General features: G+C 36.5%; 3 protein-coding genes across 3 annotated transcripts in view; all 3 read left to right on the top strand.

Annotated features, from left to right (window-relative positions):
* LOC129922704 (uncharacterized) overlaps nt 1-12,099 on the top strand; it is a 28,856-nt gene extending 16,757 nt beyond the window's left edge. Inside the window, exons 4-6 of the mRNA XM_056009638.1 lie at nt 8,772-8,951; nt 9,718-9,893; nt 11,489-12,099. Of these exons, the coding sequence (XP_055865613.1) occupies nt 8,772-8,951; nt 9,718-9,893; nt 11,489-11,941 (809 nt within the window). The 3' untranslated portion in view covers nt 11,942-12,099. The remainder of the gene's footprint in view (nt 1-8,771; nt 8,952-9,717; nt 9,894-11,488) is intronic.
* Nucleotides 12,100-18,291: 6,192 nt separating this feature from the next.
* Nucleotides 18,292-39,864, top strand: LOC129922703 (C-type lectin lectoxin-Lio2-like). The gene is made up of 7 exons (XM_056009637.1): nt 18,292-18,382; nt 20,474-20,582; nt 22,385-22,491; nt 23,451-23,556; nt 36,674-36,880; nt 39,221-39,442; nt 39,677-39,864. Exons 2-7 carry the CDS (start codon nt 20,537-20,539, stop codon nt 39,862-39,864), a joined length of 876 nt encoding a protein of 291 aa, XP_055865612.1. The 5' UTR covers nt 18,292-18,382; nt 20,474-20,536.
* Nucleotides 39,865-45,299: 5,435 nt separating this feature from the next.
* Nucleotides 45,300-56,630, top strand: LOC129922702 (uncharacterized). The gene is made up of 5 exons (XM_056009636.1): nt 45,300-45,442; nt 45,744-45,870; nt 53,172-53,351; nt 53,620-53,795; nt 55,244-56,630. The coding sequence occupies exons 1-5, from the start codon at nt 45,305-45,307 to the stop codon at nt 55,733-55,735; spliced, it is 1,113 nt and encodes a 370-aa protein (XP_055865611.1). The 5' UTR covers nt 45,300-45,304; the 3' UTR covers nt 55,736-56,630.
* The last annotated feature ends 15,459 nt before the right edge of the window (nt 56,631-72,089 follow it).

Here is a 72,089-nt window from a genome sequence, read left to right as displayed (position 1 = left end):
GGAGTAGTGTGAACAATAACGTGTACCTATAGGCCTTTCTCGAAATAAGATATTACTATCTAATATTTAAAGTAGAAAGTAAGGCGTATGTATGTATGTTCCGCAGATAAATCAAAATATTTTAATCACTCTTGATAATACTTGGCATAAATATTTTCCTTAGAACATGGCAGAAACCGTAGTACATGTTTAATGTCCCACCCACAACAGAAGGCCCCCCACCCCAAAACAAAAAAAAGCCTTAATATACTTCTAATAAAGGACGAAACTTTTTTTAAAAATCTGGTAAATTTTTTTATCACAGTATTTTATCTTATATATAAATGTATCAGCTGAACGGGTAAACCCATTTTCACCCTCTACTTCCATTTTCGTGTCAAAATATAAAAAAATGATAAGGAAAAATGTCTATGTTAAACTTAGGTCTACATCAAATTCAGTAGATCAGTAGTAACCATAGTAAGGCCAGCAGGGTAATATCCGGCTAGTATCATATATTTATGTTGCCTTGTCTGAATCTGTCTCACGAAACTATAATATTAGAAACTCGAAGTAAATTTTTACATGGGAATAGCCAGGATTTTTTTTCGGGGGTAGGATTGCTTATTGAAGTTGGGGCCGGGTTAAACGTTATAGCCAATGTAAAAAAAGGTCCATTTTGTATGTATCACTAATTAGTTATTAAGAGAAAAGTAATCGCTTGAACAAAAAGGCATCAGATTTATAAAGAAGGAATTGTCTTAAAAAAATATTTTTTTCATTGTCTTTCTCCCATGTCACGTGACCGTGGAAGTCAACAGTTTCTCTATCACGTCCATGTCAGACGTTTCTAATGACATTGACGTGGTTATGGACGTTCAAGAGAATAATTTCTTCATTGGCAGTTCACCTTTGATATTAGGGTAAGTAGGGTAAGTAGGGTTATTTTTATCAACATAATTCACTCCAGTTATTCATCTTCAAGCATTCGTTTCTAATCTTAAATCTTAAAACAAACCAATTTTAATCCTTCAAATACATTATAACTTCAAACCGGTTCCTGTCCCTCAGCAATGTTGATTACATCCAAGCTGGCCTCGAGACATTGTACCAAACATTACATCTGTATTGGAAAGTACACCAGAACGTAACATATTTACATTCTGCAAAACCTGTCATGGTCACATTGGCTTCAACAGCTGTAAGTGGATTATTTATATAAGTCTTTTTTGAAATTGGATTAAAGATTACATATACATCTGTACGCAATAATGTAATAAATCTAAGGAAGGAAACTCAACGAAGACAGCTGTTTATTTAAAGGACATCACAAACACGTAATAACAAGGTCTGCCTTAAGCATTGCATCTTCCTAAGCCCTTTGAATCCGTTTTCTTCTCTAATGCCAGCATAAGTCTAGTCTCTAGCATGAACGAGCCAAAGTGTATCTTCTGAACAAACTTGGATGGTAGCGTGCAAGGCGGGGTTATAAGTTAACAATACTTAATGCAGCCCAACTCTTAAGATAGCTTATCCTTTAGTCAGATTTGATAAAGTAGATTACTCTTGTAGATTCAACATTTTAAAATAAATCAATGGATCTGTACATTCGATATACGGACAATTCAATAACTAGACAACGCCTTTGTTGTATTAAAAAAAAAATTCAGATCGAAAAAGTGTTTGGGTGGCCACGTAAAATAATGCAGCATCCTAAATCATTGGAATCGAAGACAATGCTTTATATATAATGTAAACATTGTTTAAATGCATCTTAAAAGTTTTGGTTTATTGATTTAATTAAACCCTAACATTAACCCCAACCCCAAACATCAAAACGTTATTTTAAAAATACGGACCGAGAGTTACATTCGTCAAGTGATGCGATATCATATTGTCCTTCAACACGTTTTTATTGTAAAGCTGCAGAGCTTGTATGTGACGTTTTCGTTCAGCAGTTTTTGCACGACCGTTTTGCTTATATTCCATTGAAGAATTCCAAAATTTTTTTGCGATCATAAGTCCCGAGCAACGCGTGTCGGAAACGTATATGACTTGCAGGCTGAAACAGTTTGTACCTTACTGATTTCTAAAAGAGATCTTTAACATGTCTCAGAATAATATCTAACTATATTTATCTAACTAATTTTATCTAACTAATTTTATCTAACTAATTTTATCTAACTAATTTTATCTAACTAATTTTATATAACTAATTTTATCTAACTAATTTTATCTAACTTATTTTATCGTTCGCATTCTGCAGGTTGATTCTTACCCAATGGACACGACATTGGATGTGATGCTTCCACTGGGCTACGTTGGCCAAGAATATTTTATACTTCCTGCTAATATTCCAGCAGACGTCCCTTTTAAATCCATTATAAAAATTCAGACTTTCTATGACTGGACACAAATTGTAAGTTACATATTAACTATATACTCAAGGTTAGCCACCTTTTTAGTGTTTGTTCCATTTAGAATGTTTAGATGAAATAGCTTAAGATTACAATAGCGACTCCGTGGGTATAGAAGTACATATGCACTATACACAAATTAAAAAGTGTGTCACACACGGATGTGATAAAAGGACCATCTAGTTGACAGGAAACCTCTGGACAAAGGGATCGGTGAAAAATTATTTCTTATTACTGGTCAGTGGGTCAAACCCTTCCCGTTGGTCAAAACAAAAAGTGATATATGGGCTCAAGCTTGACTTACAAATGGTTTAGTTCTAATTATCTCCCTTACATTATTTACTCGTCTGTGTAGAAACTCGAAGCTACCAGAAGTCAATTTAAATTCACTCCTAGGAACAAACGTAATCGGGGGATAAAAGGGTGGCGATGGCCCTCCCGCTATCCAGCTCATATTTACCGAGTCTGTTTTAAAGTTTCATTTGGGACAGTTTTGTTTAATTGTTATATCAACTTACTCTGTCTGTCTGTGTGGTACAAATTGTGTTTTGTCTCCCATTTTCATTCTCTGATCAAGTTGAAACTTTGCACAATTATTCATAGTCCAAAAAAAAAAAAAAAAAAAAAACAATATTCATTAATTAATTTTTGGTAATAAATTATATTGTTTTATATAGAAAAGGGGATATAACTCTTATAGTTTTGATATCTTATACTATAAAGTAAAATGTAAGGCGTATGTATCAAAACCGTTTGACCAATCTTGATAAAACTTGGCATAAATGTTCCTTGGGTACTAACTTAGACCGTTATGTGTGTATTGTAGCCCTAAAACAAACGTAAGACCGTCAGTTAGTTTTTTTCTTTGACACATTAACATACACAATACAGTCTATAGATTTCATTATTTAATAAAATTAAGCTTCTAATTTGTCTTTCAAAAGCATTTTAACATATATTCGTTCCTTATATCTGCGAATTTAGAATTCATGACGTACATTCTTTCATTAGACATTACACGAAAGGTTACACATCTCTCTATTCCTAGGTCTAATTCAACTCTAAGATGATACAACTTCTCTTCGCAATGATAGTTTTATAATTAAACACATGAACATATTAATTATAGCCCATTCATTTTATATTTTAATCAAAATAACTTCAAATTTGTATTTCTAAAGCATTTTTACATCGCTCTATATTCGTTCGTCAATGTTTTAAAAACAAATGAATTCAGGTCAATTAGCTATTTTTAGCTCCATTCATAATATTTTTTTTCATGAATTCATGTATTCGCTTGACTTATAACATTATCATTTTCTTTGTTTCAAATGCACTTTATTAGTGGCTATATCAGCAATATGTTAGTTAAGACCCGCGAGCAGCGGGTAATATCTGTCTAGTAGATATATATGGCTGTAAATATGCAGTTCTTTTCCCTTGCATATGCTTTAATTTTTTTTTTACATCTTAATTTTATGAGATGTATTGTATATATGATTTCACTCATCTTCAAAGTTGATTACGGACTAGAAGTATCGCATTCCTATGAACTCAACTAATGACTTGCACAGCAGTGTAACACTTCGCGACTTTTGTGTAAATTTTTAATGCATCTGTTTCTCATTTACTCACGTTGCTATTAAAATCATGAATGTTAATTATAATGTACTTCATCTATCAATCTTCATCTATATAATATGTATATATATATATATATATATATATATATATATATATATATATATATATATATGTGTGTGTGGTGTGTGTGTAAACTAAAAGAAAAGAATTACACTAAAATGATCAAGCTTGTTTCAGACACTAAATACAAATATTTCCATCTTGCTGAAATCTCCTGGTGACACCTATGAATCGCCTATAGACAGTCACAGTTTCCACTATATTTGTGGGAACACCAGCTTTTACGTCTATCAGATCATTTCAGGTAAATATAGAGATATACTTTATACTTTGATATACTTTATACTTTGATATACTTTATACTTTGATATACTTTATACTTTGATATACTTTATACTCTTCTGTAAGATCTTTAACTGTATCAGTGAATATTGAAGGATTACTGTGTGTTGTTGGTATGAGACAAAATAATTAACAGTAATTAATTGACTATTTTGGTTATTTTTTAAAAATGTAATTGATTCATCCAATCATACCCGTCCTTAAAAGCATTGTGTAAAGTTGAATCGAAAGTATCGAAAGTAATTAGCTGTAGAAATCATTCTTTTGGATCATAAGCTCTATGACTAAATGAATAAAGTATAACACTATCTTTGAATGTGAACACTTCCTCCTGCCATAGACATGAACATGTTATAGGTACTTGACATTCACATTCAAGGCAACTGAAAATCCTTTGTCAAAGAATATATTGTTAATACATTAGTTTGATTCCTCGCCATTTTCTCAGCCATATGGACTTCAATTTGCAAATACAACTATTCATTCTCCATTATTTAACTGTTCATCTTACAAGATCATCTGGCACTTGGTTTCCCAACCGGGGGTCCTGAGTTTGAATCTCGTTGAAGAATTAAAACGGGTACCTGACTATATTTGGGAAAAGTAAAGACGGTTTGTCATTGTACTGGTCACATGACACCCTGTCGTCAACCGTTGGCCAAAGAAACAGATGACCTTAACGTCATGTGCCCTATAATTCACAAGGTCTGAATGGTGAACTTAACTTTACTCACAAGGTCATATACTGTTTTCTCAATAACTTGGAAACGCAGTTTAACAGTCTGCATCTTCATAATTTAAAAAAGCCTCTTTGTATTTCGACTTAAGCCTACAGCTTTTTCGTCTTGGTATTAATGTTTCTTATTTTATCATAAGGCTGGTGAATCTGTGGTGCTTGCGAGGAAACATTTTTTTTTCGCAGGATTTTAGCAATGGTTCTTTTTATCAGATTTATTTCTGCTTTTTTTTTCTCGATTATAATTTTTAGCGGCCCCCGTAAGGGGAAAAAGCCGCTATTAGGTTTGTGCAAAATGTCCGTCTGTCCGTCTGTCCGTCTGTCACACTCAGATCTCGAAAACTAGAAGAGATATGAAAAATATTATTTCATCATTAAATCCGGCTTGAAAAGTTTAGGTGCAACGGCTACTTTTGGTTTTCTAAAAGCAAACCGTTTAATTTATAAAATTAATTATGCAAGCGATTTTTTCATAAAAATACACCAATTCTAAAACAATTACGTAAATGTAAGGGAGGCAATGTTACAATATGCTAACAAAGATGGACAATTTTTGTGTATTTTCAGTATCACTAAGTCAAATATATTTTTAAAATGTACAGGAAATGTTTACAACAAATATAAATAAATCAGGTGCTAAACCAATTCCTTAAACTTTTTTTAAAAATCATATTTTATTTATTTTTTGTTTAGTGCCCCCATCCGAATAAAAGAAGCTTATTTTTGTGCGTTTTGTCTGTTGGTCGGTCTGACCGTCACGATTAGATTTAAAAAAACTAGAACTCTAAAAGCTATTGAAAATCTGATTTACCCTTTAATGTTCCTCCCATAACATCTCAATAGTTTTAAGTATCTAAAATTGATTGTTCCGGATTTTTTTGTGCAAAACTAATCAACGCCAACAAATGTTTGTTTGCTCTTCTAACTTATATTACATTCAATTTCCATGCTTAAATGTTGCAAAAACACATTATCAATAATATGTTGTTCCGTTTTTTATGTAAATAGCATATTAATGCTAAATCAAAATCTCTATACTGACTTATATTTCATTAAGTGTAAAAATGTTCCGGATATTGTTTTATAAAACATGAATTATGCCTAATGATTGTTTGAAATCGCATAAGGATTTAAAAAAAAGTAATTTACTAGAATTGATTACTGAAAATTACTTTTTTAGACATGTAATTTTCTTGTAAAACATAACATAGAAGTTTTGTAATCGATAAAGAAAGTTCCGGATTTTGTTTCTTACAAATCGTCGCCAGAAATTTCCGAATTTATTTAAAAATCTACTAACGCCAAATAATTACAGTACATTTAACTTTCTACCTAAAACATTAAAAAATCTAATTATCGTTAATATTATGTTCCGATTTTTAAGGAAAACAGAATCCAAACACCAAAGTAAGGTATGAAAATCTCTCCACGTGGCTGTAGTACATCTAATTTTTATACGAGACCATCCAAAAAATTTAATTAACGGTATTACATTTATCTGAAATTCTCTTTTTCTTTTTCTATTTATACAAACATCCGGAACAATCTATTATATAAACTTTTCAATTGTGTTCATACCTAAAAATTATTGCGATGTTTTGAAACGTAAAATAAAGGTTAATCAATTTTTAATAACTTTTAGTTGTTTTTTTTATATCAAGATGACGGACAGACCGACTGACAGACAAAACGCAAAAACAATGTGGCTTTGATCCTTTTTAAATAAATTCTATTAGAACTCAGTGCACCAATGTCTATGAACCCTCGTTAAATATCTCGTGTAAATAAAGACATTTTTTTTTATGGTACCGGTACTAGCGTATTGTGAGGTAATGGAATTTTTTTTTCTTTGACGTCATATGAATGGACTCTTTAAATGTAATGTTAAAAGAACGCACTCGGTGCACCAATGTCTATTAACCCTCGAAAAAATTGCTTGTATTAATGAAAACAAATTTTAGTCTAACTAAGCCGTGTGACGTAGTGTTTTTTTTTCCTTTGACGTCACATGGAATGAATTCTTTAAACGAAATGCTAAAAGAACGCACTCGGTGCACCAATGTCTATGAACACTCGAGAAATGGCTCGTGTTGATGAAGGTGATTTTTAGTCTAGCTAGGCCTTGTGACGTAGTGTTTTTTTTTCCTTTGACGTCATATGAAATGAATTCTTTAAAAGAAATGCTAAAAGAACGCACTCGGTGCACCAATGTCTATGAACACTCGATAAAAGGCTCGTAATGATGAAGGCGATTTTTATTCTAGCTAGGCCGTGTGACGTAGTGTTTTTTTTCTTTGACGTCATATGGAATGAATTCTTTAAATGAAATGCTTAAAGAACGCACTCGGTGCACCAAAGTCTATGAACACTCGATAAATGGCTCTTATAGATGAAGGCGATTTTTAGTCTAGCTAGGCCGTGTGACGTAGTGTTGTTGTTTTTTTCCCTCTGACGTTATATGGAATAAATTGTTCAAACGAAATGAAAAAAGAACTCGGCATAGTAATGTTTATTAAGCCTCGTTATGTGACTCGCGTTTAAAAAAGGAATGATATCTTGATTTAGATCTAATCTAGATTTTTTAAACTAGATCTAGATTTTTATTACAGTATATCTAGATTTTTATTACAGTATATCTAGATCTGGATTTATATTCTAATTAAAATTATTTTAGAGTCTAGATCTAGAATTTCTAGATCTAGTTTAGAATAAAATAGACTAGATTAAGATGTAGAATTTCAATTTCTAAACTTAAAGTGTAAAAAAAAGTGTAGATTTTCATTTCCAAACGTTTTGATCAATATTGTAATGTTTTAATATACTAAAACTAATCTACTATTTTTTATTAAACTTAAATTTAAATTTACGGCAAATGAATCTTTGAAACATTATTACTTTTGACCATCGGATGGCTGCCTGGTCGTGCGGTTTGCGCGCTGGACTGTCGTTCAGATTTATGGATGGTCCAGGGTTCAAACCCTGCCCGCTCCCATCCCCCGTCGTCCTGCGGGAGGTTTGGACTAGGAAGTAATTATCTTCAACTCTGAAGGAACATCCGAAACGTGTAAAACATTTTACATCAAAATTAAATCACCTCTTGAATATTATTTGCGAATATGCAGATCCGACAGGGATCCGACTTCGACGGGGGCCGCCTCTGAGTTTGTGTAACACAAACTCTCTTTGTAATCTTGTTTTTTTTAAATTTTATTCAACGCATTGCTATACTGTTCAAGATAATAATTTTGATCTATGAAGGACTTGGTAGGGGGCCAACTAGAGATCAAGCGACAACTCCATTAAACCGATGTGAATTCTAATGTGACTGGGCATGTCTTCTATAGGTCTTTGAACGTTGTTGTTGGTCCCTTTATATAGAGTCATCCAAATATATTCACTATATATACACTCTCGTCAATCATAATAAAGAATTGACGTCTACTAGAGGAACTATTTACTGGCATTTATGTGGCCCTTTCGATGGCCCTACCGACCCAACTGGGTACCGGCCCACCGGGCATTTGCCTGAATGTCCATATAGCCATTCCGCCCCTACTGAAGTGTAAGAGACTATCGTGTAACTCCTAGAGCACGTGTGCGTGTATACTTTTAAATATAGTGCCGATCAACCAACATCTTTGTTCACCATCTAGGTCTCCATGGTGACTTGTGCGTAACATCCTTGTTGCCATCAAGTCTATGGAGATATTCCTATGACTTTGCTCGTTCCTCTGATGCCTACAAAGTCTATGTTTATATTGTTGTCAAGGCAACTGTCACTTCAGGCAGAGCTACCAATGACACTATACAGTGGACATGCCAAAGTATTGCTGGTAAGTTGTTTGTCTTTTTCACATTGCTAAATATTGTAACAATTGTCTGGGAATCAACATTTGACGTGTGGAAAGGAGTAAAACTAACTTACTGATGGCCTCAGCACTACGTTGTTGCTTTTAGGTATGTCTGGTGTACAAAATAAAGGAAAAGTTTTTAATAGGCTTATGATTTTTTTTTCATTTTATAATTTTTTCATTTTATAACATAAAATAATTCAAAGCATTAGACCCAACAAATGACTACAAAAAATTATTTAACATCAAATGGTCAGCTTACAAGTGGTAGTAACTGATGCTCGAGAAGGAGCTGAAATGCGAAACATTCGTATAGTTAAAACTATGGCTCAATTCTGTTTTTATCTAGTTGGCAAAAAGAAAGATCAATTTAGCGAATTGACATTTTTTTTTATCGTGAAAATACGGAGGTTCTTTCTGTGGATTGCTTCCGCATCTGCGCATGGGGCTTATTAGGGGGCCGTTTTATTGGAAGTGAAAAAGAAATGGAAGAGCAATTTCTGCCAACATAAACAATAGATAACCTGGAAAAAATCAACAATCGTAGAGTCAGTGTGTACTGCTACTTTCCAACATCTCATCTCATCTCTCTCTCTCTCTCTCTCTCCCTCCCTCCCCTCCTCTCTCTCTCTCTCTCTCTAACTCAGTATTTCTCTACTTATGTTTAATAGCATTCGACAACAGTATCATCACATTCAACCCACTTTTGTTATTCTGTCCAATGAAACTGCCTTGAACTATCTTTCAGGTACTGCGTTCTCAGGATGCTTCACCTTGTTTCCCACTGACACTAACTACCTGCATCTGCAGCTTCTCAACGAGACTGATCCGTTTGGAGCTTATCTTGTAGGCTATGATAACACTTCCTTGTTCTGTCATCCATTGGGTATAGCAGACATCATGGAACATATCAATACTAAACCTGTAAGTGACTATAACTATTGTCTCAGGGTTAGGCTACCCTTATGTAGACATCTTTTCTATTAAAAACATTTAAAGAAAAACTAAAGCAAATCTATTGATTTATTTTTTTAAATGAGCAAGTGATTTCCGAACAAAAAAATAAGTTTAATTTAAACTTATAATATCTAGAACACAAATTTAGTTAGCAGACTGTTAAATACATCATATCAAAAGCAAAGAGAACAATGTAACAATAGATACAAAAGTGGATGATAAAGCGCAAGTGTATTTTCGAGCTTGGCCTACACGTCGCGCCCTGGTGCAAACGTTCGAGTGTGGAGTTTCGATGCTCTAACAGAAACAACGATTACATCTTTTTCTTGTGAGTTACATTAATGGTCTCTGAGATGTGTACAGATTTAAGATTAAGACTTATCAGACATTCTATTGCCAGATCCGAAAAGTTGGTCAGCCGTTTCTCAGGTGTTCTGTTTCAATAGGTTTAAGAAATAAGAAAAAAATCCTCCCAGTTCAATGTTGATTATAACAACATCATACGTTAACTCTTTCTCTCCGTAATCATTTTCCTCGCTCCGATAGTATTATTCGTTTTGCTCATTGGTATTTCACTATCCTGTTATGATTAAACTTCAAAAACTTTTTTGTTTGTTATCAGAAAATGTTATGTTTAGTATCAAAATGTAGGAGAAATTAGGAGAGAAAGAGTTAAGAAGTTAATTTGCTCAGTGGACTCCCGTTGCATTCAAAGCGATAAAGAAAAAAAAACTACTAGAAAGGCCAGATTTAAGGCACGGCCAGTGGGGCTCAAGTCCAGGATTGTCCACAACAAAGAAAAAATTATGTCGGAATTTCGGCAGGATAAAAACTTCAAAGTATTTTTTTTCTTTATCTTTTTTTTTATACTTTCAATCTTACGTCAGGTGTTGACAATGTCGTGATAAAGAAGTGTCCGCTTGTAGTTATAGCATGGACGTAATAAGTCAATACCGGTACAACTTCGGATTTACGGCAGTGCCTCTACCAAGGGCCTTACCCTCCGTCATCTCAAACATATACACTCTTTAAAAATAAAATATGCATATTGAATATCTTTCTTGAAAAGGCAACATGAGTTTAAATATACAAATACTCTATTTCTTTCTACTGAAATAATAACAAGCTTTTAGATATACGTCTTATTATTCATTAGTAGATCTTTATTCAAGCTTTCAAAAGGGACCTCCATAAAAATATTCCCCTGTGTCTCCACATACTAAATCCGACCCTGATTACCTAATTAGAAAACAAGAAAAATAGCAATTAAAATGAAACATTCTGACAGAAGCGGGTGAGAATCATCTCTACTTCTTGCCCGACTATATGAGAAACCTTTCTCCGTTGCCGTTTGGTTACAAGGGTTTTGTCGTTAACTCTAACCTTTCAGAGGTATCATCGCAAACAAGAAAGAATATTTATATTTAGCGGAGCGTTTCCAAAATTTGAACTATACTGTATTGGGTCTACTTAACAATGATATCAAACGCACTATGTTTTTCAATTTAAAATCTTTTGTCACTCTAAAACATTGTTGTAAATATTTTGTTCTTATCACACAGTTTCTCCATGCGCTCTTCTTGCAACGCTTGAAAGAAAAACAAAAGAGCACGTGCGAGTCTATGACGTCAGAAAAGCCTACTCTCGAAACCAGTAATCTCACCACCATCTTGTCCGTTGCTAACGACAGCAGCATTTCCACTTTATCTACAACTGACTCCAATAGCGTCTTGGTCAAATCTGCAAGTGTTGCCATCACAACACCACAGTCAGCGACTTGGCCGAATACTTCACCAGGTAGTACTGGACTGAGAGAGGCCATCATTTCCTTCCTTAAAGTTGACCACAGCGAGCTTTCGTCACACAAGAGAAATCTCATCTCTGCTCCAGACCCCAGAACCTCTTCTCAGATCTGTGGATTTATTGGCATTCTTCTTGTACTATCAGTTGTTCTTTTTATAATCTATCCTGATTTGGTTTCCATAGTTCGGATCGTTATAACTTTTATAAAATAAAAAATTTGCTTGAAAAACTAGAATAACCAAGTATGTCTAATAGAAATGTTGGTGTCACACATAAGGTGCAATCATTAACATGGAATTAATTTTGTAATTAAGTTATACATATTTTATTTTAAATACATTTCCCCCTACAAACCTTTTTTGAATTTATATTTCTGTACATTTCCCTGATGAGGGTTATAATTTTTATCTTCAACATTAAAAAAAGAAAACATTTTAATGATGTTTAAAAAATATGTTTTTGTATGAATATTTTTTAATTAAACTTTGATACCACTTTACGTGTATATGCAGCCGTAGACACTAGATGTTGTTAGAAAATATACAGTTTACGTTTTATAAACTTTATATACACTTTTTCTATCTGTCTGTTTTTTTATCTGTCTGGTAAAAAGTTAGAACTTTTGGCATATTTCCCTTGGCATTTAGTGTAGGCTGGGTGTTTCCTCAGGCTTTTTTAAAAATATATAGTCCCCGCATTTCAAGGGAGTTTTCCGTCTTGGCAATTTTCTCTAATACTGACATAAAAGGAAACATCTAGGTCTGAAGACTGTAACCGGAATATCCATGGGACAAGGTGGGGTTGGCCAATGGTCAATTCTCCGCCATCCATAGAGATCTCCAAATGGAACTTTTCTGCAGTAGAAAGCTTAAAGTTGACTGTGCCCTGGGTATGCTCTGTGGAATCGTCACATCCTGGATCCAGGTCCCTTCACGATATCACATTCACCAGATCCAGAAAAAAAACTTCATGATGAGTTTATATCTAGTATTAGAGTGTAGTGAGACAAGGACCTCCGTCTGGTGTAGTGCAATCCAAACCTCCGTCAAAAAAAAACCTAGAGGGGTGGGGGGGAAGGTCCACTATTATTCACTTAGTGAAATGCAAGTGGAAAGGCAGTGGGGTTATTTTTTTTTTCTCTTGGTCATTTCCAAGCCCCGATACCCACACGGGGGAATATCGCCACAAAGTGGAGGCTTGAACTCAGAGTTTTCCTTCTCCTATATGGGTTGCATTATTCAGGCTGACGTGCCCCATCAACAAGAAGCTAAAACAGCACCTTTTTTTCCTTGGCACAGTCTGCAAAAGAGCTCACAGCTCAGCAGCAATAAAGCTGGCAAGAAGAAGAAGAAGTCACATTTCCCTTTAGCGGATCGAGTTAAAACTTTGCACAATTAATCATTTTCCCGACATGTTATGATTATGACTAAGTTTCTTTTCTTTTTTATTACATTCTTAGAAAAAAACTCACGGAACTCACTGTGGGAGCCTACATCGATCCTATGGGCCCAAAATTCTAAGGGGGACTGGAAACAAAATTTTGTTATGTAGGGGGTCGTCACCCAGAAATGTTTGAGAAACACTACCTTGACGTACTTTATTCAATGTTTGACTTGTACTTAGGATTATTTATTATATATCAATTCAAGAAAAATACTCAGTGTTGAGTTGCTTCATTTTGTCCTAGTGGTGAGTTGGATAAATTTGTAGGCACCTCGGAATATTCGTATGTTAGATGATTGTAGACACAATGCACATCTCTCCAAAATACAATCGTGATAAACAATATCTGAGTTTACGAAACGTTGAAAAAGTTTCACAGTCAATGGCTTTTGTATTTCGATTAGAGTCATATTAACTCTGAAAAGAATCGAACTTAATACAGAAAGAAAATAGTAAAAAATGCTCTTGAAAAGAAAACAAAAATAGATTCAACGCATGATTTTCAAAAGCGGCCTTTGCAATCATTTATAGCAGTGATGCTCAACCTCACTCTGACGGCGGGCCATTTTAATATTCGACACTCGAATCGCGGGCCACATGAAGAAAAAGGGGGAAAAATTGAATTATACAATAAACTAATTTTTATTAGAAACCAGTGAATCTAGTATTTACATTCATGAGAAGTTTATCCTAAACTACTTTTAAATATCCGGCTGCATAGTTGAGACACCAAGTCGAAGAACTGAATCTAGAATTCTAGATGTTCGTCTAAGAGACGATACGATTACGTAGCATCGGTTTCGCACGATTCATCCCTGAAATAGTTTGTCCCCACTAATACGTGCTTGTATGTATTGGGAGCAAATAAAGAAAACTGCACAGGACCGAGTTCGGAGGATAGGTGTTGCGGTCCTTGGCTGCCCTGGGAGTGCACAGGATTAAGTCAGTTAGTCAATTATTGTGATCATCCATAACACTTGTTGGAGAGATTTCGAAAAGTTTATGCAAGAAAGATGGTTTAGAAATCAATAGTCTGCATCACTTGAAATTATCAAGTAAGGGTATCTAGTTTGTAAGTCTATCTGTTCCAGTTGTAGCTCTGTCTGGACAATTGACCAACTGGCCGCTGATGGATTTTAGAAATGAAGAATATTGTTCAATCTGAACATGATCATCATCACATGGTCCGTAGATTTAGTTGGTGAATAATTTAACGAGACCACAGAGGCTCGGTTCGTTTGACCTCTAAAAACTATTGCTGTCAACCATAGTTTTGGCACCATCAGTAGTCACTCCCATTAATTTCTCCAAGGGAAAAAGATTCTCTAGGATGTTTGAAACTTTTTTTGTCATAAATTTGCCTCTGGAGATCCCATCCATGCTCCAAATAACTTTTTTTCTGATTTTAAAGTTGTTGTTTTTATCGCGAAAAAATACCAAGATTTTGAGCGGTATCAGATATGTCGGTAGACTCGTCAGTGGCAACAGAAAATAGACATGCAGCCGACTCATTTTCTTCTTATTTTAGGTAAATATTCTCATCCATCCTCCACTCCAGGTGTAATCTAACTATGGCGTCTCAAACCCTGAATGCCACCTTATTTATTTATTTGTTTGATTTCCTAATGCTGTTTAATGTTATGTTTTTTTAAAGGGAGCCACTCTTTCTGTATAAAACAAATCTATTGGCTTACTGTCGACACCAATCAATTTACTCTACGTAGGGAAAGATATTTTTGAAACTTTTTTCTTTTTGGACTATGGATTTTCTTCACATTGTGCCGACGTTTCGGCGGTCCGGATAGAACCACGTCGCGGGCCGTATTTTGGGCATGACTGCTTTATAGAATGAATTATTATCGGCAATGTCTCGCTTTGAAAGGATCCACAAATAGTTTATCTGACGCACAAACACACACACAAAGGGTATTTGTATTAATTAATACAGGCAATTTGAAAATTTGAGAGAAATAGAAAATAAAATCCTTGAAATTGTAGATACAAACACACATCTACTTTCACAAAACATTCGATTGTACACCAGATATGTCTCATACAGAATTATCACTATTAATATTGATTTTGTTTCTTATATACCTCATGTTGCAATACATGAACATTGTCAAAGGCTTCGCCCAATTACTGATACAGCTAAAAAAAAAGACTTTGTAACTTCGCAATAGAAAAAAAAGCAATGTTAAAATTGAAAAAAAATCTAAGAGGGCATGAGGGATACGACATCGGCGCGAGTATGAAGGGAATTTCTCACACAGGCGGCCACAACCCTTGCGGCGGCCCTGGATAAAGCATTGTGGTCAGTCTGGAGGTGAAACAATACAAAAGCTTAACAAAAATCAAGAAACCCTAATAAAGGATTAGCCACAATAGAAACTTTCACACTGAATAGGATGTGTTGAAGAGATACGTGTCTAGGGCCTAGGGACAGAGCAAGGTTTTAATAACTTGAGGCCCTGAGCAGGATCTTTTTTAAGGCCTAACATTTTTCAATTATTCGTTTAAATGTTTGTGCTACATGTTTCGAATGTTCCTTCGAAATTCAAAAATTATTAAACCCTAGTCAGCATGGGCGTAGACAGGATTTTTTCGGGGAGGGGATTTGAGCAACAGACTTGAACGCTGACCCAACGTTGTCTTGACCTGTCCAGTTCATTGAGGTACTCGTTCCAGGTATATCAAGAACAAAAGCTTAAGGCACATAACAGACTTCTCTTGTTTCTTTATTTGTCTCTTTCATTTCTATTCGTTACATACCGTCGATGTCGTCGCAGCATTCGTTGTCACGTTTCTCGTCTTGAAAGTCACACCAGCAAGACTTGCCGACAACACAGACACAGACGGCGCTCAAATCTCCAGCGTCTCCGTCACCACTGTTTTTACAGCCATAGTCCTGACCAGTGTGACAAGTTGGATTAAAATTAGGCCTTTATTGGCGTTTTGGTGATTTTATGATTTGAGAGCCCACACTTGCACATATAATCTACAGGCACAGCGTTATAACGCAGGCAACAAATAACAAGATGTAAAATTATGTACAGTTTATTATACAAGAGAAATAATTACAAGGTGAAATGATGTACAGAAACTAGGATGGGATCTAGCGTATTTACATGTATAAATCTATCATCATTAGATTCGAGAACCAAGTGGTCTGAGTGTCATTAGGTTGGTTGCTTAGCTTTAGGTCCGGTGCTGCACTGATGAGATGAGTGTGGCTGGTGCTGACGCTGTCTGCTGGTGGGCTGGCGAGGTGGATCCAGGCTCCGGGTGAAGTACAACGATGTATAGCTGCAAAGCTCAGCTGCGGCTACCATTCAGTTAAGCCAGTGACGAGTCTGTGGCTAGCGTTGTTGCTTTGACACTTATGAAGATATGTAAGACTGGTATCTGCAGATCTGGTGCCAACAAATCTGGTATCAGCGTTAGGTTGATAAGACTTTAGGCGGATGTTGCCTATAAATAAAAGATGCAACGACATGATGTACAACTTGGTTTAGACATAATGATAACACTGGGACGTAACTGCCTTTCCGTGAGGGACATGTTCAGAATGATGTAGAGAAACTATAAACTAGTTTCATAAATAGTAAAGGGAGCTAACATATAAATAGTGTATTCCATCAAAGGAGATAATAATAGTACGAAACCCTCATCAAGGGGAATAACAAACAGTGATAAGTAATAATGTAATGTGAGTAATGTACACCAGTCACGGTGAGAACATTACGTACATCGCTTAGACAAATGAGGTGAAAGGGAAAGGGGAGATCAACGTCTGATACTAGTCCATGCTTTCACATAAGCAAACATAGAGCATAAGTAACTACACATTGTTCTACCTAAGCAACACATTTTGGCCAACATTGCTGGCAAATAGAATGCATAATTAATTACGGGATTCCTTACAAAGGAATGAGAGAAAATACATGCTGGGTAAAATGATATGCTGACAGAAATATTATGATAATTCCCTGCCAAGGAATTAATCAATAATAATATACAAAGGGCTCGTGCTGAGCGATGATTTATCAACGATAAATTAATAATAGTTACAGAGCTAAATACATGTGGTAAGAATTGCCAATAAATTCGACACCAATGTAAGAACTTAAGAAAAGACGACTCAATGAACACAGATGTTTATTTACATAGTGACATCACAAATACCTAGAACAGCCTCAGCCTTCAGCGATGCCTCTTCGTGAGTTCTCTAGACTTGGTGGAAACGTCTTCTTCTTATGTCAACATCCTTTGCAGTCAAAGTTTACGGAATGTGGAAACAAAAATTCACCTTCAATGTCTTTTGTATTTCAAGTCAATTTATCGAAAAAAAAATGCAAAGTTAAAATTGAAAATTAAAACATCTAAGAGGGCATGAGGGATCCGATAACGATGGGAATATGAAAGAAAAAAAAGGACTGGTCTACAAAAATTGATTTAAATTTAAAAAAAAAAAGCGCTTTTGATGCAATGTCCAGTTCTAGTTTTATACAATTTTTAAAAAGAAAAAAAAAGGGGGGGGGGGGGGAGCGACATTTCAATTTAAATTTTGCACGCAGTAGGCCACAACCCTGGCAGTGACCCTGGGTATAAATTTAAGGAAGGCAGCTAAATGAGGACAGGTCTGCATTTACAGTACATTACACATTATTTATAACAGTCTGACGTTGACATAGTGTCCTAAAAGGCCTCTTGACTTAGGCAGAACTTCGTTGTTTCTATAATGTCAACATTCCTTTTCAGTTGAGTTCAGTGCACAACTTAGAGAGCACCTTCTTTACTTTGAATGGCGGTGTACAGTGCTGGGCTAGAACAATACATTTCTTTTTCTTAAGAATGACGGCGTTTAAATTATTAATGGCACCAAATGTGTCGTCTATAGTTTCCTAAGCGTCAAAGCATCATAGAGTTAATTGCCCATAAGTAATTGACAACCCGTTGTGTCTTGCAATACTGTTACGAAAAAAAGACCTAACATTTGGATTCTAAAGAAAAAACAATACTAGTGGTAAAAAATCATTTCCATATTCTAATAATAGCGACTAGAAAGGAAACGTATCCTAGATACCCGAGGAAACAAACTTCAAACAAATCTTACAGACGTACTTATTTCGTTTCGTTTCTGTTCTTGGTGTTGTTAAAACATAGCATGGACTAGTACATTCTTATAAAGAAACATGAAGTTGGATAAAGTAAGTCTAGTCAAATTAATTACTCAGCATTACCTCTGTACTTCTTTTGATATGTGTGCGAGTATTTGATTACCTTGTAAAGCTCTTTGAAGAAGATTATTATTTGCAAACTGCGGTGTAGGTCATTTGACCTTCTAAAGTAGTGGTCATAGATGCGAACATCACTTAATGGAGAGGATTGGTAGAAAGACTAGTACTTTATAATTCTTTAATTATGTGTGTTGGTCCACGCTACGAGTTTGTGTAATACAAACGTATTTTTCTTTCTCATTTGTCATGTATTTTTTTCATCGTATTTTAATATCTATTCTTTCACTATGGCACTTGATACATTATATATATATATATATATATATATATATATAGTTAAGTACAGTATCTACTCCTTGCACACACTGTGAAAAAAAACAGTATTATGTTGAAATACTTTTCTCAAACTGTAAGAGATGCACCCTCCTATGGATATCCAGGCAATTTCCAACCAAATTTGCGTTGTAGACCCATTATTTGAGGATGGCTGCCTGTCACACTGAGTCTCAAACGAGGCTGTGACGTGATTTTGTAATCACCTGATCATTTCGTGTTCTTTCCACGGAAAAGCTCTCGGTTTGAAAAGTGAAAAGTGAGTTACTACCTTGGTCCTAAGTGAGGAAGTGTCACGGCCTAGTTTTTATTATAGGCCTGATAACGCGAATGTCTCTGTGTGCTGAAGATACCTCTTCTGGTACTACTATAATGTTCTTCGTGTTCTTAGTTAAATACTTTCACTCGCGCACTAGATTTGCAGGTGTGTAAGAACACTGACCTACTGGACTCTCCGACCACAACATTTAGAATTATTAATAGACTCTAGGTTAGCTGACATGGATTTTATTCACATAATATATATATATGAAATATAATTCACAAAAGATATTGGCGACTTCAGCCATCACAAAATACATCCAAGGAAATGTGTCCTGAATACTAGTCAATTATAATAACTTTAATACTTGTACATTGCTCTACTGTAAAAGATATCCATAACACTCCTCTGTCTACAAGAGTCCAAGATCAACTGAGGTGTCCTCCTCATGGTCAGTTCCCGACCAGGAAAAATCTCGTGCAAACTGCACGGAATAGTTCAGTGACTACAAGTCACCAAATGTTGCAAGGGTTCTAAAACTGATATATGACAGGAAGGTCATATGTTAATGAACTCTATTGCATTGAGTAAAGTGTTATTTGAGCAATCTGAGCATTTAAAAATAAAAATGTACACTTTGGTTTCTTATAGTTATAATGTTTTTTGTTTGGTGTAATGCACAAATTGTAAGACAAATTTCCTTACGGATAATAAAGATTATTATTATTATTATTATTATTATTATTATTAAATATCATTATGAAATGTATTTGATGTTGAATTTTACAAATGATTCTGAAAGCTATTGTTTATACATTCATTGAGCCTTATAACTGGATCGCCCTTTGTATTATTGTATATTAATAAATGTATATTGTCTGCTGATCAGTGAGTCATTGAGTGATTTCTAATATCTGTTGTGCTACACAAGATATAAGCTCCACATGGCATTCGCGTCAGCAGAAGTAATGCAACAAATAGAAAACATGTTTATTAGCAAATAGAAAGGCACATTAATGAACAGCACACTCCTAAGCCTCAAAACATGTGTTACACTGCCTTGTCGTCTGGTATGCGCTCTAGATGGCTCCGGGTTAGAACCTTACCCTTATCCATTTCCCGCCTTCGAGCGGAAGGTTTAGGTTAGGATGTAAAAATGTTACATTTTGAAGAAACGTGAAAACACGTTAAAAAAAGGCGATGACTCTCTACAACTAGGAATAAAATGTAAAAAAAAAAAAAGATGGTTTGCGGAGCTCTCCCCTACCTTGCTAAGGACGAAACAAGTGTCAAATGTAATTGTATCTTATCCTTTGAAGGAACATCAGTAACGGATATGTGTGTTGGAAACAAGATCATTATGGTTCAAAGTGCGGTGGGGGAGGGCGGAGGGAGGTGTCATGAACGAAAGTTTGAGAAACACTGATAGACGCTAACTTAAATCTAAATTGATTTTTATGTTTCAGTTAGTAATATCAAGAAAGTAGTTACTTTGTTAGTGTGAGATTAATTAGACAAACTATTTACAGATGGACTGGAGATTCATTCTATCACATTTAATTGTGACTTGCCTAGGTAAGTTTGAAAACAAACTCACACCACGAGTAATTATTTATACATATATTCCATCAATAAGTATAGAGTAGAGTCATTATTGCGGAACAGTTTGCAGCTACTTTTAGTTTCAATTTTTTGCTCCGTAATGGTTAGACCTATGGAAAAACTAAAGTATCTAGGCATTGCCCATCCATTTTGTGATAAAAATAGACGTATTGTTTAGTTTTTCAACAGATATTTAAATTTTACATTCAAATCGACTGAGATATGGTCAGTCACAATTACGGAACAGGATTTTTTAAGAAGTCACAATTGCGGAACACGGTAAAAATGTCGGAACAAAGCCTATATAAAGCATACATTTATTAGTCTTATATAATACTTGAACTCCTTATCCTTTACATTAATTTTATCCTATTAAAGCTTAAGACAACACATTGTCACTTTTTAATCCTTTACCTCTTTAATTTAATTGACGTCACACTACCCTGATTTTCCTTACAAGATTTTACTTTCCACTATTCCGTAATTCTTTTTTGTTACATTAATATTATATAGGCATATATGATATTATTTGATATTATGATGTTTCCTCTTTTAGCTGGACGTCTGGTAATCATAAATTATATATTATAAGTAATATGTTTTTAATGTTTTTAAATTTATGTGTACTAATACAATTTCATATTTAAATTCCGATAATCTAAATCACTATGTAAATATTAAGCTAAATGCGCAGGTCAAATAAATGACATCTATAGTGTTCCACAATTGTGACTATCTATAAAGAGGTAAAAACTGGGTTAACACCTCCCAATTTTTTAAAAATTAAATTCCTGGTGGATGGCTACGACATGTTTTTTCACATCCATTTAGTAACCTAAAAATAGGTGTATCATGCAGGTGATGTGTCATTATCGTTTTTAAAAAGCCTTAAGCCCTGACCTATGCGGTTCTCCTGGTACGTGAAAAATAATGGACGATTCCACACCTGTCAACTTTAACCTGGAGTCAAAATTAATTTTCTGCTGTGAAAGGAAAACCCTTATATTGGAAATGTAGAGAAATGGACCATGCGCAGTACCGTTACAGTAGTTTAGCAGAAAATTTCAAAATAAAGTAGGTTTTAACTAATTTCGACGAGCTGTTCCGCAAACATGCCTGCTCCGCAATAATGACTCTACTATATATGATTTCCAGTCAACGTGAAGTTTATGAATAAGTCAGCCGGCAAACTATGGATGTCACGTGCTGTCTGTGACCCGAGAGAAGTGTAAATCTGTAAAAAAAAAAAAATACTGGGTCAAGAATACGAAAATTGTTAACATATTTATTTGTGGATTTTTATTTGGAACATTTTCACGTATTTTTGCGATAAACTAAACATTGTCAAGCATGCTCAATAGAACTTTCATGTTGGCAAGTAAATTAATACATAAGGTAAGAGGAAACGAAAAAGCTAATGAAATTTAATTTTGATGTGCTTAAAATAAAACTATCACTATCATAGAAATGTAAAAAAAGAAGCTTACCCATAACCGTATACACCAAAACCTAACTACTTTTTTTTTTTCGCTCCATATATGAAAATCTATAATTTAATAAACGTAGACTGGTTCCGATGTAAAACGAAATAATATTGGAAGCCAATTGGGATAATGTATTTAAGCAACAACACATTCACCTATTGTATGAATAGAGAATCATGGTTTTAGGGAATGGGAGGATGAGAAGGATGTTGTAAGTGTCAATGATGAATTCTGACAAAGTGATGTATCAAAATGTATTTTTTTCATAAAGTTTTTTTTTTCTGCATTTAGAACGTTGTCTGTCCATTCCCTGCTTTCCACAAGATAATGATTCGCTCCTATTAGATGGACAGTGTTACAAAATTTTTTACACGATGTTAAACTGGCAAGACTCACAGGTAAATGAATACTACCATCTATCTATCTATCTGTCTATCTATCTATCTATCTATCTATCTATCTATCTATCTATCTATCTATCTATCTATCTATCTATCTATCTATCTATCTATCTATCTATCTATCTATATCTATCTATTTATCTATCTATCTATCTATCTATCTATCTATCTATCTATCTATCTATCTATCTATCTATCTATCTATCTATCTGTCTGTCTGTCTGTCTGTCTGTCTGTCGGTCTGTCTGTCTCCGCCCCACCCCAAAGGTCATCCGTTGCCAGCTACGTTTCGCTATGTCAGTGAGGACCAAATTGCGGTTATTTGATAGTTTTAATTCATTATTTCTGTTATCCCTGCATGAAGGTATCACAAACACTTTAGTTACGATTAATTTCATTGCAAGTGTTCAAATACCAGTGTCAGAAAACGAAAAGCAATATTGCAATGTAATCTCATCCATATGCTCTACGTAATAAAACTATCAATATCTGCTTTTGACCTGAGTTGGACTATGATGGGAATAGAAATGGCAGGGCTACGTTTCGCGATAGACCCTGGCACCACACTGTGATGTACGGCCTACTATCTCATAATATTCAAACACGTTGAGTGGCACTGTACACACATGTTTTAACCATGAATCATGTAACCAGCATCATGTCTTTTTACCTGAATGGCCCTTTAAAAAACTACCGACTCATAGGACCTGACTATGAGTTGGCATTAAAACTCAAACATTCCCTATTATCGTTCTTTAATTATTCACAGCGTTAATGCTATCATAGTGTATTTAAGGTATTCTAACCCGGTGGACATTCTAAAAGAGAATTGATGTGTGACGTTTTTGATTAAAAGAAATTCCTGTGTAAAAAGAAAATCAATTTCATGAACATGTTTCAAATGCTTAATAAATATGTTTGAATCATTTATACAACTGTTCAAACTTTTTTCCCAGATGGAGTGTTTCAAAAATTTTTTCAGAGGGATTCTAGCGGAACCGAGGACGAATGATGAAATTGACAAGCTATGGAATTTACTAAAATCCAAAAGTATCAACACAGGTTAATTATGATTTAATTATTTTCACGTTGTAAGATTTATTTCAATAAAATAAACGTCTACTTTAATCAAGCAACTATCTAGCATTTCGAACTCTAGGCTTAATTTATTTGTTTAGCCAAAGTATTCTTTATGCTAAGGTAACAGATCACCGTCGTATCATATCTCTGCATCAGCGTACTCTGCCACTAACATTCACTTTGTAGGGGTTGCGTTTTGGGAGGTTGTGAAGGTCGTTGTTTAGGGGTTGAATCGCTGGCGAGCAATCTCAAGCCCTAGTTCATTTGTTGTTAACAGAACTAGATTAAAGATTCTGCTTTTACTTTAAACACAGCAAACTAGCACATCTAACCTCCGCACTCCAAATCACTCAAACAACTGCTGACATGTCACACACACTCTCACTATCTAAACAAATCACTTCACCCAACCTGTATACCTTTACTTCTGCAATCGTTAACGCAACATGATCAAAAGCTCACCTCCTCGTGATAGCCATGGTCAACTCCTCAGGCTGTTACCTGGGGTAAACTAAGACTCTATATATAGTCCTTCCTTTATACTATACAAGTAAGGTTTGTGACAACTTAATTAAGCAATGCTGTTCTGATGCATTCGTTGATTAATAAAAAGGTTTACTGATATCTGCAAGTACGATGTGTCTTGACTGAATGGCATAATCCAGATGATTACCTAGCAAACGGGCTTGAGTTCGAATCGAAACTCGAGCTGATTTGCGATTGCTTAGCGTCTATAGGCAGCACGGAAACCTTCTCCAAGATACACCCCCTCACCCCTACTTGTCCACGAAAGAGATTGGACCAAAGCGCACTAAGCATACTATAATGTTTTTTAAAGTAACTTCTGTATTATATAAGATAATATGAGCTATAGAAGAGTAATATTTTTTAAAAATATAATTCATTTCAGGTACTTCTTTCGTGTAGAGGTTTAATAAGATTATATTTAGCTAGAGTTTTTTTTTTAGTTATCTTTACTATGTTTGTGCTTGTGATGTGAAGTCAGTGTGTGAATATTGGTGCCCATGTATTGATGTTGTGATGTCTTTTTTTAGTGGATATTGAAGATGTGATGTGTTGATGATTTTTTCCTTTTGATACCTTTTAATAACTGGGTATGGTAATTTATCGTTATCAGTATTGCGGTTGAGAAGCATCACCGACCTTTCGACAGCAATGCTGAGTCGGATAGATGCCCATTTGGCATGGAGGATGACAGCATATTAAAGGCAATCTTTTCGTGTGAACTTTAACAAAGGGCTAAACAGTTATTTCACTACCTCTGACATAGAAGAGGGCAGCTGGCAGCAGATTGCCTCTGAAAAAGACAGCTGGAGAGCTCTCACTAAGGTCGCGGGACAAACATATGAGACTCAAAGAAGGTCGCTTGCAGAGGACAGAGGCAGACGATGAAAAGACTTGACTCGTCTGTCATTAGATGTGTAACAATGTGCAGGTCGCAACTTGATTTACGTGTTCTTTCCAATACTGAACTCATCATTAGTCTTCAGACTCGAAGACAATGCGTACAATTTATTGTTTCAATCTGTAACTTTCTAGTATATATACTAGGAGTGTTTAGTGCTTGTAGTTTAAGTAAATGTTTTAAGCAGTTACTACTTTAACCTAAAAAGTGAAGTTCCACTTACATATGTCTAATATTTAAAGCATAGAAATCGAAAGCGGTTGACCAATCTTGATAAAACTTGGTAGGCCTATAAATGTTCCTTAGATTATGGCAGACCAAAGTGTATGTTCAATGCCCCTCCCCCAACCGGGCTGGAGGTGGGGGCTAAAGATAAAAGAAAAAAAAATATATATATAAATAAATAAATAAATAAATAAATATATAAATATATATATATATATATATGTATTATAATAATAATAATAAAAATAATAATAATAATAATTTTATTTATAAAGAGCTGTTAACAAACAAAATGTAGGCTCAAGGCGCTGTAATAATTTTACAAAAAGAGACATGACAACTGATATCAGAAACTAATCTAAAAAAGTTTTAAACAAGTAGGTCTTAATGTTCTTCTTAAAAGTGGTATAGCATGTTGTCTGTCTGAGATCAATGGGGAGTGAGTTCCAAACCTTTGGTCCGTGCACTGAAAAAGCCCGCAGACCGTAGCTTTATATATAGGTATATATATATATATATATATATTTGGGCGTAGCCGGGGGGGGGGGGGAAACGGAATTAAGTGACTGATTTTTGCTTTCATTTTGTTTACTTTATCTGAGATTTTAATATTAAATTATCACTTACCACAGCACAGCCGATGGGGGTTTTGAGTTAAAAGGGGTTTTGAGTTTAGAACCCCCTACAAGGGGCTTTAAGTTTTAAGTTTTTAACCCCCTACCAGAGGTTTTTGCAGTTAAATCCACCTCTTCTATAAAACAAAACAAAACAAGATTACAAAGCGAGTTTGTGTTGCCACACAAACTCAGAGGCGGCCCCCGTGGGAGACGGATCACTGTCGGATCCGCATATTCGCTGGTCGACTGAGGATGGCATCGAGCAGGGTATGAAACCGAGACCGTAGAAATAATCAGTTCTGCGCGCTATCCGCACGACCAGGCATTGCTCTTAATCTAATGACAAACTGGTTACAAACTAATAGCCTACTATTGATAATATACCTACACATTACGGAATGACAACTAGTGATGGGCAAAAGTTAACTAAAAAGTTGCTAACTTTTAGTTTAACTAAAAAAAATTAGTTAAGGCCAAAGTTTAATTAAAAAAAATAGTTTAGTTAAAATCCTAGTTTAATTAATTTTTTTTAGTTACAAACTAAAAAGTTTAATTACAAATTCTACAAACTTTTTTAACATACATACGGTCATACCAATAAATATTTAGATATATGTAATTCGGAGAATATATATAATGAAGAATAGAGAGGAGAATAAACTAGAGGGTGCACAGGTCACTAGAAAGCCTTTTGACCTTTACCCTATAATGGCCGCTATTCCCGCCTTTTAAAAAAAATACACGTGTTCATTATATTTCTAGCAAGTTTCGCTGCTGATAAATCCTGATAATTCCTTGCTTCTATAGATCTACATTTTGCTCGTTTTTATTAAACACCAGTGTGTTCCTGTATAGCTGCAGGCAAAGAATTTTGCTTTACTATATAGATCTAAAAGAAATGTCGACTCTTTTTATTTTAAAACTTTTTACTAGATAGATCTAAAGTTAAAGTAGTCTTAGATCTAAATGTAAATTTAAAATTATAAGTCAATATTATAAATCTATTAGTTTAGAGATTCTACTATTCTAAAATTAGAGTCTAGATTTAATCTAGATATATCTAGAAAATTCTAGATGACTTATTAGATTATTAAATTAACTAAATCTAGACTAGATCAACATCTACTTCTATTATAATTATACTTATATCTACTATCTTAGCAGGAGTATCTAGATCTATTAGATCTAGATCTAGTATTATCTACTATCTATATTATATTATAGATCTAAATACCCATATCTTGTTATAATCATAATTATAATAATCTAAAATCTCTAGATAGATCTAGAGTTACTAAGATATCTACTAGACTCTATTTAGATCTAGTAGTAGTAGTAGTAACTAGTATTTCTTATATTATTTTTAGATTAAAATATTAATTATTTGATCTTGGTCTAGTAGCTAGATCTAGATTATATTTCTGATCATTTCGTTTGTAGAAGATATTAGATCCAGAATATTCTAGAATCTAGAGTTAGTTAGCGAGTCAACATGCAGTTTTATCATTACTTCTAAAAAGGTAACTTATATTAGAACTTGGACAATTACTTCTAATTTCTTGCTATAATAGTATCATTCTAGTCTAATCTAGTGATTCTATTAAGATCTACATCTATCCCATAAAGACATTTAAATCTTTTTTTCATGTGCACAAATAAATGTTTATTACATTTTGCCAAAGAGATTGGTTGTTGTTTATATTTTTAATTTTTGGCTGTTTCATCCTTAAAAAAGGTCAAAATAGTTAGTAAAAGTTTAACTAATGCTTTATAATTTAGTTTAACTAATTTTTTCAATTTGTGATTAACTAAAAGTTTAATTACTTTTTTTTAGTTCAAACTTAGTTTTAGTTTAACTAAAAAAAATTAGTTTAGTTCCCATCACTAATGACAACTAGCGGATATGTACAATATGTCAGAAGAGCGATTTTAGATAATCTTTTAGTATTGAAAATTTTCATTTAGGCCTAAATGGAACTAGAATGAGGATGTAGATCTACCTAAATTAAACTAATAATTCAGCACTCTCAATATTTATATCTACTAGATCTAGGTCTAAAATATATATTTGGGATAATGCAGATGTAATTTAGATAAGATTTATAAAAAAAAACCCACTAGATAATCAATTAATAGACTAATTGCAAAACCTAAATATTAAAATAGTAGATTAGTTTTAGTATTTTATAACATTGCAATATTGACATATTGACAATCTAGACTTTAGAAAAAAAATCTACACTTTAAGCCTAGAAATTAAAATTATAGATCTTGATCTAGTCTAAATCATGGCTGTCTGGTAGTGCGGTTTGCACTAGTGTCGTTTGGATTAATCGATGGTCCCAGGTTCAAACCCTGCCCGCTCCCATCCCCCGTCGTCCTACGGGAGGTTGGGACTACAACTTTGAAGAAACATCCGAAACATGTAAAACAACAAACATTCTAAACTAGACCAATAAATTCTAGATCTAGATTCTATAATGATTTTAATTAGAACTTAAATCTAAATCTAGTTCTAAAAATCTCGCTCTAGTGTTAGAAAAAAAATCTAGATCTAGTGTAAAAAATCTAGCTCTAGTGTAAAAAAAAATCTAGATTTAGTCTAAAAAATCTAGATTAGATCTAAATCTATTATGTCTTTTTAAAATGCGAGTCACATTACGATTTTAATAAACATTACTATACCGAGTTGTTTTAGCATTTAAAGAATTTATTCCATATGACGTCAAAGGAAAAAAATCCACTACGTCACACGGTCTAGTTAGACTAAAACATATCATCTATACGAGCAGCTTGTTGAGGTTTCATAGACATTGGTGCACCGAGTGAGTTCTTTTAGCATTTCATTTAAAGAATTAACTTCATATGACGTCAAAGGAAAAAAATTCCATTACGTCACACGTCCTAGTTAGACTAACAAATGTCATCTATACGAGCAGCTTCTCGAGGGATCATAGCATTTCATTTGATGGGCTAGTTAGACTTAATATATATATATTAATATATATATAAAAGGATTAAAGACGCTTTTTTTTGTTTTGTCTGTCAGTTTGTCTGTCCGTTATGTTAATAGCGAGAAAAAAAAAGACTAAAAGCTATTGAAAATCTGATTAAAATTAATTTCCCTTCCGAAACATCGCATTAGTTTTAAGTTTCTGTTATAGATTGTTCCGGATGTTTATATATTTATAGTGAGAAAAAAAAAAGAATTCCAGACTAATCAAATGCCGTTAATTAAATTTCTGGGATGGTCAGTTATGAAAATTAGATGTACCATACCCTTATGGAGATTTTATCAAACCATTCTTTGGTGTTAGGAAGTTTTTTTCCTTAAAAATCAGAGCATAATATTAACGATAATTAGATTTTTTAACGTTTTAGATAGAAAGTTAAATGTAGTGTAAGAGAGAAGTGTTACATAAATAAACTTAAACTATTTTTCATAAAAAATCCGGAACAACCAATTTTCGTAAATGAGAAAATTATTTGTTTTATTTATTAGAAGAAGGATTTCAAACATTTATTAGCGTTATTAGATTTTTCATATAAAATTCGGATCATTTTTGGCGACGATTTGTAAGAAAATTAAGGTAATGTAGGTCGATTTCTTTTTCGAAACAAAATCCGGAACATTCTTTACCGATTTAACAACTTTTATTATGTTTCGGCAAGAAAATTAACTGTAAAATAAGCCTAAAAATTTATTTTCAATAATCGTTTCTAGTAAATTACTTTCTTATTTTAAAATCCTGAATAACCTATTGTCGATATTTTTGAAACAAATATAATTATTTGACATAAATTTGTTTTTTATAAAACAATATCCGGAACAACTTTATAGTTAATGAAATATAAATCAGTATAGATATTTTTATTTAGAATTCCTATGCTATTTACATAAAAAAAAAACTGAACAATATATTAAAGATCATGTGTTTCTTGCAACGTTTAAGCATGGAAATAAAATCTACTATATACTTTAAACTATTGCAATATTTCTGAATGAAAAATTAAAGGTTAAATCAGATTTACAATAATCTCTAGTGTTACTTGTTAATCTAATCGTGACGGACAGACCGACCAACAGACAAAACGCACAACAATAAGCTTCTTTTATTCGGATGGGGGCACTAAACAAAAAAATAAATAAAATCTGATTTTTTAAAAAAGTTTAAGGAATTGGTTTAGCACCCGTTCATGTTGCGACGTTTCGCTACTGCACGAAAGTCGCTGCATAAAAAGTCCTTTTTAAAAAATGTGCATGATATTTACATACAAAGTGCATTATTAGCCTTTATAAACAAACAGAAACAGAAATGTTTTCTTTTAATTTTAGCAGCTAGTTAACCAGAAAAAACATCTTTAAGTATTATTTATATTTGTTGTAAACATTTCCTGTACATTCTATAAATATATTTGACTTAGTGATACTGAAAATACACAAACGTTATTAATCTTTGTTAGCATATTGTAACATTGCCTCCCTTACATTTACGTAATTGTTTTAGAATTGGTGTATTTTTATGAAAAAAATCGCTTGCATAATTAATTTTATAAATTAAACGGTTTGCTTTTAGAAAACCAAAAGTAGCCTTTGCACCTAAACTTTTCAAGCCGGATTTAATGATGAAATAATATTTTTCATATCTCTTCTAGTTTTCGAGATCTGAGACGCACAGACGGACAGACGGACAGACAGACGGACATTTTGCACAAAACTAATAGTGGCTTTTTCACCTTACGGGGGCCGCTAAAAATGCAAACAACAAGCCCCAAATTCCAACAGCACAGTTAAGGAAGATTTTGATTTAAAACCCCCTCCAAAATTTACGATAAACCCCCTCTTCAATATTAAAAAAAAAAAGCAAATTACACACTCATAATTCTATGAGCGTAGACAAAGGGGTTTTGAGTTTAAATCCCCCTCCTCCAGATGACTTTTTCTTTAAAGTTTAAAACCCCTCCAGATGGTTTTGAATTTAAAATTCCCCTACAGAGCGTTTAGAGTTGAAAACCTCTCTCTTCAATATTGTTACGAATCTCACTATCCAGGCTCTCTGCAAACTGCACCATACACCACCAACTTAAAGAACTTGACAAGTCAGGGCTCCAAAATAACGTAAAGGTTTAATGTCCATAAATAACAGCCAATACTGTACAATTGGCAGCACGTAGAACAGTACAAATAGCTCTGCGATAACAAATATCTCTCCGATAACACCATTCCGCCGTATCAAGTCTTGCACTGGTCTCTCCGTCTCGTTCCGGGCTTGCACTGGGTTCAACAGTTCGGGACTGACTTCACACACTTGGGCTCGTTGTTTCGGACTCGATCACAGACCAAGATCAAGACGCCGTTCGTCTCAACTGTACTTGACAGTACTCCGCACTGAACCGTCGTAATGCTCCGTACAGGACCACACCGTTGAACTGTGCTGTAGTCGACCGTGTTCTGAACTCCTGTCGTAAACCCGCTTTCTGAACCGTCTTGACTGCGTCGCCTCCGCTCTTATATAGGGTCCCTACTGGCCTTCTCGAACCGGACAGAACGCCGCTCGACGTTTCTAGGTGGTCAGATGACTACAACTCTCGTGACGCTCCTGAGCTCTGTTCACGACGTCGAACCTTCCCGGACCGCCGTCGATCCTTCCCGAACCGCCGTGTTGACACTTGTCTCGGCTGACCGTCGTAACTCGTCACGGTTGACCGCTCCTCTAGCGCTGGCCTAGGGCGATTTGCGTCGGCTGACTACACACACACCACTACCCCTCTCTGTGCCACCACCAAGTTTATAACAATATTATTTTAAAGCAAACTACAGTCACCAAATTCTATGATCGTAGCTAAATGGGGTTTTGAATTTAAAAAAAAAAAAAAAAAAAAACACCCTCAACAGAGGGTCTAAGTCAATAAGAATAGCACATTAGGTTTTTGAAATAAAACTTTTTAATAGCAAGATAATGCACTGTAGATACCTCAGAATATGCATTTTAATATCTTTCAATACCAGAAATAGTGCTCGGCGGCGGGGCTTGGCCCCGCGTTGGGGAGCGCTGCGAGCTCCCCCGACCCCCTTGCTAGCAAGGGCGGGGAGTCTACAAGTTTTTTACTAATTTCAGGAAGAATCTATTCTAGGGCACTGTTACGTTTTCATGTTGGATGAGACTCTTTAGACATGAAAACGACAAATCACAGTTTATAAATACTTTAATCTTTATTAATACTGAAAACACTTTCTTGTTCATATTCCTCCATTTTGGTTCTTCTCTCCTTTCAACACGCAATCGCACCATTTCACATTCACACTAAGATGCGCACGTAACACCCCCCCCTGTTTAACAAGTTCGATGCACATCGAACGTCCAAAATACAAATCACTGAATATATTATCAGACTATTCCAAGTTAAAACAAATCGGTAACATATAAAACCATAATGTAATAATTACACAAAATCAAACACAATGTCATGTTAATACCAATACAATTCCAACATGGGAATAACAATTATATTCATCACAATAATAACTGTTATTATGAGCAATTGAAAACACTTCTGTTAACATATATCTATAAGTAATCATATTTCTATTAATACAACTCCCCACTCATAATTTTATGCCTGTACAAACACCATCATTCCAGTCGCAATCGAATGGTTAACAAACAAGGTCTATCTTGCTCCATGTATATTGTAGCCTCAACAACATGACCCAGTTTATAACTAACAACACTCCTCATAGGCTACCATAGATTTAATCCAATGCTATTTACGTCTTAGTATCATCAGGCCTATATAATAATTCCAGTCTTGACGTTTCTTTTTATGTATTTCTACCACATCATTTCAATAATTTTCTTACAAATGTAATTTTAATAGAATAATTATAATCCAACAGAACCACACATAATTAAATACATTGTGCAACATCTACGTATCTACTTTCCAGTATTTATACTCTTTTACATTTCCTATGTAGCCTTTACAAACTTCTATAATGTAGTATCCTTAACCTATATGTATATGTAACAACAATATTTACTTCATTACACATATACTTATTCATTGTAGAATAGAACAATAATTAGTGTCCATCAGTCCTACCTTTTCTAATCATATCTATATAATTCTAACATTATTGACATGCCATCCTTTCCGCTTCCCTCCTTTGCAATGATGTCCCATTGTGATCCTACTACCGAATGATCTAGCTGTACTGTTTTCTAGGCTGCTAATATCCCTCTCTTTTCTCGTATACGCCTCTCCACTATTGTACCTTGATTCCTTAATTCTAATTAACTGTTGACACTGTCTTCTAATATGCCCCCTTCTCCCACAATTAAAGCATAAGATATATGGACTTGTACGTCTATATGTGGGTTTAAATCGCTTTCCCTGTACCCCTGATTGCCTTACTTTACTTTGATTTGGACCCATTCCTATTGCATTGTTTTCTACCTTATCTGTTAATTCTTTCTTCTCGTGCTCTCTGCTACCCATGTCATCTGATGTATGAGATCTTATGTCTTCTTCCACATCCCCATTTCTACCTCGCGTAGACTTTATCCCATAATATTTCTTCCAATTCTCAATCTCCCTTACTGAACATATTTTCACCCCATGGATATTCCCAATAATTAAATCTATCTCACCCTGATCTACAACACAAGCTTCCACTGTCCCCTTAACATACGGTGTGTCTATACTAACTTTAGCAATCGGTAATTGTACAATATTCCCATTAAACATAACACACTTCCTAGATTCGCCTGTATATTCATGGTCTTCCACTAAATTCTTATTCACTCCAATAATAGTGCTCCCAGTATCCCTGATGGTCTTGGCTGCCTTGTTCCCTACGAATGTCTGAAAAATCTCCAATGTTCCAGTATCAGATGACAATGATAAGCCTTGCTCTATTCTACCTTTCTCCCAGTCCTTTCTTTCCTGTCTGTTTCCTTGATATCTTCCGTTGCGGCTATCATTTTGTCTTTCATATGTACCACTTCTATACTGTCTATCCTGTGTCTCCCTTGTTCTGTGAGAGTTATTCTGTGTCTCACATGTTCTGTTAAAGGCAACTATTTCTTCTATATCACTGCCTCTAGATAATTTCTTCTCGGGATGAGCCACTTTATAAGCCCTTATCAGTCTTACTATGTCTTCTATGGATTTCGGTTTCCTCTCCAACAGAAATATTTTTAATTCCTCCTGACACTCGTACATCACTTTGTCCAGCATGAGAAATGTCTTAAGACTGTCAAAGGTTTTTTCTACCTCAGCAGTTTCTATCCAGTTATCGAAATGGCTGCTCATTTTGTCCAAGAAGGTCTGCGGGTCATCCTCTGGTTCTATCTCACAATTAACAAACTGTTGGCGATAGAAAGCTTCTGTTTTCCCGAAAGTTCGAAGTAGTTGTTCTTTCACAATGCTGTAGTTACTCTGGTTCATACATATTTTTGAAGGCACCTCCGCTGTAAATGATCTCGACAATAAGAATGTCCATTTGTCTTCAGGGTACTCCAATTCTCTCATTTCTATTTCGAACTTCTTCAAAAAAATGTCTATGTCCATTTTGTCTTCGTTGAATATCAAACCTTTATACTTTGCCAGTTTATTCCCTGTAGAGTCACTCTTTCTTTTATCATTCTCTTTTCCTTGGTCTGTTTTTAACTTTTTCTCTGCTGTCTCTTTTTCAAACGCTAATCTTTCTCTTTCAATGGCGACTAATTCGTTTTTCTTCTCCTTTTCAATGGCTATCTTTTCTCTTTCTCTTTTGTCCTCCTTGTCTAATCTTTCCTTTTCTTTTTCTCTTTCTCTTTTGTCCTCCATGTCTAATCTCTCCTTTTCTTTTTCTCTTTCCATCGCTAATCTCTCCCTCTCCATCAACCTTTCTTGTACGTACTTTCTTAGTTCTGCCCCTTCCAGCTCCAACAACCTTCCCTCTTCTTTCAACGCTGCTACCTCAGCCTTGTCCGCCATTTTCTATTAATATTAATCAAATTGAATAAAATCCTGTCACTAGATCTAGACTATATAATATGATATCTCTACTGTCTGTTGACAGGAGATCAACTGTGTATCAAGGACTACGTAGGTTTTACCTTTGCGTTGGGCGCCACTTGTTACGTTTTCATGTTGGATGAGACTCTTTAGACATGAAAACGACAAATCACAGTTTATAAATACTTTAATCTTTATTAATACTGAAAACACTTTCTTGTTCATATTCCTCCATTTTGGTTCTTCTCTCCTTTCAACACGCAATCGCACCATTTCACATTCACACTAAGATGGGCACGTAACAGGCACATTAAACGTCTTCCCAAAGGGTCAGAATGTAATAAAGATTAATGATGGACACACACACACATATATATATATATAATTTTTTTCCGCAAGGGTGGGGGCGGATGGAATCCTATAATACTATAATAACACGTGCGCCATTGTTTATTAATTAATAACTCTTGTCAACTCTCTCTTTTTGAAAATAACATTTTTAATCTAAATAGGCCATATAGACAACGGTTTTGTCTGCACGAGGTGCGCGAAAAAAATGTACATTGCAAATGGGTCTTATAACTCATGTCAAGCGCTGTACTGATCTCTTATCTTCGGAATCGAAGACATTTTCATTATAATTATTTTTAGACCATTTGATATAGCGTTTTTTTTTACGTCATTTGAAATTATTTAATTAATTGAAATGGTACAAGAACGCGTGTTAAAATGTGTATTAAACCTCGTCATCTTTTTCATATTTAAAAAGACATTTTCTAGTCTAAATAAGCCGTTTTATATAGTGAAAATGTTTTTCCTTAGAGAGTTTATTCGGAATATTTCTTATGTATCGTCAGTTACAGGTACCAGATTTTACTTCAAAACTGCAAGCTCCAGTTAGAGCAGTTGGCATGGAAATCAGTGCTGAAAAAACTAAAATTTAGTTTGTGGTGGAGATAGCACGAGATGTTGCATACAGTGGTTGGGCCAAACATTAGAAGAAGTTAACTTTTTAAATACCTATTGTCAAACAAAACAAGAGAAAAAGATCAATAAAGTAGTAATTACTACAGAAAAACGCTAGTATAAGATAATAGAAAAAAAGACAAATGACTGTTCACTTTTACAAGTCATCATTCTAACTGGCTAAAACGAAAAAAAAACTTAATCCTCTGAAAAGACGAAAACTGACCTGGTTTGGTCATATCGTAAGACATGACTTAATATCAAAAGTCATTCTTCAAGGTACAATGGAAGGAGTTCGAAATAAGGGACATAAAAAAAAAGCTGGCTGGATAACATTAAAAAAGAATTGACCCGCCTCTCTCATGATATCCTGCTAAAAACAGCTGCTGACCGAAAAAAAGTGAAGGGATTTGGTTACGCAAACTGTCACAGCAGACATACGACAAAATTCAAAAGATAGATAATGACACGGTGATACTGATTGTCATTTGAGGGCAACCTCTGAGTTTGTGTGATAACACAAACTTTATTTTTAATCGTTTATAAACTTATATTCATGTCAAGCAAAAAAAAAAAAAAAAAAGACATTGCTTTATCACCAGTTAGTAGTGTACTTAGCTTTTATCTTTGATTTAGATTAACTATTAACTAGGCTAGCAGATCTAGAGATATTCTTATATAGGCTTGAAATTATTATCTGAATTATCATTAAGTTTTAATGTATTTTTAGTGCAAGAAAATTAAATTTTTATTTGTTTCGATGGCCATGGAAACAGATAAATATGCTTTACTCGTCGTCATAGATGTATGTTACAGATATTTAAAAAAAATATTACTAATAAAAATTATATTTGTTGTACAGCATGGATAGGAGCCAATGACATCAATAAGGAAAGTAACTTCATCTGGTCATCTGATAACAGTTCCTTTCTGAATAGCACTTGGATGTTGTCTCAGCCAGATGACAGTGGTAAAAATGAAGACTGCGTGGAGATTAGGACCGACAGAGAATCCAAATACACAAATGACAACCAGTGTACAGTGCGTTCCCATCACCTGTGTCAAATAGGTAACAATTTGATCGCTGTTCCCATCACCTGTGTCAAATAGGTAACAATTTGATCGCTGTTCCCATCACCTGTGTCAAATAGGTAACAATTTGATCGCTGTTCCCATCACCTGTGTCAAATAGGTAACAATTTGATCGCTGTTCCCATCACCTGTGTCAAATAGGTAACAATTTGATCGCTGTTCCCATCACCTGTGTCAAATAGGTAACAATTTGATCGCTGTTCCCATCACCTGTGTCAAATAGGTAACAATTTGATCGCTGTTCAAGGAACTTAGATGATAGAATAATATGAAAGAAAGCAAAAAAATGGAGAGAGACTTGAGAGACTTGAAACAATAATTTAATAATAAAAATCATAATAATACAACTAAAAATAATATCAAAATGGCGATAGGGGAAATTTATCATGATGGCATGTCAGTTAAAGTACAGTCTATCGTTCCTTTCTTCAGCTGCGTTACTAGGGTCGGTGTATTTCGGTGCGGTTCCAATAAACAATATCATTAGTTTGTTCTTTTTGTTTAACCAATACAGTGAGCAGAAAACCTATTTTAATTGATTGTTACACAAATGTAAAATGATTGTCAATTCTGTTATAAAATCCCATTATTTATGACATTTATTCAATAATAATTTCATATTTTACTGTGCACGTTTATTAACATTAGAAACAGGCTTAACATCACCTGAGCATTTTTCATTTGTTAGAGAATTAGAAGGCAAGGGTATAACTTTTGATGTGTTCTGCAGACTTAAACTACCATCTAAACCAGTGGTTCTCATCCTTTTTAGTTCCGCGAACCCTAACATATAATTTTCTACTACACTGCGACTCCCAACCGTAATTTTTTTTTCTTTAATGATAACAATTTTTATGCTCATAATACAATTTGTAAAAGGTTATTATTCAGAATTACATTTTTAGCGGCCCCCGTAAGGGGAAAAGCCGCTATTAGGTTTGTGCAAAATGTCGGTCTGTCCGTCTGTCACACTCAGACCTCGAAAACTAGAAGAGAATGGAAAAATATTATTTTAAAGTATTACGGAGTGGGACGTTTCGGTATTGAAATATTTTTTTAGGAATTTGAGCGCACTATTCATACAAGTAAAAAAAAGTCGCTCAAATAAAGTTTAGTAAAGAAAGAGGCAGCATTATACGAGGGATGTTTCAGATACATATAGCGCACGTATGTCTCAAGATAATATTCTTGTTAAGTAAGATGCCTTGCCGCGAATTTTTAGTTTTTGTCACACAAAGGTCATCGATTTAGCTTTGTTAAACACTTCATATAATTCTGACTATTCGAGACGAATCGCGTAGGCGGAGAAATTTTAAACCAATATAGTTGCTAACGCTTCTTGCGAAAACGGTAGACATCTTAAAAGGTCCTTAATAGAAGATAATGTCCTTAACATAAAATATTTTAAGTTTTCAAACATTGATAATAATGTCAGTTTACTCGATTGATATTCAAACGCTGATTGATAAATTCGAAATTCAAGGTGCATAAATTAATTAATTAAACCATTTTATAACTCAAAACAGATTTCTCGCAACCTCCTGGCGATTTAAAAGGAGCTCCTGGAAATCTACCGAAATCGCAAAATATACGAAAAAGTTCTTAAAAGATACGAAATATATATAATACACGAAAATTGTCATTTTAGGTGTCATTCACTATGGAAAACGCCAATCTTAGGCGCGACATTATGCATCAGCCGTAATTGTATAATCTGGTGAAAGAAGCTTCTCGCGCCTCAAATAATGAAGAATTACTAGAAGTCAACAATTCTCAAAGATAGATTGAAACATTTGGTAATTTTTGCTATTGAGCGTGATCTATGTAGGAAACAGAATTATTATGATATTACGATATAATGTATGACTTCGCTACACGCAAGGCTCGTAAAGTATTTCTGTACGTAGTAAAGAATGAATTAAATGCATAGACGAATTTATTTTCTAATACAAACTCTTAAATTTCACTTATTATCCGCTTCCCTACCCAAACTTGGCCCCGCGAAATCCGTTTCGCATAGGGTACCACAATAGTTAAGTCCGGCCCTGCTATTTACATATAGTAGATTATTTAGATTATTTCCTAGTCCAAACCTCCCGCAGGACAAAGGTGGATGGGAGCGGGCAGGGTTTGATACATTTAAACGACAGTCAAGCGCGCAGCCAGTCATCCGTAGTGTAAATACTACTCTTGTTTTCTCGTGGACAGAAATACTTCTTACTACTCGACAAACTCTTGAGGGAAGAAGAGAATTATATATATATAGATACTTTCACGTGTAACATGTTTTTAGACAATTATTTATTTTTGTCAACAGCTATTACTAATACCGACTATAGACTCTACGTGGCCGCCATACCTGGACAGTCTAACTTAAAACATGGGCTACTTCAAGTGACATCTAACTCCACTGATGTCATCCATGTCAGGTGCAAAGTCCAATACACCCAAAACGTTGAGAATATAACGATCTTGTTTCTCCTTCCAGGAACAGCTGCCAACTTTAATTTAGAGAAAAATGTTTTTCTAGCATCAACAGGTAACTGATTGTTAGTTTTGGAACTTTATAAGTGTAAGACCGAAAGAAAACAATCAACCATTGTGAACTTTCGTATAAATAGTATTGAAAAGAAAAAAACATTATAAAACCAGAGAGGTAGTTTAGCCTCTAAACATCTAAATGATAATTCCATTTTGTATGCACTCAGTGTAAATGAGATCAGCACTTTAAGGGTTAATGGTCAATATGTTTATTTTGTTAACAAACCCGCAGATGTGTATTCTCGGTACGTCGAGGTCAACTCAAGTCAACCAGTAACCATAGTTTTGTATATAAAGGACCAATCATGGATCAGTTCAACTTTAGTGTATCCTGTGAGGATGTACTCACAAGAATCAATGTCAACATCTTATCATCTCCAAGCACCATCTTCTCATTTAAAAAGTAACAGATTGTTGTAGTCTATCGTTGATCTTTTTTAAATCTTTTTTTTTTATTTCCACAAAAGAAAATTTTACCTAAAGGTCAATCTAGAATTTTTTTTTCAATAAATAGTTGAAACAAAGGCTATCCTTTAAATGATAAAAAAGCTTATATTAATGTGAAGGAACTTCACATTTAGACCCATATATCTCATTATTGTTAAATTTATTTTCCTTTTTGATATCAAACAAATCAATTACTTAACACTTTTTAATTAACTAGCTTTTTAATTATTTTCCCATTGATTCATGTCTAGTTAAGAACAATGAATAATGATGCAGTGTTTCAATTTCACCCGAGAGGTAGAGGTGGGAAACAATAACGTGTATCTATCTATAGGCCTGTCTTGAAACAAACATCGACTTTATTATATACTAAGACATATGTTACCCGCGACCCGCGGGTCTTTATATTCGCATTACTGTCGGTATAGTCACTGAGAGTGTTTTGTAAACAATTAAACGAAATAATAATGTAATAAGTAAAGCGAATGTGTCAATGTAAAAATAGTGTGTATGAAGCTATCAAATCAAAATAGCTAATAGGCTTAATTAAATCCATTTTCTTTTTTCAAATTAAAACATTAGCTTGTAGGCCTACATATATTTGATTAAAATTTGAGATGAATAGACTAAATTTTGTATGTTCATGTGTATAAAGTATAAAGTAGATCTTGAGGTAGACGTAGATCTAAATCTACACTAATCTAGAGTTCTGTGCTGCGCATGCGTGAACTTTTTTTCATGAATGAATATAGGCCTATCTCAACACGGCTACGCAGCTTTAACGAACAGCGAACGAATGTATTAAAAATGCTTTAGAAAAACAAATTTGAATGTTAATTTGATTAAAATATCAAATGAATGGACAATAATTAGTATGTTTATGTGTTAAAGCATAAAACTATCTGTGCGAAAAGAAGTTTTATCATCTTAGAGTTCAGTAAGAGTTTTAGACCTAGGCCTAGGAATAGACTCAGACCTCAGAAGAGAGATGTGTTAATGTGTAACCATTTGGTAATGTCTAATGAAAGAATGTTCGCCAGGAAATCTGTAGATATCAGGAACTAATTTATGTAAAAAATGCTTTTGAATAATCTAGTGGATTGGATTTATATGTATGTTAAACTTAGCTAATGATCCTTTCACGTTATTTCTCTTTCGCTACGAAAATAAAATTAGGTTTGCGAAAATGGGTTTACCCGAAGTCGATACATTCTTATCTATTAAAAACGAAAAGAGCGATAGCTTTGTTAAATGAATGGGATTATAAAGTGAACAATTAAACGAAATTATATTTAGTACGTGATTCATGAATGAATATAGATCTAGGCCTATCTCAACTCGGCTTCGCAGCATTCGTGTGCGAATGTACCTTTAGAAAACCAAATTTGAATGTTTATTTGATCAAAATATGAAATGAATGGACTTTAATTAATATGTTTATGTGTTAAAGTATAAAACTATCTATGCGAAGAGAAGTTTTATCATCTTAGAGTTGAATTAGAGTTTTAGATCTAGGGATGGGATTATAAAGTAAACAATTAAACGAATTATTATTTAGTACGCGATTCATTACGGAATTGTCTAATGAAAGAATGTTCGTCAGGAAATCTGTAATCACAGATATAAGGAACTAATTAATGTAAAAAATGCTTTTGAAACACAAAATTGAAGGTTAATTTTATTATATAATGAAATCAATGGATCTTCTTTTGTATTTTCATGTGTCAAAGTAAAAAACTATCTGCGCAAAGTGTATTTCTTAAAATTAGATCTAGGTCTAAATCCTTTCTATCTTTTCTCATGTCAACATTGTAGACATGGCCTAGATCCATAAAATACTATAGCTGTAATAGAGTCGGACAACTTTATTTTTTTTGAGGGTCTTAAGTTTGTTTTAGGGCTACAATACATACACTACGATCTAAGTTAGTACACAAGGAACATTCCTGCCTAGTTTTATCAAGATTGGTCAAGCGGTTTTGATGTCTATAAGTAACATACATCCATACATACATACATACACCACACATTCTACTTTATAATATAGATATATGTTGTCATATCTATATCTGTATCTCTAAACTATAATTTTACTTACTCTAAGTAAATTTCTACATGGGAGTAACCAGGATTTTTTTCAGGGGGGGATAGCTTATTGGATGGTGCGGAAATTGAGGCAGGATAAAAAAAAAGGTTTCATTTTTTATGTATCCTTTATTAGTTATTAAGAGAAAAGTAATCAGGTTCATAAAGAAGGAATTGTCTTTAAAAAAAATTTACTTCATTCTTTGTCTTTCTCCCATGTCACGTGACCGTGGAAGTCAACAGTTTCTCTGTCACGTCCATGTCAGACGTTTCTAATGACATTGACGTGGTTATGGACGTTCAAGAGAATATTTTTTTCATTGGTGGCTCACCTTTGATATTAGGGTAAGTAGGGTAAGTAAAGTAAGTAGGGTTAAATAGGGTAAGTAGGGTAAGTAGGGTTAGTAGGGTAAGTAGGGTAAGTAGGGTAAGTAAAGTAAGTAGGGTTAAATAGGGTAAGTAGGGTAAGTAGGGTTAAATAGGGTAAGTAGGGTTAAATAGGGTAAGTAGGGTAAGTAGGGTAAGTAGGGTTAAATAGGGTAAGTAGGGTAAGTAGGGTAAGTAGGGTAAGTAGGGTAAGTAGGGTAAGTAAAGTAAGTAGGGTTAAATAGGGTAAGTAGAGTAAGTAGGGTTAAATAGGGTAAGTAGGGTTAAATAGGGTAAGTAGGGTAAGTAGGGTAAGTAGTGTAAGTAGGGTTAAATAGGGTAAGTAGGGTAAGTAGGGTTAAATAGGGTAAGTAGGGTAAGTAGGGTAAGTAGTGTAAGTAGGGTAAGTAGGGTAAGTAGTGTAAGTAGGGTTAAATAGGGTAAGTAGGGTAAGTAGGGTTAAATAGGGTAAGTAGGGTAAGAAGGGTAAGTAGTGAAAGTAGGGTAATCAGTGTAAGTAGGGTAAGTAGTGTAAGTAGGGTTAAATAGGGTAAGTAGGGTAAGTAGGGTTAAATAGGTTAAGTAGGGTAAGTAGGGTAAGTAGGGTAAGTAGGGTAAGTAGTGTAAGTAGGGTAAGTAGTGTAAGTAGGGTAAAAAGGGTAAGTAGGGTAAGTAGTGTAAGTAGGGTAAGTAGTGTAAGTAGGGTAAGTAGTGTAAGTAGGGTAAGTAGTGTAAGTAGTGTAAGTAGGGTAAATAGGGTAAGTAGGGTAAGTAGGGTAAGTAGGGTAAGTAGTGTAAGTAGGGTAAGTAGTGTAAGTAGTGTAAGTAGTGTAAGTAGGGTAAGTAGTGTAAGTAGTGTAAGTAGGGTAAATAGGGTAAGTAGGGTAAGTAGGGTAAGTAGGGTAAGTAGTGTAAGTAGGGTAAATAGGGTAAGTAGGGTAAGTAGGGTAAGTAGAGTAAGTAGGGTAAGTAGGGTTAAATAGAGTAAGTAGAGCAAGTAGGGTTAAATAGGGTAAGTAGGGTTAAATAGGGTAAGTAGGGTAAGTAGGGTAAGTAGGGTTAAATAGGGTAAGTAGGGTAAGTAGTGTTAAATAGGGTAAGTAGGGTAAAATAGGGTAAGTAGGGTTAAATAGGGTAAGTAGGGTAAGTAAGGTAAGTAAAGTAAGTAGGGTTAAATAGTGTAAGTAGGGTTAGTAGTGTAAGTAGAGTAAGTAGGGTAAGTAGCGTTAAATAGGGTAAGTAGTGTTAAACAGGGTAAGTAGGGTAGTAGGGTAAATAGGGTTAAATAGGGTAAGTAGGGTTAAATAATGTTAAATAGTGTAAGTAGGGTAAGTAGGGTTAAATAGGGTTCAATAGGGTAAGTAGGGTAAGTAGGGTTAAATAGGGTAAGTAGGGTTAAATAGGGTTAAATAGGGTAAGTAGGGTAGTAGGGTAAGTAGGGTTAAATAGGGTAAGTAGGGTAAGTTTGGTAAGTAGGCTTAAATAGGATAAGTAGGGTAAGTAGGGTTAAATAGGGTAAGTAGGGTTAAATAGGGTAAGTAGTGTTAAATAGGGTAAGTAGGTTTAAATAGGGTAAGTAGGGTAAGTAGGGTTAAATAGGGTAAGTAGGGTTAAATAGGGTAAGTAGGGTTAAATAGGGTAAGTAGGGTTAAATAGGGTAAGTATGGTTAAATAGGGTAAGTAGGGTTAAATAGGGTAAGTAGGGTAAGTAGAGTAAGTAGAGTAAGTAGCGTTAGGTATTCAACATAATTCACTCCAGTTAGTCATCTTCAGACATTCGATTATCTCCTTAAATCTTGAACCACGCCAATTTCTACAAACCAATTTTAATCCTTTAAACAAATGATAATTTCAAACCGGTTCCTGTCCCTAAGCAATGTTGATTACGTCCAAGTAGGCCTCGAGTCATTGTACCAAACATTACATCTGTATTGGAAAGTAGACCAGGATGTAACATATTTACATTCTACAAAACCTGTCATGGTCACATTGGTCTCAACAGCGGTAAGTTGGTTATTTATGTATGTAAGTCTGTCTGTAATTGCATTAAACATTACATATAAATCTGTATGCAATAATGTAATAAATCTAAGGAAGGCAACTCAACGAAGACAGCTGTTTATTTGCAGGACATCACAAATACATAAGGCCCTGGACTTGGGCGGAACTCATTTGTCTCTAGTCTCTAACAGTGCAAGAGGCAAAGTGTACCTTCTGCATTAACTTGGAAGGCAGCGTGCAAGGCAGTGTTATAACAAGACTTAATGCAGCCTAACTCAAGTACTAGATCATCTTTCAGGACAGCTTTGATACGTATTCTTGTAGACTCAACATTTTAAAATAAATCAATTGATCTCTACATTCGATATGTGGACGATCTCATAACTGGAACAACGGTGTTGTCTTCATTAAACAGCAAAATGTGCAGATCAGAAACGGGTTTTCTTGGCCATGTGAAATAATGCATCTTTTTCTTTGAGATTGAAGACAAAACTTTATGTATGCTTATATTGTTTAAATACATCTTTACATTTTTGGTTTATTGATTTTATCATCCATCATCCCAAACATCAAAAAGTTATTAAACAAAGTGTTGCCCAAACTGCGGCACGCGGGCTAAATTCATCATGTTATGTGATTTTTTTCTGTCCCTCGAAACGTTCGGCTCTCATTTTATTGTAAGAGCTCGGTGCGTGATGTTTTGGTGCAGTCGTTTTGGTGCAGTCGTTTTGGTGCAGTCGTTTTGGCGCGACCGTTTTAGTTTAGTTCCATTGAAGAATTCAAGTTTTTTGCGGTCATGGGGCCCGAGCAACGCGTGTCGGAAACGTATTTGACTCGCAGGTTGAAACAGTTTGTACCTTGCTGATTTATAGAAGACATCTTTAACATGTCTCAGATAGAATAATATCTAACAACTTGGCATCATTTTGTCGAACGCATTCTGCAGGTTAATTCTTACCCAATGGACTCCACATTGGATGTGATGCTTCCACTGGGCTACGTTGGCCAAGAATATTTTATACTTCCTGCTCATATTCCAGGAGATGTTACATTGAAATCCATCATAAAAATTCAGTCTTTCTATGACTGGACACAAATTGTAAGTTACACATTAACAATATACTCAAGGTTAGCCACCTTTTTAGTGTTTGTTCTTTTCAGATGCAATAGCTTAAAATTATCGTAAAAAAGACTACACCAGTGGAAACATATACTGTGTCACACAAAGATTTGATGAAAGAATCATCTAGTTGATTGGTGAATCTTCGGTCAGAGGGATCGGTGATAAAAATATTTTTTATTTCTGGTCTTTGTGTAAAATATGTATATGTGTGTGTGTGTGTTTGTATGTTTAAAGTAAAAAAAAAAGAATTACCCTAAATTGATCAGATTTGTTTCAGACACTAAATACAAATATTTCCTTCTTATTGAAATTTTCTGGTGACACCTATGAAACGCCTATAGACAGTCACAGTTTCCACTATATTTGTGGGAACACCAGCTTTTACGTTTATCAGATCATTTCAGGTAAATATAGAGATATACTTTATACTTTGATATACTTTATACTTTGATATACTTTATGTTTTGTTTTTTTATAAAGAAAGAAAAGTTGACTGCAATAAAGAAAATGATTAAATCCTTATGTAACATCTTTAACTGTATCTGTGAATTGTGATGGATTACTTTCACTTATTGGTATCAGACAAAATAATTAACATTTATTAATGAACCATTTGGTTAATTTTTCAATTGATTAATGTCTTGTCTTTGCAATGAATAATTATTCCTCGAACTTACCCTTGTAAAAAATTCAAAAACTTTTGGACGGCTGAAATCAACAAACTTGTTATGGCTCGGAGAAGGGCATACAAAAAGGTCCAAAAGAACCCAAACAATCCAACACTCAGGCAGAAATACAACAGACTCAGCCTACTAGTCAAAACGTCTGTTAACAGGGAAAAACGAGAACATTGGACCAACACCTGTGCAAGGTTAAACCTAAGGGATAGCTCTAAGGCTTGAAGTCTTCTGAGAAATCTCGAAAATGCTGGGCGTACGAAAACAGCAACCCCATTATCTTCATCGAGTGGGGTAACCATTTCATCGAAAAAGAAAATTGCCACCTTGTTGAACAAATATTTTGCCAAGATCAACAAGGCTGCCAAGAAGTGCCCAATGTCCAAAGCCATTGATAAAGCTCGCAAAGCGGATGAAAAAAAAGACCGAAAGGAACCACAGACCGAAAGTGCTGAGGGAACGATGAACTCCCCATTCTCGATAGGCGAGCTTAATGCTGCCATAAGGAAATGCCAGCTTGAAAAGGCTCCCGGGCCGATTGGTATTACCCCCGAAATGCTTAAACATGTAGGGGGGAAAGGAAGGGCCGTGCTCTTGGCATTCGTAAATAGAACCTGGGCAGATGGTCATCTGCCCAGGGCCTGGAAACGTGCCACCATTATTCCTATACCAAAAAAGGGAAAAGATGCTTCCACTGCTGAGGGCTACAGGCCCATCTCACTCACATCTTGTGTGGGAAAGATGGCTGAAAAAATGGTAAATGAGCGTCTGGTTTGGTACCTTGAGAGTGCCCCTCTTATAGCTCCAGAACAGGCTGGTTTCAGGGTTGGAATGTCCGCTATAGACCAAGTCAACATCTTTGTGCAGAGCGTAGCAGATGGATTCCAAAGGACCGAAAGCACATACGCAGTCTTCATTGACTTAAAACAGGCATATGATAAAGTATGGCGGCCTGGTTTGCTTCATAAGATAAGAGCCGTGGGGGTGCGGGGACGGATATATTACTGGATTAGAGACTTCCTACAAGAGCGTACAATAAGAACAAGGATGTACGGAGAAGTCTCAGGGGAAATGACCCTCGAGCACGGCCCCCCCCAGGGCTCCGTCCTGTCATGCGCCCTTTTCACGGCCTTCATAAATGACCTACCGGCTCAGCTAAAATGCCAAAAGCTGCTATATGCTGATGATATTGTCCTTTGGAAATCCGGAAGGAGCGCAACCTCTATACAAAAAGTGCTACAAGAAGACCTCCATACGCTCTGCTCATACACACAAAAATGGAGGCTAGAAATAAACACCTCCAAGACGGTCTATTCTCTGTTCACGCTCGGGACTGGCATTCTCGGGCAACCTTTCCAGCTCTCCCTCAACGGAGTGGCTCTCAGCATGGAAAAGCTACCCAAGTACCTTGGTGTAACTTTAGATCGCAAACTAAAAATGTGTGAGCACATCCAGGATGTTGTAAGAAAGGCCTCAGGGAAACTTTGCATTGTGCGGAAGCTGGCATCCACGAAGTGGGGAGCCCGAGCAGACATGCTCCGATCCCTGTATTTAGGAGCAGTCCGATCACAGATAGACTACAGCCTACCTGTGCAAATTTATGGCTCTAGGACTGCTCTTGAACAACTTGATAAAATACAGTCCCAAGCACTAAGATTTGTCTGTGGAACCTTTAGGACAAGTCCAGTGAATGCGACTGAAATAATGGCTAATATAGCTCCACTAACCCTTAGGAGGGAATGGTCAGTACTGACCTGCTATGAGCGGTATAAAAGGCTGGATGAATACCTCCCAGCTAGAAAACTAGTGGATGGTTGGAGATGCAGAAGACGTATCCAGATGCAGTCTTTTATGCATCATGCCACTAGACTATCTGATGAAGCTGGCCTCTCCACCAACCGACAAAAACATTCAACGCTTTCATCCCCCTTCCCCCTTGGTGTCGCCCAACAATCCCAGACATACGCTTGAAATTAGTAGACCCTAATGCCACTAAGCAAAGCCGTTCATCTAACGACCTTCAAATCCTAGCTCTGGAGACCATTAATACCTTCAAGCCCAGTGCTATTTTGACATACACTGATGGATCGGCATCAATAGATTCTGGAAGAGCAGGCTATGGAGCCTACATCGACTTTCTTGGCCCTTACACAGTCAAAATCTTTGGACCATGTGGTAGTGTTTGCAGTTTTGATGCGGAGACCATGGCAGTCTGTGAAGCCTTAAAAGTCATTGACTCTCCACTCGGCGAGGGACATTTGAGGGCAACACAGATTGTTGTGGTCACTGACTCAAAATCTGTACTACATGCTTTGCAAAGCCCCGGACCATGGCCCCCCAATATCAACACTGTCATCATGGCTTCACATAACAACGCTATGGCACCCCTGTAATAATGCAGTGGGTACCGAGTCACATAGGTGTGACTGGCAACACAATCGCAGACTCTTTGGCCCACCAGGGAGGGCAAATTCCACCCACTGATCAGGCTGTAAGCTTTCATCAAGCCCTGGCTATAATAAAAAAAACAGAAATGGAAAAGTGGTTTGAGTGCTGGGACAAGTCCCAAAAAGCCCGTGGAGTCTGGGAGCGCATGAGGCGCCCTGACCGCACTTCCCCGTGGTGGAGGCTGTCCAGGCCTGAGCAAGCTATTATAGCACAGTGCAGGACAGGCCACTGTCCTGTTGGCTCATATTTCTCGCGGCTATGGCCAAATTTCGATTCACGGTGCCCTCGCTGCGGGGAAGAAGTGGAAACCGTGCCTCATATTCTGTTTGACTGCCCCAGACTTGCTGATCTCCGTCTCGACAGGTCTGGGAAACCCAAAATTCTCGACCTGTATGGCGACATTCATGCACTACGCAAGACAGCAGGGTTTCTGTCCAGGGCTTTTGCAAGAGAGGATTTGAGCCTCTCAAGCCCTCACTCTAATGGAGTTTGATGATGATGATGATGAATGAATAATTATGTAAAATGTTAACTTGATCAGTTTCACGAATCAATCAATGGATGCTAGATGTCAAGATCTAAAATGAATGCTATGATACATGTCAAGTTGAAGATTATCTTGATCTATATCACACCATCAATGATCGTGATTGCTGAGGATCTTGAAATCGTCTTTTAATAAGATGATCGTATAGAAGTAACTAGATCTAGTTGATAATACGATCATTCAGAATGTTGCCAGTTGATAAGAGGATCATCTAGAAGTGCCAATCGCTAAGTCGATCTAACTATGTTACTATATTCAATGAAGAAACTTCTCTTCGTCTAAAACAAATGCTTTAATTCAAAACTTGGAAAAGCTATTCACAAATAATTACAATGGTTAAATGTACTTGAATAGCTAGAATAAATATCATTCTGCTGAATAAATGATCTACACAATAATGTAAAAATATACATCTGAATCCTAACACGTTCCGCACGACACTGACCAAAAATCTAGAACCTTTCTCCCGGGTATAGCGTTGTCACGTGTCTAACATCCCCTCGTTGCAATGCCAACCAATAAATGCAGCTCAATGTACAATAATTAATATTTCAAAACCAATCACATTTATTCTGACTCATAGCCCTGCCGCATGATGGAATTACCCGAGCTAACAAGTTCTGGCTGGTAACCTTGGGCGGCTAAATATAGATACTGTGTACGTGACAATTAGATAATGGGTGTGGTAGAAATAACGTGTATAAAAACTTTTTACCAGAAAGACAGACAGAGAGAGTCAGTTGACATAAACAAAAAAAAAACTGTCAGGTGTATGTCTTATTGAACAAGTATTCTCAAACGTTTACACCTGATGCCAGACAAAATGTTGTCGTCTCTACTGTTCACAGTTTAAGCATACTACTGGAATGAAAAAACGCTTAAATTAAATTCTAAGCAACAGAAAACCCCTGACGGCATGGGCTAGCCAGGACCCCCCCCCAATGAAATTCCACCCCCCCCCAGCGATCGAAATTTAGTGACTGATTTTTTGCTTTGATTTGTTTATTTTAGGAGAGATTTGAATACGAAACTATCACTTGCCCCAGCACAGCATAGGAGGTTTTGAGTTAAAAAAAAACCCACCATGGGTTTTTGAGTTTAAAACCCCTACCAGGGGGGTTTTGAGTTTAAAACCCCCTAACAGGGGGGGTCGAGTTTAAAAGCCCCTACTATGGGGGTTTGAGTTTAAAACTCCCCTACCAGGGGTTTTCGCAATTAAATTCACCTCTTCTATAACACAAAACAAAAAAATGCAAACGACAATCCCCCAAATTTCAAATTTGAAGATTTTGATTTTTAAACACCTTCCAAAATTTTCGATAAACCCCCTCTTCAATATAAAAAGAGAAAATTACACACTCCAAATTCTATGAGATAAGCCAAAGGAGTTTTGAGTTAACCCCCACCCCCACTTCAGTAGGGTTTGAAGCTAATACCCGGAATAAAAAACGCAAATTACGCACTCAAAATGTTATGAGCGTAGCTAAATGGGTTTTGACTCAGTTTTGAATTTAAACCCCCCCACCCTTTTCAGCGTGGTTTGAAGCTAAAAATACCTTTTCAATATGGAAAAAAGCAAATTATACACTCAACATGTTATGAGTGTATTCAAAGGGGTTTTGAGTTTAAACTCCCCTCCAGTGGAGTTTGAAGCTAAAAAAAAAACCTCAAATTACGCACTCAAAATGTTATGAGAGTAGCTAAATGGGTTTTGACACAGTTCTAAACCCTCCTCCAGTGGAGTTTGAAGCTAAGAAATTCCTCTTCAATATAAAAAGAAAATTACACACTCAGAAATCTATGAGCGTAGCCAAAGTGGTTTTGAGTTTAAACCCCCCTTCAGAGTGGTTTGATGCTAAAAAATACCTCTTCAATATAAAAAAAGCAAATTACACACTAAAATTATTTGAGCGTAGCCAAGACAATTGGGAGTTTTGAGTTTAAATCCCTCTCCTACAGATGGCTTTTTTAAAAGTTTAAAACCCCTCCAGATGGTTTTGAGCCCTACATAGCGTTTTGAGGTGGAAAACCTCTATCTTCAATATGATTCTAAATCAAACTACAGTTACTAAATTCTGTTACCGTAGCTAAATGGGGTTTTGAATTCTAAAACAAAACATAACTCCAGAGATTTTTTTAGTTTAAACCCCCAACAGATGATTTCGACGATAAAACTTCAATTTTCGATATAAAATCTAAAGCAAACTACAGTCACTTAATTGAAAGAGCGTATTCTAGAGAGTTGCAGAAGCTGCCGGAGGGAATTCCGTAGCTGATACTCCCAACGCCTAAGGGGCTTCACTCCTGATTTCTCCTCGAGGTTGTCTCCTGAAGCCTCAGTACCGCAAGGCAGCGGGGGTTTGAAGTCAGAGTACCCCTCTCCTAGATGAACTGCCATACTAGGCTGACGAGCTCCATCTGCCCGAAGCTCCCGGTTTTGTGGCGCCAGGTATCCACCTTCACCCCTTCACCTGTTAGTAAGAGCAATTTCGCCGGGCTTAAGATCTAAGCCACACGAGCAGGCCAGGTGCTGGACTTAGTTGTCAGAGGCTATTTGAGACGAATGCCATTAGGAGTATTTTATAGACAATGGGAGCTTAACCCCCATTGACACCCCTGGCCATGACAACCTTTGAGCTTGTGGAAGGAGTCAAACCCAAGGGCCGCCCAAGACTAACATATAAGAGATGTCTGCAAGCGAGACATGAGAGCCTCAGGCATCAGCGAAAGTATGTGGGAAAACATAGCCAAAGACCGGAGTGCATGGAGACAGACTGTGCGTACTGGGACAACCCTTGCTGAGAACAAAATAATTGAAGCGGCTTTAATCAAAAGGGAAAAAAAAGAAAGCTGCCCTGTCTGCTAGTCCTAAATCAGAGGCATACACATTTACGAATTGTGGCAAAATCTGAGGTTCTAGAATTTGCTTGATTAGCCACACCAGATTCTGCCCCGTCTCAAGATTAAGCCAAAACCAGTGACTCATTTGGGCGCAACCATTGCCTTTCGAGACAAAAAGGAGCCATATAAACCATATTCAAGAGAGGTTACACTTTTCTACCAGTAGCGGGGCTCAATTAATAAAGTGCAGTGAAATTGCCGAAATTGAAAAAGACTAAATGTGGCTCAAGAAAGATGGCTAAGACAGATTTTAGGAGTCAGTTATAGAGATAGAGGGTGTAAATAAAGGAAATCCTATGCCGAACTGGGAGTCGACCCCTTAGTAAGATTGTGACAGAGCGTCGCATGAGATTTGCGGGACATGTTCTCCGACAAAATGAATTAGGTATAAGAAGAGTTGCGATGACATCCTAGTACAACTAGGCGCCAAACATTCATGGAGGTCCTCAGAGCAGGTGGGAAGAGGCTTCAGATATTTCCAGTGACAGATTTTTGTGAAAACAGCTTGACGGCAAATGCGCCGAACGGCGCAGAAGGGTCTAAGTCAGTAAGAATAGTACATTAGGTTTTTGAAATAAACCTTTTTAATAGCAGGAAAATGCACTGTAGATACCTCAGAATATGCATTTTGTTGGCTTTCAATATCAGAAATAGTGCTTGGCGGTGGGGCTATGCCCTGCGCTGGGGGAGCTCCTAGCGCTCCCCCAGACCCCTTTGCTGGCAATGGCAGGGCGTCTACAATTTTCCCACTGCCTCCAGGAAGAACCTATTCTAGGGCACAATAAGCGTCTTCCGAAAGAATGATGGGTTAGAATGTAATAAAGATTATACACACACACATACATACATATAAATATATTTTTTTCCCTGGGGGGGGGAGGGCGAGAAAAAATCCACCTAAACCCCCACCCCAGAAAAAAATCCGGGCTACGCCCATGCCTGGCGGACTTCTACAGAGCACACTTTAGCATAGCATCAAGCAAAAATAGCGCAGGTCAAAAAAAAAGATGAAAGAAAATGTGGCACAAGCCGATACTGAAGTGTAAGGGAATAGCGTGTAACTCCTAGAGCGCGTTAGTGTGTATACTTTGAATTACCATGCTGATCACCAACAACTTTGTTCACTATCTAGGTCTCCATGGTGACGTGTGCGTAACATCCTTGTTGCCGTCAAGTCTGTGGAGATATTCCTATGACTTAGCTCGTTCCTCTGATGCCTACAACGTCTATGTTTATATTGTTGTCAAGGCAACTGTCACTTCAGGCAGAGTAACCAATGACACTATACAGTGGACATGCCAAAGTATTGCTGGTAAGTTTTTTTGTTTTCACATTACTAAATATTATAACAATTGTCTGGGAATGAACCTTTGACGTGTGGAAAGGAGTAAAAGTAACTAACTGATGGCCTCAGTACTACGTCGTTTTAAGGGGTTACTTTCTCTGACTCTCTCTCTCTTCTGTGTGTGTATTTCTCTACTTATATTTAATAGCTAGCCTACCATTCAAAAACATCTTTCATCACATTCAACCCACTTTTGTTATTCTGTTCAATGAAACTGCCTTGAACTATCTTTCAGGAACTGCGTTTTCGGGATGCTACACCGTGTTTCCCACTGACACTAACTATCTGCACCTGCAGCTTCTCAGCAAGACTGATCCGTTTGGAGCTTATCTTGTAGGCTATGATAACACTTCCTTGTTCTGTCATCCATTAGGTATAGCAGACATCATGGAACCTATCAATACTAAACCTGTAAGTGATTATTCATCTTGTCTCAGGGTTAGGATACTCTTATGTAGACATCTTTTATTGTTAGAACCATGCTAAGAGAAACTTAAGTGATAAGTCCATTGGTTTTCTCTTATTGTGTAGCTGATTTTCCAACAAAAAATAAGTTGTATTTAAAATTACTCTAGGACACTTCTATAGTTAGCAGACTGTTCAATACATCATTTCAAAAGCAAAGAGAACAATGTAACAATAGATACAAACTCGCATGATAAAGGGCACATGTATTGTCCAGCTTTCTTGGCCTATACGTCGCGCCCTGGTGGAAACGTTTGAGGTTGGAGTTTCAATAATCTGACTGAAACAACGATTACCTCTCCTTCTTGTGAGTTACATTAACGGTCTCGGGAAAGTATACAGGAATTTGTTCTGGAGACTTATCAGACATTGTATCACCAGATCCGAAAAGTTGGTCAGACGCTTCTCACGTCATGCTGTTTCAATTGGTTTGAGAAATAAGAAAAAAACAACAGTCCTCCCCGTTCAATGTTGATTATAACAAAAAAAAATGACGTCATTCAACGATGTACGAGAAGTAAGCTGCTGAGTGGACATCCGTTGCATCCTAAACGATAAATTGGCAACTAGCCGCAGGGCCGGATTTAAAGCAGTGTAGATGTGGCTGCAGCCCCGGGGATTTCTACTAGAAAGGGGCCTCCAAAAAAAAAAAAAAGAGAAAAAGTATGTCGAAATTTCTCACGTTAGAAACGTGTTTCCTTCTTTTAGAACCCTAACACTTTAAATCTTACCTCGGCTGGTAATAATGTCGTGATTATAAAGTGACAGCTTGTAGTTGTAGCGTGATCGGAATATGTAAATACCTGTACAGGTCCGAATCTACTGCAGTGTATCTGCCAAAGGCCTTACCCTCCACAAACTCATGCATATACATTTTTAAAAACTAAATTATGCATAATGAATATTTTTCTTGAAAAAGGGAAATGAGATTCAATTTATTTATACTATATTTCTTTCTTCTAAAATATAGCAAGCTTTTAGATATATTATTGTTGATAAGTAGATCTTTATTTAAGTTTTTGATTGGGGCCTCTACAAAAATATTTTCTCTGTGCCTCCAGATACTTAAATCCGGCCCTAATTAGAAAACAAGAAAAATAGCAGTTAAAATGAAACCATCTGACAGAAGTGAGAGACAATCGTCTCTACTTCTTGCCCCACTATAAGAGAAACCTTTCTCCGTTGCTGTTTGGTTTCTGTCGTTATCTCTAACCTTTCAGAGGTATCATCGCAAACGAGAAAGAACATCTATATTTACAGAGCGTTTCCAAATTTTGAATACTGTATACAATGCTGTATAGGAGTCTACTTAGAATGATATCAAACACACTATATTGTTGTATTTAAAATGTCATTATAAACATTGTTCTAAATTTTATTTTATTTTCACGCAGTTCCAGCATGCACTCTACTTGCAACGTCTAAAAGAAAAACACAAGAGCACGTGCGAGTCTATGACGTCAGAAAAGCCTACTCTCACGACCATCTTGTCCATTGCTAACGACAGCAGCATTTCCAGTTTTTCTACAACTGATTCCAATAGAGTCCTGGAGACCACGGAAGGGTTCACGCATGCTCAGTCAGACACGTCTGCAAGTGTTGCGATCACAACACCACAGTCAGTGACTTGGCCGAAGACTTCCCCAGGAAGTACTGGACTGAGAGAGGCCATCATTTCCTTCCTTAAAGTTGACCACAGTGAGCTATCGTCTCACAAGAGAAATCTCATCTCTGCTCCAGACCCCAGAACCTCTGCTCAGATCTGTGGATTTAGTGGCATTCTTCTTGTATTATCAGTTGTTCTTTTAATAATTTTTCCTGATTTGGTTTCAATAGTTCGATTCTGTATAATTTTTATAAAATCAAAAATTTGCTTTAAAAATTAACAACAACAATTAAGTATGTCTGATGAAAATCTAGCTCTCACATATAGGACGCAATCATTAACATGGAACTAATTTGTAATTGAAATTAAGCTATCAATATTTTGTTGCTTTTGTTTTTTTTAATATTTTCCCTTCCAACTTAAAAAAAATAACATATTTGTGAACATTGTTCTAATAAGGTTTATAAAACAGACCACAGACCTATATATTATATCTAGACTGGAAAACGGGAACAAATTCTTATCCGCGATTGATCAACTCACAGACCTAAATATATTAACCATAGAACTATATATTCAAGCAAATTCCTGAAATAAATCCATCATGACAATATTTCGAAATGCTAGATCGAAATCATTCAATTCAATTGATTTTAATCATCTTATGTACATTTAAATAGATTGAATTTCTTTTTAAGTATTTAAAAATTGCAAAACAATAATTATGAGACGAGAGTGCTCTTACTTTTGATGTTTAATTACTAAATCTAGACCAAAACATTAAATTAAATGTTACCTACAGGGCCGCCGCTACCTATTGTGCAATGTGTATTGCACTCAGGCGGCCGAATGTTGGGGGCGGCCAAATCATTCTTCATAAGTTACTTTTATGTTGTTTTTTTTATTTTTACTTAAGTACAAAAAAGTATAAAGGTATAAATTCTAATTATTTCATTAGCCTTTGAAAACTATTTTTTAAAAAGTGTATATAAGAAGCTATTTTGGAAATTTTTGATCAGAAAAATGGCGCCTAATCATTTCAGATCTTGAATTTTCGCGGGTAGCCTGTAATACCTTTTTTCGAACGACGTTTACAGAAGCAGATCAGTCAAAAACAAATTTTCTTCTTAGTATCTAGTCTACTTACTACATATAAATATTGTTATTTTGTCGAGTACCCCGCCCTGTAAACAGATCTAGTAATAAAAAAAATGTTAAAAACATGTTAAAAACATGTCCACTTTTTGGGGGTCATTATCAATATAGATCTACATCAAGTTGTAGGCTACTAGCTGTTTGGAGAAACAAACCAACGACTGACCAACAACAAAATTTTTTTTTATATTTTCATTGTAGTTATTAATTCGTGTGTGAATATAACCATTGTTTACAAATTAAAATATCTTAAGTAATGTTCTAATAAGACCTTGTCACGTGTAGACCGTTTTCGAGAAAGGCGTATGCAACAATATGGGTTAAAACTTTTTGAACAAAAAACTTTTAAAACGTCTCCGCTTGTGTGATTCTTCTGGATTTTCTTATCTGAGATTGGTCAAATTTCGTCGGACTATTGCATTTCATTATAGTGACGTTTTTGTGTGTGATAAAAATGTTTGCGACAGAGACGTCTTACTTAGCACTTGATGATCTTTAAAAAAGTTCACGCCCATTAAAGACGTCAGTGTCCTATATATACCTAGAATGTCTCTCGAATAATATTATTGACCAGGGATGCCTCTTTATTATTAGACTTTTTTTACTAGGATGAATAGTGCATTCTAAAAGAAAGAATTTCTGAAGCTGAAAACGCCAGAATACACAGAGCACCGAAATCAGCACCCTTACCGACTTGAACGAAAACCCGCCGAATGTTCAATTCTATATATAGAAATATTTTTTACAACGCTTAAGAAATATGTAGGCAACACTATTTCCAAAAAAAAAAACCCAAAAAGAAAACAAACATGGGGCTCGTCAAAAGATCATTTCAAAGTTTGACTTAAAGAGCGAATAGATTTGTATTGGTCAGTCCAATGTGTTTTCTACATTAAGAGTTAAAAAAACGCGTGCCTTGCATATGAAAAAAAACAAAAACAAAGGGACTTTGGAATGACCTAAAGGCAACATAAGCTATAGCTTAGAGCCCATGTGAGATTGAGGGTCACAAACATTGATTTAAATATCAATTGTTACATATATACTTAAATGTAATGCTTTTTAGAGTACCTTTAGTCCACAGAAAAGTTTAACCAGTGAGGAATGCCCTCTATCTTAAAAACCGGAACCGAAGACATTGCCATTATTTCTAGGATAAAAAATAGAGATTGAGTAATATATAATGGTAGGTTACAACTTAGAAATTATTGAATTTGTCAAGGACAGAGTTTCAACACTATCTATTCTGATTATATATATATATATATATATATATATATATATATATATATATATATATATATATATATATATTGCTATAACTTAGCAATTAACCTCAACGAAAGTGATATAAAACAGAACGTTTAATAATCAGTTATAAACTGGATCTAGAGCCAAACCCAGAGTCACATCTCAGGCCTTCTTGTTTACATCTCTAATCATCGGCCTTCTTCTTTCCTCTGTTCTCTATCGTGTCCTCTGGTACACAATGTCGCGCCAAATGACAGTGCGCAACGTAGAGTCATAACACTGCCCCCTCCTTAGTTATGTTCGTCCCGAACATGACCAGCTTTTCGAGAGGGCTACAGAATTGTCAGTGCAGATGAAGTTCTGGCAAGAAAGTTAGAGTTCCACTGGAGGCCAGGTCATAAACACACTGTCATTTTCAGCCATCTCCAGAAGGTATGCCTTTCTACACATGTCCATTAACCACATTATCAGTGTCCAGTTTCCGCTGAAATTGATTCATCTTTTACTCTGCGTTGTGAAGGCAGACGTACACACGTTTGTCAAGTCCAGACCTGTTGATGGTTTTTCTGGTATTTGCATTGTTCATTCGAGGTGCCGCCCGTACAGTTCTTATTAGATTCCTGTCTGCAGTTAGTACTGGTAGCCAAACAGTAGTATTGGACACAGACCCAACGTTGTCTGATTTGGTCATGCCCATTGAAGCACTCATATCACGGACATCGAAAGCAATAGTTTCACTCTGCCTATAGGTCACTCCTCTAGTTTCTTCATCTAGCGTTTTCTTTTCGGGTCTGCGCTTGTCGTTGAAAAGGGTGCCACTTTCTTTATCTTGAAAGCTAGACGCATCTGATTTGTCATTATGATCATGGACGGCGCTGCCACCACCAACACTTTCCTTGTAACTACCCGTATAGCCACAACAATGATTGGTTGATGTTCCAATCTCCGCTCTTCTAGGATGTAGCTGGCCTTCCAATTTGTTCCACTTCAGTTTGTCCCTTTTATGATACCTGTTTACTGACAGATTAGACCATTTTGGTATGGTCGTATGTTCGATTCGTTTCACCTGAATGTCTTCCACACCATCATCAAGCAATGGAAACACTATGTGTCCATATTGTAAAGTTCCACTTCCAATGTTTAGAGATAAACCGAATTCCTGCATAAAATCCAGACCAAGGATGCAGTCGTCGACAACATTGGCGATCAGAAAATCATGACTAAATGGTTGACTTCCTATTTTAAAATTAAGCCGTACCTGTCCTAATATAGGTAACAGTTCGCCACCTGCCGTTTTAAGAGTGTAGTCATTCACTCGTATTATTTCCTGCTCTCCGATCAGACTGGGTCCAACTATCGACCGCGTAGCCCCTGTGTCCAAGAGGAACCTATAAGAACCAGCGCCAATCTTTCCCTGCACTCTCAAGGTTCTGCTTTGTTCTAACACTCTGAAACGAGTCTTTATTCTCGGAGTTTCGATTTTCTGGGTTGCCAGTTCTTGCTCCCTAAGCCCGTAGAATCGTAGCGGTTGACGTTCTGATGCACAGCCTTGGCCTTGGAACAACATGTTACAATTCCTCCGTACATGACCTGGAGTGTTACAATTCCAACAACGAAAAGTCTTTTTACTACGCCTTGAGGTCTGATAATGTTCCCGTTCATTTAAAGCCTTTTCTACCATTCTTCGAATCCGCCTCGGCAGATCCTCCTCTTCCGCCACATTTAACGTCCGACAATAGTGTATGTTCCTCGCTGAAACTTCGGCCGCCTCGTAGGACAGGGCATAGATGAGGGCTTCGTTGATTTTCCGTTTTCCGCTTATTCGGATGGCTTTCTTAAGTTCCGAATCTCGCACTCCATCTATGAAAGCATCTGTGACCAGAACATCCAAAAGTTCCTGTGTTGCTGACGGGTAAGCAAGACGGGCGAGACGTTCTACGTCTGCTGCTAATTCCTGTAAGGTCTCTCCGTTTTTCTGTTGTCGATTCTTTAATTGCATCCTGAAAACTTCCTGCAGGTGTTCATTGCCGTATCGTAATTCCATTGTTTTGACCATGGCATCGTAGTCTGCCCGATCCGTCATAGTCTGTAACAATTCGGCTGCCTTTCCTCTGAGTGCCAACATAAGACCAGTTGCTTTCTCTACCTGGGTATCCCATCTGTTGATTTGCGCCGCCGCCTCGAATTGTAATCGATACACCGACCAAGACACAGAGCCGTCAAACACCGGTGGTTTAATCTTTCCCGTCATTTCAGTCACAGTGGCACCCGCATCTTGTTTCTTTTGCAGCTCCGCCTTCATTTCATTTTGTAATTGTTGAATTTTAGAATCAACATCTCCCACCATTTGGGACCTTAATTCAGCGACCTCATTTATTAATTGTTGTTTGAAACTGTCTATGTCATTTTTCAATTCGGTCACAAAGGATGCTATTGAGCTCAGTTTATTACCTAATTCGTCTTTAAGTTCATCCTTTACTGATTTCAGGTCTTCCTTCATTTGTTCTTGCATCGATTGAAAATGATCCCTCATATCCGGTTCTTTTTCAAACAAATAGGTGTCCGGATCCTTACGTTCTATGAGTGCCTTCTTGTTGCCGCTTACGTTCAGCTCCCTCCCTCTCAGTTCCTGTCTAAGTTCCTGTAATGACAGTTGACTAAGTGTTTTCTTAGACGCCATCCCGTATCAAAACGTTGATCAACAAAAACCAAAACTTATGTTGATCTACCCGAAAATGGAATCGTTCAATGTCTTATACCTAGATCTAGACCTTCTTCTCCACTTTCGTTGAGGATCCCACTTCTGACACCAATTGCTATAACTTAGCAATTAACCTCAACGAAAGTGATATAAAACAGAACGTTTAATAATCAGTTATAAACTGGATCTAGAGCCAAACCCAGAGTCACATCTCAGGCCTTCTTGTTTACATCTCTAATCATCGGCCTTCTTCTTTCCTCTGTTCTCTATCGTGTCCTCTGGTACACAATGTCGCGCCAAATGACAGTGCGCAACGTAGAGTCATAACAATATATATATATATATATATATATATATATATATATCCCAACTAATAATAATCAATTATGTCCAGAGATTTTATTTCTCTTGTTTTTTACCCTCGATACTTTTATGTTTAATCCTTTTTTAATTTAGAAGTTTAAAAGGTTTTACATTGTCGAACACAAAGGAATCAAATTTCATAGTCTCTTACGACAAGTAATATCATGCTTCCCCAGAGATTTTCATAGTTCATTTGGTTGTCCTATATTCTGGCCTTAGACATTAAGGCTATTGTTCTCTGTTTTAGTTGGTGGGTTACCAGCTGACAGATCAGCGTGAATTCCTATTCTTCTAACGTTTTTCTGTCCAACACTATATACTTAAAACTGGACTAATCAACGCAACTAATTTTCCTGGACAAAGGCAAAGAACAAAACAATTACATGGACTTGTAATACACTTATAGATTATACTGTTATAACTTTGGTGTTGGTACAGATAGGTGTAGCAGATGTTACTGTTGGTACAGATAGGTGTAGCAGATGTTAGTGTTGGTACAGATAGGTGTAGCAGATGTTAGTGTTTGGTACAGGTAAGGGTAGCAGATGTTAGTGTTGGTACAGATAGGGGTAGCAGATGTTAGTGTTGGTACAGATAGGTGTAGCAGATGTTAGTGTTGGTACAGATAGGGGTAGCAGATGTTAGTGTTGGTACAGATAGGTGTAGCAGATATTAGTGTTGGTACAGATAGGGGTAGCAGATGTTAGTGTTGGTACAGATAGGGGTAGCAGATGTTAGTGTTATTTAGCTAGTTGACAGAAATCTTCCAATGCCTGTGCTAGACCAGCGGAGGTATTTTAATCAAGACTGTTTACCACAGCACGGTTCACTACAATCGACTTGGTTCAGTGTGGTTCATAGGTGTGGTTCTATGTGGTGCATTACGTTCACTAGGTGCGGAAGAAGAATCAGAACCCGTTTAGAGAACTCAGGAAATTGACACCGTTAGATGCGTAAACGTATTTTGGTGCGAATTTTCGTATTCATCCAAGGGAAATGTATTATTTTATAATTAATTATTGTTATTATCATTATATGGACATCTAGATCTAGTTCTAGACCTAAGCCATATTTTGTTTTCTAAGCTTAGTCATGGGCATTTTTTATTTTATTTTTTTCTTTGAAAACGTATAACAGTTTAACTAGAGATTTTCCCGTGTGGCCTATGTGCTAGTAATTCTATTCTCAGCAATATACATCACCTGTTAAATTTCTAGAAAAATCCCAAAATCTAATTTTAAGATCAGCATTGGGAAGTGTGTCGGTGGTCTGCGTTGGTATTTAGATACAAAATGACTGGTAACACTTTAAGATAATACATTCTAGGACTTGATAGTTGAAGTCTTTGCCTGTTTGTTTATACATTTAAAAAAAGAATTACAGTTGGATTCAAGCATACACTTGCCGGAGACGAGCTGTAAGCACCTACTTGGTACCACCAAGCTTCTGATATCGGTAACAAACTTTCTGCCTAAGCTCTTTAATTGATAGTTAGTCTAGCTGTTTTAAATATGCCTTTGTTATCGAATCCTATCTCCTCTCGTTGAGTTGCCTGTGATCCCACTTCTGATACCAATGTAATAACTAAAGGGAGGCAACTCAACGAGACATAGCTGTTAATTTACATGGAGACATGACAAACATATAGGACATCAGCCCTGAGCACAGCATCTTCATTTCGGTTCTAGACTTGGGCGAAAATCGTTCTCACTTCCATTGTAAACATCCTTCCTCGTCTAGTTTCTGGCAGTGCGCACCTTCTGCGCTATCTTGAATGGCAGTGCGCATGGCAGAGTTATAACAGTATTATATATCGACTATTCTTTAACCCTTTCATTTTTTCAATGAGTATGAAGTTGTATGGTATTAAAAGCTGATGAGTTTCGATAGGGCTTAGTTGCTTTCTGTATAGTGTCCATGTCTCAGATCTATATAGAAGGGTTAAGAGAACCACCGCTTGGTAGATATTGATTTTTGTATTCAGGCGGAGCGATTTATTTCGCCAAACTCTCGCATTATAGCGTCGGTTATTTACTTCCCTTGAAAGTGAGGCGCTATTTGATGCTTTACTACCTGGTTATGTGAAGTGGTCTACCACGTTAGGGGGCTGTCCGTTTACAGTGACCCTTGAGGCTGAGTAGGTTTTATTGGGTGACTTTTGGAACATGAATTCCTTTATTCTAAGGTTTATAGATAAACCGAAAGAGGCGGCAGCCTATGGAAATTTGTTGACAGAACCTAAACCTAAACGCTGCCTTTTTGGACCTCACCGAGGATTTCCACAAGGTCATCGCGATGGTTTGTGAGGAATTTAGCCAGGCTGGGATGCACACCTACGTTCCTATTCATTTTCAAGTATTTTAAGGGGGTAAAGAAGGAATAGTTCAGGCACAATCACCTTAAATATTACTATTATAAATAGACATAAGGAAATATTTACATGGTAGGCTACCACAACTTATAATAGAATTCGTCCAAAACTGAGTGGAAACTCTAAATATCTGACTTTGTAAGTATAGCTCAATTATCTATAATTATATTATGTCCAGAGATTTAGTTTCTCTGTCTCGATAAAGATTAGATTTATATGTTAGGTATAAAGAAATCGTAATTTTCTAAGCATATCTACAAAAAATGTATGTTCTTCGTTATAGTTTTTTGATTTATTTAAATAAATTTTTATTTTTTATTTTTATTGAAACAAAAAAAAAATAAAGCAAAGAAAAAAAAAGTCTGCATGGACTTGCACACTTCTTGATTATAGTGTAATAACTTTGGTGTTGGTACGAATAGGGTTAGTTGTTATAAGAGTAAGGAAGCCAGCTGACACAAAATCTCCTTAGGCTAGCACTAGACGAACTGGAATTATATATAAAGAGCGGAGATACTACAGTATATAAAAGTACAGTAATGGCTGTGATTTATTGAATATTAAATTGTTACGGTTTTTGTAGGCCTTTGTGTCAAGTTCCTTAAGATGGTAGTGTTGTGTGGAGCAGCTCGCAAAGAGCCTAGATAGGCAGCGATATTAAAACTCAAAATTTTATTTACAGTATTTTCAACATGTTCTTTTTCTCTGAAATACTCATTTACGTCTGAGCTCTCTGAGAGCAGGGCCAGAAGAGCCGCATCATCAGCGAATTTTGTAAAGGAGCAAAAAAGACTATCGGATTGAAAATCATTGGTGTACAAAATGAACCACAATGGCGATGTCACAGCCCCCTGTGGCGCCCCTATGTTAACTATACGCGCTTTTGATATTACATTAGTTACCCTAACTCTCTAGGTCGAAAATTCATTAGCCCATAGTATTGTTGTAACCCTGCCTTGCACCAGTGCTTGAGGTGCGCACTAGCGCACTAGTGAACGAAAACAGGAAGACACTAGGAGAGAGAGAATAACAGTGCATCAGGGATTGTGAAGAGTCTGAATGTTTGGAAACTAAGAAGCCAGCTTTTGGTGCTGCCTGAAGGTTGTAGAAGGGACCTGGAGCGAAGCGGGTTGCTGTCTAAAGGACTGGTAAATTAGTAGGAAGACTCTGAGGAAGCTGAAGGATGCTATGTGTTTGCCCTAGTGAATAAACACCTGTCTTTATTTCCTGTTACACTGTGTTGAGTTGCATGCCTATTCGTTGAGTGCCTTAACCTAGAGTTACAACAATTGGTATCAGAAGTGGGATTTAGGCAGCTCAACGAAAGGAAACAATGACAACGCTGAGGAAGCTAGATGAACTTAGCTGTAAACAGTTAAAAGAGGAGCTCCGAGCCAGGGAGCTGAGGATCTTCTGTGCCAAAGAAAAAATGAGAGCCAGTCTTTGGCAGGCTCTTGTTGATGAAGGGGAGGATCCGGAAATATACCTGTTTGAGATAGAACCAGATATTGGTGAGGTGCTGAACACCATGCAGAACTGGTTAAGAAGTGAACTTTGTACCTTCCAGGATTCGATTAATCATTCTATGGACAAACTGATACGTAACGTGCAAGGCCAGATCAATCCTGTAAGAGAGAGGAGTCTAACAGCATTCAACAACAATGAACCGTTACTCATTCAGGACTGTGGCTGTACTGATAGTTACAAAGAATGCGTCAATCTTAACAAGAAAAACGCAGATGAACAGAAAGAGACAGTCGAAGCAATAGAAGAAGTCTGCTACGCGACTGAAACTTTTGCTGTACCAGCTTTGAGTGCAGCAACGACCTGGACGGAGCAGGAAAACTTTGAGCCTGCGTTAGAGCCTGTCACTTTGGACCTTAAGGACCCCTGTCGATCTGCCAGTGCCTACGAGGGGAACTTGAATTTTGATTGTTGCATTCAGGCGGTAAGCAACAACTGTACATGTGGTGCTTCACGAAGGGAATGCAAATGTCAAGAAGCTCATCAACAGGGTCTGAAACCAGTGAACTTCGATACTTCTATTTTCACCAGCGAGAGAGGCCCTGAAGGTGGTCAGAAGAACCCTGCAGCTGATGAACTTTTGCACCTTAAACGTTGTAAAGGTGCCTTACAGACAATTCTCCCTGAGACGGCTGAGGTTGACAGTTTGTTAAACAGCGTGGCTTCATGTGGGTCTACAGCTCTTTCGCGAGTCATCCTTAGAAGGGGCCTGATGAAGCGCAGTTCTGAATCAACTGCATTAACAACAACAAAAGCTTTCACTACCACTCGATGTGTCAGGTGGCTGATGCCAGCGACAACCGTCAGGATGGAGAGGCCACGTTTGCGACATCGTGTCGAAAGAAACTTGGTCAACTTAAGAAGGAGAAAACGGCACCTGCAGAGAGCAGTGTGGATCGCTTTGTGGGGAGCACGCTCCATGCAATCTGTGACTCCCACTGACCGACCTCCACCTGCATTGATCAACCGTGACCATATTTCTTTTCGGGACGAAAAGACTAAGGTGGGGGTAGTGTTGTAACCCTGCCTTGCACCAGTGCTTGAGGTGCGCACTAGCGCACTAGTGAACGAAAACAGGAAGACACTAGGAGAGAGAGAATAACAGTGCATCAGGGATTGTGAAGAGTCTGAATGTTTGGAAACTAAGAAGCCAGCTTTTGGTGCTGCCTGAAGGTTGTAGAAGGGACCTGGAGCGAAGCGGGGAAGGCTGTCGTTGGTCCACATTCGGGTTGCTGTCTAAAGGACTGGTAAATTAGTAGGAAGACTCTGAGGAAGCTGAAGGATGCTATGTGTTTGCCCTAGTGAATAAACACCTGTCTTTATTTCCTGTTACACTGTGTTGAGTTGCATGCCTATTCGTTGAGTGCCTTAACCTAGAGTTACAACAGTATTATATATCGACTATTCTCTAACACTTTTATTATTTTAATAAGTAAATGAAGTTGTATGGTATTAAATGCTAATGAGAAATCAATAAAGAACACTATTACACAAGTGTTAGGTAAACTTTATTTACACAGTTACCACCCAACAAGTTCAGCAGTGGAAGTTTTGTAGCACTTGTCCATGTGCCCACCTAGGGGACCTTTGATATCTTTTTGAAATAATAATAAATTCTTTTGATACGCTTCACTGACATAGGGAAAAGTTGACATCTAGACACACATGTCTACATTTATATTGTAATGACCATTTTCTGTAGTGACTCTATGGCTGCACACCAGCGCACTAAATCTGACTAAATAAATGGAGAGAGAGGGAAGAGAGGAAGTGCGATGAGGAATGTTTGTTGATATCGACATTACTTTGTGATCATAGACTGATATATTATATCTAAAGTGGAAACCAGAAATAAATTCTTATCCGCGACTGATCAATTCACAGACCTATACAGATATATATTTTTATGTACGTAAACGGATTTTTCAGGCTCTAAGGGAAGTCGCCCCAATCAATCTTTTCTGTCTTAGAAAAGTAATGATCTTTAGTTTTTCAAAGTTTAGAAATAATGCAAAATCATTTCTTGAATATTCACGCAGATATATGAAACAAAGCCATTTCCTATTGGTTTCCATTGAGATATTGTTTCAAAAATCCTAGATCGAAATATTTCATCTTGATTTAAATCACCTTATGTACATTTAAATAGATTAATTACCTAGATCTTTCTAGATTATGTATCTAAGAATTGCAAAATAATTATTTTCAGACTAGAGTACTCTTATTTTTAATGTTCAATTACTAGATCTAGATCTAAAAATTAAATTATATGTTACGTAGGTTAGGATTGTAAAAACAACAACAGTACTTATCCTAGCTACTTTACAAAACAACGCCTTGATCCACCTTTCTAAAAAATTTTCATGACATTTTTTGTTGTGCTAAAAAATCTCCATGTCCAGTCTAGAGTAGTTTATATAAGTCTGTGTTAGTGATCTATTTTATTCAACTTGTATTCTCATTGTTCCCTTGCCGTTTAGTTGCTTCGTTTAAATGTTGTAACAATATATACTTTTAGATTTACAATAATATTTTTTTAAAAAGGCACTTAGAATCACTCCACACTTTTGTTGTAATATTTGTTTCGATTTCTTAAAAACCAATATTAATAAAATTGTCTCCACTTTTAAAGCTGTCTCTTTTTTTTATTAGGTCTTACCTTCCCCTCCCCCCTTATTCTCCGTCTCCTTTTTTTAAACGCGTGTGTTGTTTGTAAAGTTTTATTAGTGTAAAATATTAAGGCTCTAACTGTTTTCGCATGCATGGATACTACCATACAACTACAATCTGTCAAATCAAAATTAATCCATGTTCTTTTTGTTAGGCATGCTTCAATAATCTAATGTGTCTGTATTAACCCTATTTTAGGGCATGTAAAGATTTTAAACCGGCACTGTGTGTTTTGAAGGCAGGGTCTTCATGTCTGTTAGCTTCGTTTTTAATGTCAATGAGGTGAATGTATTTTTCTTTTCTCAACCACCCTCCGCTGAATCTTCAGTCTAGGTCATTAACAAAAGGTTTGTCTGAACCTCTCAGAAAACATGTTTCAACACTTTAAAAAAAAAACTAGACATATTACCGGCGTCTTGCGGGTATTTTAGTAAGCGTATCACTGTCGATATAGTCACTGAGAGTGTGTTGTAAGCAATTAAACGAAATAATATTATAAGTAAAGCGAATGCGGAATGTGTGAATGAAAAATAATATACCTATCAAAATACATTTTTCAAATATAAAGATTTGCTTGCTGCCCTCCTTCAGTCGTAGAACAACTCTGGTTCATCTCGCACACTACCTCATGTAGCTGTGATAGGAGAGACACTCCCGTCCACAAATATCGCAGGTTAAGGTGGCTTTTGCTTCGTTGGTAGAGGTTAGGGTTAGGGTTAGGGTTTGGCTTTTTTTTCGTATTGTACGTTTTTCTTCCTGAGCTGAGTCCCATGTTCTTTCACTATCCATAGCTTTCTGGTCTCTGTCTCTCTCCATCTGGTGCGGTCTAGAGCTATGTCTTTCCAATGGTCAGTATATTGATTTGAGGACCCGTATTATTACATCTATGTAGCGGAGATAGGGGTGACCAGTTTTTCTTGAGCCAGTCGCGAGTTGTCCGTAGAGGATGACTTTCGGGATGCCATAGTCCTCCATCCGGCGAATATGTCCAAGCCAGCGCAAGCGACGTTTTCTTAGGTCTGTAAAGATGCTGGGAATACCTGCTCGCGTAAGGATCTCAGTATTGCACTTTTTTTTCCATGTGAGTTTCAAGATCCTAAGGAGACATCGCAAATGGAATGAGTTTCCATACAGTAGTGTACTCATAACGCCTTGTAGACTTCCATTTTGGTCACTGTAGTGACCGCTATTTATACTGAAACTTTAGGAGCTGGCACAGTTAAATTGCACTCTACCCATCATATTTTGGCGGAAAGATACGATTACATTTAGTAGCTTGGGTGTATAGCTTATTATCTGTAAAATTTTAAAGAGGTTAGCTCTGCTGACTAGATCGAAGGCCTTTGTCAGGTCAATGAACGCAATATACAAAGGCATCATTTGTTCTTTGCACGTTTCCTGAAGTTGGCGGATGGAGAAAATCTTGTCAATCGTGGATTTTCTTGAGCGAAAGCCGCATTGTAATTCTGGATAGACCCCATCAGCGAGTTTGTGTAGCCTGAGAAGTATCACTCGAGCAAAGACTTTGCCTACAATACTTAGGAGGGAGATTCCCCTGTAATTGTTGCAGTCGCTTCTGTCACCTTTGTTCGTATACAGTGTGATGATTTTAGCATCCCGCAGGTCTTGTGACACAGCACCTTCTTGCCAACATTTGCAAAGCAGTTCGCGTAGAGGCTGGATTAGTGTAGTTTTGCATTGTTTTCTGGGGGATACAATCGCATCCGGGTGCTTTGAGGGCAGCCATGTTGTCTATGCCTTTGTTAAACTCTGAAAGGGTGGGTGTTTCGACTAGCTCGTTCATTGTAGGTAATTGTATGATGGAATTAAGAGCTAAGGCAGAGACTTAGCTTGTTGTGGAGTAGAGCTCAGAGTAATGTTCAACCCATCTGTGCATTTGTTGGCATTTGTCTGCGATAATTTCCCCAGTGGTAGATTTAAGAGGTTCTGACTTGTTTTGGGAGGGTCCGAGAGCCTTTTTTATTTCTTCATACATCCCTCTTATGTTGCACACTTAGGCTGCGAGCTGAATATTCTCACTGAGCTCTACCCAGTATTCATTGGCACAGATTCTTTCTGTCCTCTGCACATTTGCTCTAGCTTCTTTCAGATTTAACAGGTCGCGTTGGGTAGATTTTACCTTGTATATAGCAAGTGCATCTATTTTTGCTCTGATGACAGGTGCTAAAATAGCTGATTTAGAGTCAAATCAATCATTTTGTTTTGTAAATTTTCTTCTACAGATTTCTATAGACATACATTTTTATACTCGCGTTCATCTTGCTTACATCCAATTGGGGTCTTCCAATCTGCTTGGTATGGTGGATTTTCTTAAGGATAAGATTGATCTTACAACATACCAAAGATTGATCTGTGTTACAGTCTGCACTGTGATAGGACCTGGTAAGCTTACCATGATTAGGTCTAGTTGGTGCCAGTGTTTGGAGCGAGAATGCCGCCAAGATACTCTGTGCTGCGGTTTAGTCTTAAAATAGGTATTAGTGACCCAGAGGGAGTGTAGTGAGCAAACCTCGAGGAGCCGTTGTCCATTTTCATTTACTTTCCCGACACCAAAACGCCCAATACAGCTGCCCCATGTAGAGGTGTCAGATCCAACGCGTGCATTGAGGTCGCCCTGGACGATAACCTGTTCCGTATTTGAGATCTCGCTGAGAGCAGAGGAAAGGTTGTCATAGAACATGTCTTTGGCCTCTGGTGCGGAACTCTAAGATAGTAGGCACATATCAAAGTCACGTGTTTAATAACTGCGAAACCAACGCCATGTTCCTTTACTTCACTTTCGGCTTTGCCTTGGCAGAAGAAGGTGTAGTCTTTTTCTTTGATTGAACCAGTGTCAGCTAAACTAGTTTCCTGGAGGGTGGCAATGTCTACTTTGAGCCTCGACAGATTTATTATTGCGGATTTTCTGGCATCTTCAATGTCCGGTAAGTTTTCATTAAGTCCAGTTCGTGAAGTACGCACATTCCATGTGTACAGTTTAAGAGTGGAGCTCCTCTTTTTTTTCTTCATGTCGACTGTTACATTGGCTTTGTGCATGCTTTTCAGATTTTGTCTTATCCTCGTGTACCCAAATGAGGAAGAAAGGCATGACGGGACAGCACCTTATTGGCTGGGGGCTGCCCAGCTTGAGGCGAGCGGTAGCTGTCCATTGGAATCCTAGTATCCCTCCCACCGACAAAAGTGGCCCCTGGCCTCCTGCTCTACGTCAAATTAGCATTTGAGCTTATAACCAGTGACTGCCACTTCCTGAGTTTGGCCGATGCTAAAGGCGAAGCTGGAGTGTCCTCTCCAGTTTTTGGAGTTAAGGCTTTAAAATAAGTGAGATAAAAGCCTGAGCATTGTTTATGGTTGAAGCGATGTCGCCCACACAGCAGTTCCCCCCTCTCCGCGCAGCTGTGACCAAAGGAACGGAATATCCGATTCAGTTTGGGATCAATAGCGCCGCAGGCTCTGCCAGGCTGTAGCACAGTGTGCCACAATCTGCTTAAAGGTCACCACCTCCTGATTTTTCCTCAGGGTTGTCTCCCAAAGCCTTTCCCGCGTTTGGGTATAGCCGCAAGGGAGCGGACATTTGGATTGAGAGTTTTCCTTCTCCTAGATGGGTAGCCAACCAAAGCCAACGATCCCCTCCTGTCCGAAGCTTACTGGTTTAGGCGCCGGTTGCTCGCATTTGCCCGTTCTCCTGTCTGTGGTAACGGTTCCGACAGGCTTATTAACTGAACCACACGTGAAGGCTAGGAGTTGGACTGGTTGTCAGAGGTTTTTTGAGAGGCATGCCATTGGAAGCATTTTATAGGTATGATGCGCTTAAGACCATTACCACTTCCTGCGTTAACAACCTTGCCGACATATATTTGATTAAATTTTGAAATGAATAGACTTAAGTTTTTATGCTCATGTGTTAAAGTATAAAGTAGATACTGATTTAGAGATATATCTAGAGTATCTAGTTAAATATTGGCTTCGATAGAGTTCATTCTGCAAAAGCGTGAAGACTTCGCTCTACACATGCGTGATCTTTTTTATTAGATGTACGCGATTCATGAATAAAACTAAATGAAAATATATCTCAACACGGCTAACGAGATTTAGCGAACGAATGCAGATCTATGAAAATGCTTTAGAAAAACAAATTTGAATGTTAATTTGATTAAAATATAAAATGAATGGACTATAATTAGTATGTTCATAGGTTAAAGTATAAAAACTATCTTTGCGAAGTTGGGTTTTGTTCACGCCATGGATTACTTAAGTCAGTCCGGTTCATTGCGAAGAGAAGTTATAGAGTTTTAGAATTAGGAATAGAAAGAATGTATGTAAAAACGCTTTTGAAACTTAAATTTCAAGGTTAATTTTATTAAATAATGAAATCAATAGACTATATTTAGTAATTCGCATGTGTCAAAGTAAATAAAACTGTCTGTGCAAAGTGTAGTTCTTAAAATTAGATCTAGATCCTTTCGATCTTTTATCATGTCAACATGGTCAACAAGGCCTAGATCAATAAAATTATAATACTTTAATAGAATTGGGCAACTTTTTTTTTCAGGGTCTTAAGTTTTTTTAGGGCTACGTCAC

Source organism: Biomphalaria glabrata, chromosome 14 (assembly GCF_947242115.1).
Source record: "Biomphalaria glabrata chromosome 14, xgBioGlab47.1, whole genome shotgun sequence".
NCBI lineage: Eukaryota > Metazoa > Mollusca > Gastropoda > Planorbidae > Biomphalaria > Biomphalaria glabrata.
Note: the sequence above shows the minus strand (reverse complement) of the source record. Positions and strands in the feature narration are given on the sequence as shown.

Coding starts and splice junctions, on each gene's coding strand:
- LOC129922703 (XM_056009637.1), top strand. CDS start 20,537: ATGGACTGGAGATTCATTCTATCACATTTAATTGTGACTTGCCTAG. Junction 20,583..22,384: donor TTTAATTGTGACTTGCCTAG/GTAAGTTTGAAA, acceptor TTCTGCATTTAG/AACGTTGTCTGTCCATTCCC. Junction 39,443..39,676: donor TGTTTTTCTAGCATCAACAG/GTAACTGATTGT, acceptor ACAAACCCGCAG/ATGTGTATTCTCGGTACGTC.
- LOC129922702 (XM_056009636.1), top strand. CDS start 45,305: ATGGACTCCACATTGGATGTGATGCTTCCACTGGGCTACGTTGGCCAA. Junction 45,443..45,743: donor TCTATGACTGGACACAAATT/GTAAGTTACACA, acceptor GATTTGTTTCAG/ACACTAAATACAAATATTTC. Junction 45,871..53,171: donor CGTTTATCAGATCATTTCAG/GTAAATATAGAG, acceptor TTCACTATCTAG/GTCTCCATGGTGACGTGTGC.